Genomic DNA, 72089 nt, shown 5'->3' with positions numbered 1-72089 from the left:
TACTTTTAGTGCTCCTACAAATCCATCTGAGTAGGCTTTGTGGACCATTAGTGGTCCCTAAAATATAGTTTAACCCCTTCGATGCTGATGACGGCCCCCAGCCGTCAATCACTAAGGTGGGCGTGTGCTGATGACGGCTGGGGGCCGTCATGAACCCGCCCACTCGCGATTCTGCCGCACAGGTGCAGAATCACGGCCGCGCCCAAGGGGTTAAGAACCACTGACGTAACATATTAATAGGTCAGAGCCAGATATTGTGACTGGCCGCACAGATTTAAAATTTGAAACTGTAACTTAGTTTTTAAGGTATACATTTCTAGTCTGCCTTCCAGACACAGAAATATGAAAACAATGTATGTAAGGAGTTGAATCTCGAATAAAAAGTAATAAAAATACATTGTTGTAGAAAAAACTGATTTGGGGCATCCAAATAACCCCATAAAACAAGGAGTGAATTGATAGGTAAATGTAATGTCTATAGCAATGAGTGGCCAAGAGATTGTTGAAGACTGGGCCATCCATTTTTATCGAGTCTTTTTTGTGTTTGCCAGATCTGGTTATTTATTCCCCTGAGTGTATGAGTGTAAATATATTAGACTTGTATATTGGATACCACCTTCAGGTATTACATGTAATAAAGTAGGAGTAAAGAATCTCAAAGCTTGTGTATAAGCTCTTGCAGATCTACCAGTATTGTTAAACCTTCCTTGACTGAAACAATTATTGCACAGTCCGTAACCACAACTACTGGAAATATCCAATGATTTATTTCAATAATAATAACATTCATCATTATCATCATCATCTATTTTGATCTCCCAGGCATAGACACCTTCTAGTAGTAGAACCCCCATTCAGTGGAACATCTAAAATAGTACATGAGTACACAGAGGGGCATATGTACAAAGAAAGGACGCAGCGCAACACTGCAAGCAATTCAGCTGCACCGCGCAGCGTTAGTTAAAAACTGCAGGTATGCACCGTATTTACAAACATGTGGTGCACCCCTATATTCCGCTTGTGCTGGTGCTAACAAATCTGCCTAGCACCAGAGCAGGCGTCTTGCACCACACTGCAAGGATGCCTGCGTTGCAGGGATGATCGTTTATGCACAGGAAGGGACACCTATTTCACGCCCCTATGATACACAAAATGGCATCAAAGTGTACAATATTTACAAGGCGCTGCTAAGCCACGTAAAGTAATGTAAATATGAAGAAGGCCATTGCGCCACCGGGGTGTCGTAAAAAGTGATGCTCCGATGGTGTAATCCCTTTGTAAATATGCCCCAGAGTTTCTCCAGTTCGGTGGTAAAACATGTGGAGCATATGCTAGATATTTTAGAAATATGTCTCATACAGGTTTCCTCACCTGTAAAAAGAAAACAATCCCAGAGGCTGCACTTGAGATATTACACCCTTTGAACAAATACCACTCTTTTCTGTTTGTGGAACAAGGGAACTGTGATGCTAAAGAAGGGATACAAAGACTCCTTTTTAATATCAAATATTAGCCACTGTTCTAGAAGCCAGGCATTTGGAAAGCCACACTTTGGAAAGTGGACGTTCTCTCACTTTCCTCAGCTCCAGCACATGTTCTCATTACCAACGTTTGTGGAAACATCAGGCACACAGAGCAGCCAGTGAGCCTGCCACTTCATGAATGTATGTGGCTCACTCTCAAACACAGAAGCACATAGCAGAAATGTGTACATGTGGGCTTTGGAGCTTGTGACATGTATTTGTTGCTGATTTGACCACATTCACATGCAAGTAGGCTCCATACTCCATGTAGCACAATCTGACCTCAGGGGTGTTACCAGGCAGAGTCAAATGACGTGTTTGAGCTCCCTATTGAATTCAAGCAGTTGCAGAGCAAGTCAGCATCTTTGGCACAATAATACCTATGGTACCCTCTCAGATTATTGAATGAAGGTAGCCGTGATAGTACTCTGAAATATTTCAAAGGAAAGTGTTGCTGATTAATTGTATATACATGTACATTTTATGAGGATCACTTGGCAGTTTTCACACGAGAAACTGTGACTAGAGGAGCAATTTGTATTAACAGTGCTACTTCTGAAAACCTTCTGTAACACATTCTAAATTAAGTGTTTTCAAATCTATTTGAAGTGTGATGTGCGTCGGAAAAAATATAAAATTATCACTATAACCCCACAAGTGAGTTTTTATCTGTTTATTCGTTACTATAAACGATATTTATAAATGTGCGTCTCTGTGCCTGCCTGGTGTCTGGATGTGCAGATTTGAGCTTTTGATGCATGTGCATTTATATTTGAAGAAAAACGTGTGCTTGCATGCAGTTCTGGCAGAAATGCGGTGCATGTATTTATTATGTTAGGTGGCCCTCATTACAAGTGATCCCATACCCAGTGTTATGCTATGTTTGAATATTTGTAGAGTGTGTATCACCTGGGAGGGTATCAAGAAGCTAGATAAGCAAGGGACTGTGCTGGTCGAGTCTGAGGTCGAGGTAAACAGCCACATCTTGAATTTCTTGTGGAATTCAAGGACTGAGTAGGCAGGTCTGATATGTATGGGGGTCATTCCAGGTTTAGGACGCTAGGTACATGAAAGAGTGGGTTCCAGTTCTGCAGATGTGGCGAATGTGTGCAAGCAGAAGGCTGGTTGAGCAGAGGTTTATTATAATATGTGTAGACAAAGGTGAGAGCATTCTGAGTCCTCACTGGCTAATCAGGAGATTTGTCAAGGGGTAGGTCACCATTTTTGCCCCTTTACAGTGCTGACTTCCAAGAATCAACCACGTCAGGTGATCTCGACAGAGACGGGCCAGAAAACCTTTGACAGACACCCTGAAGGCGGCCCTATGCATGGCACCCATGCACAAGGTCCCTGACTTCTCCCAAGAATTCATTGTGCAGACAGACCCCCCTCAGAGAATGGCATAGGGGCTGTGCTCTCATAGCTAAACATAGAGGGCCTGGATCAACCGGTAGCCTTCACCAGTACAGTAGAAGTTTATTTCCCCGGGAACAGGGGTGGAGTGCAATAAAGAGGGAAACCTTTGCTGTTGTCTGGGCACTGAAGAAGTTAAGCCCATACCTGTTTTGTGCTCACGTCCAGGTTCAGACAAACCACAGACCCCTCAGAGGGTTAATGCAGATGAGGGGTGAGAATCCCAAACTGCTGAGGTGGTCCATATCTATAAAGGATATAAACTTTATGATGGAACCCTGTCCTTGAACAGACCATGCCAATGCTGATGGTCTCTCCAGGTTCTTCCACCTGAGTGAAGGCAACTCCCAAGGGGTTGGTTAGGTCTCCCCCCTTTCAGCTGGCGGGGACACATCTTAGTTCTGGTATCCTTTGCATGTTTTCCCCTAACTTTTTGCCTTCTGACCTCCGGCTTTTTGCTGACTCTGTTTTTGCTAGCCTTAGAATTCTGCACACTTTACCACTGCTAACCAGTGCTAAATTGCTTGTGCTTTTTCCCAAAAACATGGTTACTTTGGCTTACCTCAGTTGGCACATTTCATTATCTTATAAGTCAATAGTAAAGTGCACTGCAGGTGTCCAAGGTCTGTAAATCAAATGCTGATAGTGGGCCTGTAGCACTGATTGCACCACCCACTTATGGTAGCCCTTTAAACATGTCTCACATCTGCTATTGTAGAGCATGTGTGTGCAGTTTTAAACTGCCATGTCGACTTGGAATGATAAACCTCATGTCATGCTCAAACCTTCCTTTTTCTTTACATGTAAGTCACTCCTAGGGTAGGCCGTGAACAGCCCAGAGGCAAGCGTGCAATGTATTTAAAAAGCAGGACAAATACTTTTAAATTTTGATTGTCATGGTAGTGAAAAACCCCTAAATGCCTCTTTCACTAATGCAAGACCTATATAAGCCATAGTATAACATTGGGATTATTTTATTACATTTTATAAGTGTAATTTCAAAATGGGAAGATATAACTGGTTCAAGTTTGGTGTCTCTGTAATCCTAATTTAAAAGCCTTATGTAAGGGGAATTCGGATTTTAACTTATACTTCTGAAAATGTCACTTTTAGAAAGAAGTGACCCTTCCTGCACAACAATAATCTTACCTGCCATGGAGGCACCAGGGGTACCTACATTGGTGCTAGGCTGCAAATTGTGCACTAGCGCAGGAATAAAGGACAGGAATGCACTGTTTTTCCTAAATACAGTGAATTCCTGCCCTATCACATTGGTGTAGGGAAGCGCAGCAGAAAGATTTGTGGTGCTGCCCTATGCCAATTCCTCATAAATGAGGCCCCTGTTATCTTTCAATGCACATGGTCCTCTGTTGTGCATTACTTGCATTCACCCAAACACCCAGTATAAATTGGTACATGACAGAAGTTTGGGTTGTCCCTACCAGGGCAGGTGACACCTGAGTGCTCTCACCCGACACGTCGAGACAGCTGCATGCACTGTAGTTTCATGCTACAGACTATGCACATGACTCTTTGCATGTTCCAATGTGTTGATACCTCACTTTCCCAACACCTCAGCCCCCTCTCAGGTGAGAAGATTATCCTCTGACAAGTCTATTTCATTCCATCGCTTTGGAGTCCCTATTTGGGTGCAAGAGTCCAATAAATACACACTAACCTCATGGTGCAAGGTGGAACGCATTGTCACAGTGAGATTGGGCAGGGTTCAAGTATGCATGCATGCTGTTTTGTACCAGTCCGTGGGGTTTATTTAAAAGCCCCTTTGCCACCTGTGCGTCACCTTTTATGGAACTCTGGTGGCTCAGAGTGCAGTCCCATATCCATGTGGCCATACAATGCCACCATGCATGGATATTCATGGCCTCGAAGATATGGTGTAAGGCAACACAGCGCAATTATCTTTGTTGCCTTACACTACATCAGGGGGCGTTCCATCAGCGGTGCAGTGGGTTGTTCCACTAAACAAGTATTTTCGATCCTGGTAATGAGTCAAAACTGTACGCCTCCCCAGAGGAGGTGTAATGAGGAGAAATACCTTTATTTATCCTAGTTTGTTCCTGTGTTAATTAGTGGGTATTTGACACAGTCCACGGCTCATCCCTGAAGGGGCATCTCGGCTCTGAGGTAACAAAGAAGTTAGGAGCAACCATTTAAAACAGCCAAGTTTTAAGCTGTTTTTTAAGCCTGCGAAATCAGTACAAGCCTTAAGGACAAAGGGGAGTGTATTGCAGTGGTGAGGGGCCAGATATGTGAAAGCCCATCTGCCATACTTAGATGTGCGGAGGCGTCGAAGGCAAAGAAGGAGCTGATTTCTTGATCTAAGGCTCTATCTGGAGGATAAGGTGCCAATTTGTCCTGTAGATATTTGGGACCCTTACCTGCCATAGCTTTATGCATCAGGCAAAGGAGTTTGAAAATTGCTCTCTTCTTTATGGGAAGCCAATGCAAGGCTCTGAGCATGGGGGACTGAAGAGGTGCCTGGTGGATATTTATTAACCAGTCGGGCTGCCATATTTTGTTCTTCCTTCATCTTGGCCTGAAGAGATACATTTGATGCTACCAAGAGCATGTTTCCATAGTCCAACTGGCAGATAATCAGGGCCTGGACGAGAGTCTTGTGAGAGTGCAGTGGCAGCCACTGGAAAATCCTCTTAAGAAGGCGCATTGCCCCAAAACACATGCCTCATGTCACATGATCCTTCATCAATAGCTTATTATCGGAGAGGATACCCAAATTCCTCACTGTGCTTCTGGGAGAGGGGGTAGGGCCAAGCTCCACAGGCCACCTGTCCTCAGTCCAGTAAAGATGAGTGTTGCCTAGGAGTAGTATCTCAGTCATGTCCCTAATTCAATTGTAGACAGTTTGAGGACATCCAGTTGGCAATTTTTCTCATGCAGAAGGTAAATCACTCTTTAACATCATCGATATCTTGCTCAAGAGAAAGAACAAGCTGTGTATCATATAAATAGGAAAGTACCTCAAAGCCACAAGACTCAACAAATCGAGCAAGGGGAGTGACATAAATGTTTAAGAGAGTCAAACTCAAGGTAGAGTTCTGAGGAACTCCCTTGTTCAGGGACACAGTCTTAGACTGAAAAGGGCACAGAGTGATAGTTTGAGTCCTGTCTTTCAAAAATATATGAGAACCAATGTAAGACGGTTCTGTGTACTCCTATCTCCTGAAGGCATTGAATCAGAATAGGATGTGACACGGAATCAAATGGCACTGACAAGTCAAACAGAACCAGCATAGCTGGCGTCCAAAGAAAGACTGAGGGAGTCTGTAACTGCTACAAGGGTGGTTTCTGTGTTTTATAGAGGATGAAAGCCTGACTGAGAGACAACCAACAAGGAATGAGCCTCCAGGTAACATGACAACTGTTGGTTTCAAGCAATTTGCCTTTTAAAGGGAAAAGAGAAATGGGACGATAATTGACAGGGTCCGTAGGATCAAGGTGCAATTTTTTTCAAATGGGTGTGACATAGGCAGCTTTCCAGTCCGGGGGACAGTGGCTGAAGAAAAGGTACGTTACATTAGGATTGCAACTGATGAAATGAATGAAGAAGCTAACTTGGCTGTAATGTGAGGGGGACACAGCTCAGCAGGGGAGCCAGATTTAGTTTTAGCTAGAAGGTCTGAAAGTTGAGTATGTATAATGGGTTCACATTTCTTTATTGAAGCCTGACTTTTACTGTAACTAGAGTTAGCCGGACAAGTAAATAATTAGGCTAGGGTGTTGCTATGAAAGTTGCAGTAGATGTTATCTATTTTAGTCTCGCAGTGGGAGGTTTGAGTATCACAGAGAGTCTGGGAGTCCCCCATGGCTGAGCTTCAAGCATGAGGGTTGGCATGCTCCTGTACAACCTAAAATAGTTATTTGGCAGAATGTTATGCTTGTAAAAGTTTGTTGATGGTATTTAATCTTTGTGCCATTTTAATCTTAGTGCGGTATGCACCAAGCGTTAGCTTATAGTGATGCTTGTCAAGGGCATCTTTGGTGAGCCTCCATTTACTATTCAGTCTCTTACAGATGGTTTTAGGAGGTTTCAGGTCTGCCGTATACCAGGGGGGCATTAGTTTGAGTTTGTTTGCTGGTATAAGAGCGATAGAGGTCAACAATATAAAGTGCACCAGTAAGGGAATCTGAAAACGCAGCTCAAGCTAAGTTTAAGTCTATTATATTATCCATTTTAGAGGCCCTGAAAGAAAACTGAAAGTTTCCTGTAGTCACCTGCTTCCAACATATTGCCCTCTCACATCTCACCAAAGTGACTTTTGTGGGGAAGGAGCTAACAGGAATTTTGAATTTTAGTAAGAAATGATCTGTCCAAGTTAGAGGTTCAGGCCTATCCATTTGCATGAACTGAGAGTTGGTGAATAGAAGATCCAAAGTGTGACCCGCCAAATGAGTAGGACCTGTTTCTATCAAGTGGAGATCTAGCATTTGTAGATTCGACATTAAGTTGGAAACATCAGGATCAGATTCTATTTCCACATGGTAATAATAATCTCCAATAAGGAAGAAATTCTGCCTAGATACCACATAAGGTGTTATTAGTTCTGCTAATTTGAGACTAAAGTCTTTTTTAGAGCCCGGGGCTGATAGACTATAGCTCCTTTCCATATATATATATATTCACTGAAAAAACCATAGGTTTCACACCAGTTATAGTTAGGAATTAGCATTTAAAAAACCTATGAAATTCACTGAAAAAACCATAGGTTTCACACCGGTTATAGTTAGGAATTAGCATTTAAAAAACCTATTAAATTCACTGAAAAAACCATAGGTTTCACACCAGTTATAGTTAGCTGGAAATTTTACTGATATAAAACCATTGAAATTCCCACGTTATAGTTAGTCGGACTCACTATAGCTTGCGCGTGCAATGCACTGCTGATGACATCACATATTACATCACTCATGACATGGTCAGTGACATCACTCATGACATCACTGATGACACCATCCAGTGAATGTGTGTCTTTCTGAAAAATAAATATGTTTTATATATGTATATGTAAAGGTCGATGGGAGAATAAATGTTTAAATAAAAGTCTAAATGGATGATTTAAAAAAAAAAAAATATTGAATAACTGGCTTATTAAGTGTATCTTAGTGAATACATATATTAGTGAGTAATGTTTAAATATTTAAATATATGTATCAGTGTTTCACTTTGTGTATAAGTGGCTGCATGGGTTGGTGAGTAGCTACATATGTGTGTATATGGGTTATTAGATGTTTATTTTAGTATCAGTATAAGTGTCTGTATGATTTGGTGGGAGTGTTACTTAGCACATAGATGCATAAATGACTGACTCACTGTTTGTATGTGTTTTGAAGACAGCATATGTGCCGGGCTGTATGGGTGAATGAGTGTGTATATGTATGTGTTAGTAAGTGAATGACTGTCTTACTAGTGTCTTTATCAGTAACTACATATGTTTTAATCTAGTATATGTGAGTATTGATGTATATAAGTGAGTATATATGAGAGTGAGAGATTGAAAGAATTCTTGTTTTAATAAGTATGTGTTTCTATAAGTGATTTTTTAAGAGAGTAAGTATGTGTAAGTTTCTTTAGAAGTAAGATGGTAGTGTGTGTATAGCTGTATATGCAAAAAAATGGATGTTCAATAGTTTATTTGCATGTGTGAGTATGTGTGTGAGCAACTTTTGGAAGACTGTCGGTGTGTTAACGGATGTATAGGTGTCTCACTACATATGATGAGTGAGTATATGTATGACTGACTATATAGAACTGTTGATGAATGAGTGGATGTGTATATAAATGGTGGAATTACTGAATTGGTTGTTGCAACTGGTATAGATATCTCCACTTTTTTGAAAATGTTAGTTTCTATTTTTGAATATGTGTTTCAAGGGTTACTTTACAGTGAAAGGAGGTCAGTCACTCTGTCACAAGGACGGTGTCATCAGTGATGTCATGAGTGATGTCACTGACCATGTCATGAGTGATGTAATATGTGATGTCATCAGCAGTGCATTGCACGCGCAAGTTATAGTGAGTCCGACTAACTATAACGTGGGAATTTCAATGGTTTTATATCAGTAAAATTTCCAGCTAACTATAACTGGTGTGAAACCTATGGTTTTTTCAGTGAATTTAATAGGTTTTTTAAATGCTAATTCCTAACTATAACCGGTGTGAAACCTATGGTTTTTTCAGTGAATTTCATAGGTTTTTTAAATGCTAATTCCTAACTATAACTGGTGTGAAACCTATGGTTTTTTCAGTGAATTTCATAGGTTTTTTTAATGCTAATTCCTAACTTTTTATACAGACTCATACCTATGTGTTTTTTAGTGAATTGCTAAAGTATGTTTTTGTAAAAATGAACACTATAATGTATATTGAGATAATATTTTTAATTTAAAATATTTTTTTTTTATATTTCACTCTGGTGCGCCACCAGTGCGTCACTTATTACCCATGTTTAAAGTCATGCATCAGCTGCACATGGCAATCATAAATAAGGGCCAAATGCAAATACCAATCAATTGCACCCAAAAATCAATTTTTGAATAACATGTAAGAAACACTGCGCAGAACCTAAATACAACCACTCAATATCATCAAACAAAGTCAGGGCCTCATTTATAAAGGCCTTGCGCCACCAGTGCATCACTTATTACCCATGTTTAAAGTGATGCATCAGCTGCACATGGCATTCATAAATAAGGGCCAAATGCAAATACCAATCAATTGCACCCAAAAATCGATTTTTGAATAACATGTAAGAAACACTGCGCAGAACCTATGTGCAACCACTCAATATCATCAAACAAAGTCAAGGCCTGATTTATAAAGGCCTTGCGCCACCAGTGCATCACTTATTACCCATGTTTAAAGTGATGCATCAGCTGCACATGGCATTCATAAATAAGGGCCAAATGCAAATACCAATCAATTGCACCCAAAAATCGATTTTTGAATAACATGTAAGAAACACTGCGCAGAACCTAAGTACAACCACTCAATATCATCAAACAAAGTCAGGGCCTTATTTATGAAAGCCTTGCGCCACCAGTGCGTCACTTATTACCCATGTTTAAAGTCATGCATCAGCTGCACATGGCAATCATAAATAAGGGCCAAATACATATACCAATCAATTGCACCCAAAAATCGATTTTTCAATAACATGTAAGAAACACTGCGCAGATCCTATGTACAACCACTCAATATCATCAAACAAAGTCAGGGTCTCATTTATAAAGGCCTTGCGCCACCAGTGCATCACTTATTACCCATGTTTAAAGTGATGCATCAGCTGCACATGGCATTCATAACTAAGGGCCAAATGCAAATACCAATCAATTACACCCAAAAATCGATTTTTGAATAACATGTAAGAAACACTGCGCAGAACCTATGTACAACCACTCAATATCATCAAACAAAGTCAGGGCCTTATTTATGAAAGCCTTGCGCCACCAGTGCGTTACTTATTACCCATGTTTAAAGTCATGCATCAGCTGCACATGGCAATCATAAATAAGGGCCAAATACATATACCAATCAATTGCATCCAAAAATCGATTTTTGAATAACATGTAAGAAACACTGCGCAGAACCTAAGTACAACCACTCAATATCATCAAACAAAGTCAGGGTCTGATTTATAAAGGCCTTGCGCCACCAGTGCATCACTTATTACCCATGTTTAAAGTCATGCATCAGCTGCACATGGCAATCATAAATAAGGGCCAAATACATATACCAATCAATTGCACCCAAAAATCGATTTTTGAATAACATGTAAGAAACACTGCGCAGAACCTAAGTACAACCACTCAATATCATCAAACAAAGTCAGGGCCTTATTTATGAAAGCCTTGCGCCACCAGTGCGTCACTTATTACCCATGTTTAAAGTCATGCATCAGCTGCACATGGCAATCATAAATAAGGGCCAAATACATATACCAATCAATTGCACCCAAAAATCGATTTTTCAATAACATGTAAGAAACACTGCGCAGAACCTAAGTACAACCACTCAATATCATCAAACAAAGTCAGGGTCTGATTTATAAAGGCCTTGCGCCACCAGTGCATCACTTATTACCCATGTTTAAAGTGATGCATCAGCTGCACATGGCAATCATAAAAAAAGGCCAAATAAAAATACCATTCATTTGCACCCAAAATCGATTTTTAAATAACATGTAAGAAACACTGCGCAGAACCTAAGTACAACCACTCAATATCATCAAACAAAGTCAGGGCCTTATTTATGAAAGCCTTGCGCCACCAGTGCGTCACTTATTACCCATGTTTAAAGTCATGCATCAGCTGCACATGGCAATCATAAATAAGGGCCAAATACATATACCAATCAATTGCACCCAAAAATCGATTTTTCAATAACATGTAAGAAACACTGCGCAGAACCTAAGTACAACCACTCAATATCATCAAACAAAGTCAGGGTCTGATTTATAAAGGCCTTGCGCCACCAGTGCATCACTTATTACCCATGTTTAAAGTGATGCATCAGCTGCACATGGCAATCATAAAAAAGGCCAAATAAAAATACCATTCATTTGCACCCAAAATCGATTTTTAAATAACATGTAAGAAACACTGCGCAGAACCTAAGTACAACCACTCAATATCATCAAACAAAGTCAGGGCCTTATTTATGAAAGCCTTGCGCCACCAGTGCGTCACTTATTACCCATGTTTAAAGTCATGCATCAGCTGCACATGGCAATCATAAATAAGGGCCAAATACATATACCAATCAATTGCACCCAAAAATCGATTTTTCAATAACATGTAAGAAACACTGCGCAGAACCTATGTACAACCAATCAATATCATCAAACAAAGTCAGGGCCTTATTTATGAAAGCCTTGCGCCACCAGTGCGTCACTTATTACCCATGTTTAAAGTCATGCATCAGCTGCACATGGCAATCATAAAAAAGGGCCAAATACATATACCAATCAATTGCACCCAAAAATCGATTTTTCAATAACATGTAAGAAACACTGCGCAGAACCTAAGTACAACCACTCAATATCATCAAACAAAGTCAGGGTCTGATTTATAAAGGCCTTGCGCCACCAGTGCATCACTTATTACCCATGTTTAAAGTGATGCATCAGCTGCACATGGCAATCATAAAAAAAGGCCAAATAAAAATACCATTCATTTGCACCCAAAATCGATTTTTAAATAACATGTAAGAAACACTGCGCAGAACCTAAGTACAACCACTCAATATCATCAAACAAAGTCAGGGGCTTATTTATGAAAGCCTTGCGCCACCAGTGCGTCACGTATTACCCATGTTTAAAGTCATGCATCAGCTGCACATGGCAATCATAAATAAGGGCCAAATACATATACCAATCAATTGCACCCAAAAATCGATTTTTCAATAACATGTAAGAAACACTGCGCAGAACCTATGTACAACCAATCAATATCATCAAACAAAGTCAGGGCCTTATTTATGAAAGCCTTGCGCCACCAGTGCGTCACTTATTACCCATGTTTAAAGTCATGCATCAGCTACACATGGCAATCATAAATAAGGGCCAAATACATATACCAATCAATTGCATCCAAAAATCGATTTTTGAATAACATGTAAGAAACACTGCGCAGAACCTAAGTACAACCACTCAATATCATCAAACAAAGTCAGGGTCTGATTTATAAAGGCCTTGCGCCACCAGTGCATCACTTATTACCCATGTTTAAAGTCATGCATCAGCTGCACATGGCAATCATAAATAAGGGCCAAATACATATACCAATCAATTGCACCCAAAAATCGATTTTTGAATAACATGTAAGAAACACTGCGCAGAACCTAAGTACAACCACTCAATATCATCAAACAAAGTCAGGGCCTTATTTATGAAAGCCTTGCGCCACTAGTGCGTCACTTATTACCCATGTTTAAAGTCATGCATCAGCTGCACATGGCAATCATAAAAAAGGGCCAAATACATATACCAATCAATTGCACCCAAAAATCGATTTTTCAATAACATGTAAGAAACACTGCGCAGAACCTATGTACAACCACTCAATATCATCAAACAAAGTCAGGGTCTCATTTATAAAGGCCTTGCGCCACCAGTGCATCACTTATTACCCATGTTTAAAGTGATGCATCAACTGCACATGGCAATCATAAAAAAAGGCCAAATAAAAATACCATTCATTTGCACCCAAAATCGATTTTTAAATAACATGTAAGAAACACTGCGCAGGACTTATATACTAACATACAATTTCACTTCTAAAACATAACTATCTGCTTCCAAATATTCTCCATAGAGCAAATAAATCTCTATCTAAATTAAATGAATCATTACTTACCTTTACAAATGCTTTTGGAGATTGAAAACAGTGTCAGACACACACACCAATTTTTCTTTAGCAGAGGAAAAGGTGTGCTCTCAATACACTGAAACCAAGACTGGCATAGAAAATCTCTATCTTTGTACACATATGCCTTAATTCAACCAATGAAAACTCTTCCCTCACTATTTTCAAACCAACACCCATCCCCCTCTCAAACCTTTCTATCTGTTACCATAGCAACTCCCTCCTAACTGAACTGTAAGGTTCAAAAGTTTATCTTACAATGTTGCAAATTAACTCAGCAAGGATGTTTGACCTCTCAATACAGCAGCCTATACAGGGTATTTTTGCTTTTGGTGACTTTTTTTAAACCATTCAAATTGCTTCTTTCACACAACATAACCATGCACCCTAACTTTCAGTTTTCAACTATCTGAATCCACCAATCATTGCTTGTGATTCAAGAGCAGAGAAACTCCACAATTATTTTTTTGTGAACTCCTACTGTTCCAACTGCCATTTCATTCCCACACTTCATCTGACTGGACCAGAACCTTCTCACATCATGTACTCTGTTTGGATTATTGGACATAGCTACATCCACTGGGCTCAAAGGTATGCAGCTAGCAGAAATTTTCATAACCTTGATTTATCAAATGTGGAAATCAAGTGGATTGGCCACAGAGGATTAAAATGTCACCAATTGATACCATTGGTGAAAACCTTTTTGCATCTGCCAGAACCTGACCTTATAATTGTGCACTGTGGTGGAAACGATCTAGGCACATTAACTGGGGTAGGTCTGGAAATGCTTTTAAAGGACACCTTTCATCAATTGATGATACTTTTTCCCCACACTGCCTTGGTATATTCCAATATATGCCAAAGACAGAAATGGAACTGGTCCAACCAATTTGGTCCACAATTTGAGAAAGCACGGAAACATGTAAATAAATCTGTTTCTGCTTACATGAGAGACTATGGAATGGGTTCAATATACAATAATAACTTGCGTTACAACATGCAAGACATCTACAGAGGAGATGGAGTGCACTTCTCAGATGAGGGGAATAGAATATTCCTCCTGAATTTAAGAATGTGTATTGGAACCTACTTGTAGGTACCTAAATCAACCACAGAACCCAAAAGCTCTTCTCAGAGCTACCCTACCTCTGATCATTCAAAGCGTTTATTTTTTTCTAACTTTTTTCACTATTTTTCACCAAAGTACGCTTTCGGGAACGCTTAACGGTGCGCGCACCGGGCGCTCCCCCCGTGGAAAATTAATTTTTTTTTTTTTTTTTTTTTACGTTTATGAGCCTCCTAAGCCCCCCTCAGAAAACCGAGAGGGTCAAGAAGTCTCTACAGTGCCCCCTTCTACCCATACCGAACATTGTTTACCCTCCATCTTGTGTCTCGATTGTACCGAAACACAAAATGGAGGACTCCCGTAACGCTGCCAGTGCGCGTAAAGGAGCGCGCACCGGTAAGCGCTCGATAAAAAAAGGTGGGAAAGCAATTTACAAAAAAACCACTGGAGACACTTTCATCAAATATAGAATAGGCCCTACTACATAGCAGTCCCTACCATTTACCCAAATTTCGTGAAATTCCATTGAGACATTTAGGCTACAGGCCTGTCTAAATATCCTGAGGTAAATTACATGACAAAAACACACTTGTAATGTTAGAATTTACAACCAATTAAAAAGTATCTTTCATTTTCTACGATTATTTCCTGACGTTTGATTGGTTAAGTACAAGAATATATATAAAAGAAGAGAGGGAAACACAGCCATTTTGACTACTGCTTCCAGAAGTACATTTGAAAACAAATTTCACTGACAACTTCAACTGATTTCTCTAAGGTAAGTTCTAATTATGGAAGTATATTGTACACTTTAAGTTAATTTCTGAAAAAATATTCTGTTAGTGATATGCTATCCCTCTTTAATAGTTAGAGATAGAGATAGACTTCTCTGTAATAGTTATGGATTGAGTTAGGCTTCTCTGGTATACAGTACCCTAACTCTACTAATATAGTTAATTTGTATGCAATTTTCAGAAAGAAAATGGAAGGAGAAAATCAGGCAAATGATACTTCTATCAAAGTAAAGGTGGAAAAACCAGAAGATCAAAAAAAAGAAGTTGATTTCATGGATGACTCTTTGGATGAACAGTTTATAGAATGTTTGGAAGAAATGGAATCATGTACATATAATTATGAGGAAATTCCGGACAATATTATGTTAGAAATTTTATTAAATTATGAAAAAGAATCAGAGGAATAAATTTATCTTTAATAATTTCAAATTGTTTCAGACAATATTCTTTTTTATATGTAATTCATAAAATATTACCAAAAATGTTTAAAATATAAAGTGAGACTTATAGTATACTGTTCAACTATTTTTCTGTTACATAGTAAGTTTACTCATAGTTACTACCTTTCTCCCACTATATTATCTCATATGAATATTTTACACCTCATTTTCATAAGTGAGCAGGATAGACTACTCATGATCCCCTAGAAATTCTCAGGGAGTGCTTAAAAGATCTGTTTCTCCTTTCCAGACAGACTATGTTATGAATTCCATATACCACAAAAACATACAATAACAACATGCAAGATATCTACAGAGGAGATGGTGTACATTAAATGAAAGTCTCTGCATTGGTACCTACATGTAGGTACTTACATAAAATAAAAAAAAACAATTAATAAACATACAATTTTTTAAGGTGATTATTTTTCCATAGTACCCTCCTTGGAGCGCTTCCCGGTGCGCGCACCGGGCGCTTCCCCCGCGAAAAACGCAAAAAAAAAATTTTTTTTTGAGGCCCCGCGGGGCCCTTTAATGGCCCCCATATCAAACCTAGGGGGTCAGGGGGGGTCTACCCTGCCCCCTTATGGTCAATTCCACCCTTTGTTTTTGCCACCTCTTATGACTAGATTTTACCGATAGACAAGATGGCGGCCGCTCCGGACTGTTTAGAATGTTTACAGACAACTGAGAGCCAATCAGCTTTCTGCGCGCAAGTCGCGTGTCGCGCCTGGAGCGCTCACTGGTGCGCGTACCGGAGCGCGGCTACAGATATATATATTTTTTTGGACGTTAATTTCTCAAAATCCACTGAAGCACATATCTTGAGACATAGCAAAGGCACATCGGGCTACCAGTCCCTACAATTTTGCCAAGTTTGGTGGAAATCCATTCAGCCGTTCGGGCTAAAAGTGAAATCGACCGCCCTATGGAAATTAACATGGGGAAAATGCGTTTTGGGACCCCCCTTTTATCTCGGCCCCCGCTTAACGTATCCCCCCCAAACTTTCAGGGAAGGACCGGAACCCCGCGAGGCCATTTTCAGGAAATTTTCAGGCAGATTCGTCAACCGGCGCCAAAGTTATTCCAAATAGAATTTTGAGATTTAACATTGAAAAAAATCCTAACTATAACTACCTACTGGCGACCGCCAGTAGGTAATATATATATATATATATATATATATATATATATATATATATATATTCTGTAGCACACATAGTTCAATCCTTCTTTAAGCCAGGGGCAATTGAGACTGAAGTGACCTCGACACCGGCTATGTACGAAGACATCTCAAATTTCTTCGACAATAAAATCCTAAAGGTGTATGACACCTTCTCTGCCCCTGTTGCGACAGAGAAGATAGACTCATCTTCGGTCAGAGTGATGGCACGGGCCACAGGAGATTTTAGCAATCTCAGGCCAATTTCGCTCTACCCCGCACCCGGTAAAATGCTGGAAAAGTTGGTTCAATGCCAACTGAACCACTCTATTGAATGTAATGCCATCCTGCATGAAACACAGTCAGGCTTTCGGCCGGGGTTTAGTGCCGAGACGGCCCTCTTAGAGGTCGCGGAGTTGGTTAGATGGGCACTAGATTCAGGGGCATCAGCAATACTGGTACTCTTGGATATATCTGCAGCATTTGACATGGTTGACCATGCCAGGCTGCTCCAGAGACTGGAAAACATTAGCCTGGGTGGGAAGGTGCTGGCCTTGCTGCAGTCCTACTTGAGCGCCCGCTGAATAAACATATTCCGTTTAGACATCATGTCTTTCCGCACCTGCGTGATCTGCACTGGCTGCCAGTGGCAAGAAGAATTGAATTTAAGGCCCTGACCCTGGCCTACCAGGCATTGCAGGGAAAGTGCCCAAATTATCTTAAACTAAGATTCCCCCAATATAAGCAGGCGCAGTCCTGCACTCTAATACTCAGAATTTGCTCCATGTTCCACGCTTCTTGAAGGCTTGGCTTGGGGGTAGAGCGTTTTTGGCCAGAACAGCCAAATTGTGAAATGACTTACCACTGTCTCTTTGAAATGCAAACTTAGAGTCCTGCTTTAGGAAACATCTAAAGACGTGGCTTTTTAATCAATAATTTTATTTTAAACCTAATGCTTTATTTTTTAGCCATTCAGTATGTTGCTCCTTGCTCACTAAGCACCGGGACACCTCCTGGTGAGGTAGCTGATTGCGCTATATATAAATTTCAGTATTATTATTATTACTATTATTATTATTAATATTATTATTATTAAATAGCCTCAATGGATTGTTTGGTGCAGGAAGGTCCCTTGCTGAAAAAAAACCAAAACTGTCAACAATGCAGGTGCTCTTGAAGCATGGTGCAAGGGTGCCTGCGTTGACACTAGACACCAAATGGTGTGACGGCACAGGCAGAACGGACAGGAATGCACTGTATCTTGTAAATATGGTGCTTTCCTGCCCTTTCAAATTGGCATAGGGCAGTGCAGCAAAATGTCTAGCAGTGCTGCCCTACGCCAATTCATTGTAAGTGAACCCCTTGTTTTTTGCTTTGCAAGCATCAGTATACAAAGGTGAACCTGGTCTGGTACTACACGTCAGACATGGAATGGACAAACTTGACGGGCTGGGCTGAGCTTGGCCACACATTACTAAGCAGTGAGACTTACATTTATGTGATGTTTAACTGTACATGAGTAGTTTCCGACCCTTTCTCTTGCACAAAGTGCAGTGTAATGCAGGGGCATAGCCTGGTATGCTGCACAGCATGCCCTTTTTGCCCATATCACCCCTTGTTGCCACTTACCCTGTAGGTGTTGCTGGGCTTGTAGCCAACACTGTCCTGTCTGGGAATTCCTGCCACAAACTCCCCTCGGATGACAGCTGCTGCCCACTCCTCCAAGGGGTCCAGCTACTCATGGTCAGCGGGACCTCCTCCTTCAGTCTACATGGCTGCGTTCAGGTTGTTCGCCAGTTTCTCCTTTGTCCTGTGCTTATAATTGTCCAGCACTTCTTGCAGTCAGTGCCTGTCCTCTTACCTAGTCCAGCACTGTTGATCTTGGTCACTGTGGACTGCCAAATGACCTGTTTCTTCCCTAATGGCAATTTAGAGGTGACAAAGAGCTGATGCTCATGCTTTTTCGCCTCTGTGAACAAGATGACATCTCCTCCTCATTGAAATTACACTTCCACTTCCCCTGGGAGTCTGTCTGGTCATCCTGGCTGGGGTGGTTGGGGGTGTAGCCTGGGCTGCTGTTCTCTGCTCCCTGCCCCATGTTTGCCCTCTGTGAGTTTTTTATTTCAAAAGCATCATTTTTAAATTGTTTTTTAATGCTTGCCACACTCAAAAGTGATTACCTGCCCTTTACATGCTGCTAACTAACCGTACATCACTGGACATGCATCAGGTTTCATTATGGCAGCCGCCACACAGAAGCCTCAATTTTTGTTGTTGCACCAGCTGCCCTGCGCCATGGTGCGCTGTCCCGTAAATACGATGCATCCATGGCGTTTAAAAATGACAAGCGCAGCGAAATGTTTTCTGATGCATTGCATCATTCTTGTAAATGAGTCCTTAATTTCTAGAAGAAAGTGGATAATTGTAATATTGGGGCCTCATTTACAGAGGCCTGTGCTGCTGGAGTGTCACTTTTTATGATCATATCGATGAGGCAATGCAAAGCCACCCAGCGTGATTTTGCATGGTCTCTTACCTATGGAGTAAGGCAAGGCAGTGCAAAGTGCTTCATTGCCTTACTCTATGTCAATGAGGCATTCCATGGGCATTGAGGTGAGTTTTGACACATTCCCAGATTTATAAGAATCTGTATACCTGGGAATGCATCAAAACTGCGACCCTCTCCAGGAGAGGCATAACGAGGAGAAATAACTTTATTTCCTCAAATTTTTTCATCTGTGTGCTGCATTCTGCAGCACACATAGAAAGAGTTAAACTCCTCCATTGATTGTATTTGTACAGGAAGGTGTCCCTTTCTGCACAAAACAATTCTGCCAATAACACGGACACCCTTGCACCACAGTGCAAGGGTTCCTGCGCTGGCGCTAGGCACCAATTTGAGCACCAACCGAGTCAGTAAGGATAAGAATGAGATGTATTTCATTAATATGGAGCAGTCCAAACTGGTGTGGCATGGTGAGCAAAAAAACATTGATTTAACCCAGAACTGTGACTGGGGGTAAAAGCTTGACAGTGTTAAGCATTCCGCCCCTCCCCTATTGTTTTGTTATAGTCACCCTAAGCGGGAAGAGTATGCACAGATGTGAGTCCTGTGGGTAGTTCTTTTAATTTGGCCTTTTGCCCTGTGTTGTGTCAAGGTAATACTGTTAAAGAGCATCATATGTGCAAATGTATTAAATGTAGTATGCTTGTTTTTTTGCAAAGCATCCGTGCATTTTAGTATAATGTGGCAGCGTGACATACAATACAGCTAAATGTACTATTTTAAAATTAAGTAAAGAAGTCAATATTATTTGAAGATGGATTTCAAAAATGAAAATAATGTGAGTTATGGTATGTTTTACTCTTAAAAAGCGAAATATTAACATATATACAACCAATGGGAAACAACCTTTACAACGGAACTTTTACACCGCACTACCATTACAACGAAACTTTTACAACGCAACATCCATTACAACACATGCATTTACAACGCAACCATTATAACGCATGACACTACAACGCACACCACTACAACGCATACCTTTACAACGCAGTCATTACAACGCATACCATTACAACGCATAGCATTACAACACATAGTACCCTTACACTATCCAACACTTACCCTACTGTTGCACCCCCTGGAGTTAGAATAGTAATTTCTAACCCTCCACTATCCAGCACTTACCCTACTGTTGCACCCCCTGGAGTTAGAATAGTATTTTTAATCCCTACACTATCCAACACTTACCCTACTGTTGCACCCCCTGGAGTTAGAATAGTAATTTTTACCCCTACACTATCCAATACTTACCTTACATGCAATGTAATGTTATGCGTTGTAATGGTATGCGTTGTAAATGTAGTATGCGTTGTAGTGGAATGCGTTGTAAAGGTAGTTTCAAAGTATTCATTGTAATGGCATGCGTTGTAATGGTATGCATTGTAATGGATGTTGCGGTGTAAAAATTGCGTTGTAAAGGTAGGCGTTGTAAAAGTATGCGTTGTAACGTCATACATCCCACTCGGAAAACAAACTTTACAACGCAACTTTTACACCGCAGTACCATTACAACGAAACTTTTACAACGCAACATTCATTACAACGCATGAATTTACAATGCAACCATTACAACGCATGACACTACAACGCACACCACTACAACACATGCCTTTACAACGCAGTCATTACAACGCATACCATTACAACGCATAGCATTAAAAAACATAGTACCCTTACACTATCCAACACTTACCCTACTGTTGCACCCCCTGGAGTTAGAATAGTAATTTCTACCCCTACACTATCCAACACTTACCCTACTGTTGCACCCCCTGGAGTTAGAATAGTAATTTTAACCCCTACACTATCCAACACTTACCCTACTGTTGCACCCCCTGGAGTTAGAATAGTAATTTTTACCCCTACACTATCCAATACTTACCTTACATGCAATGTAATGTTATGCGTTGTAATGGTATGCGTTGTAAATGTAGTATGCGTTGTAGTGGAATGCGTTGTAAAGGTAGTTTCAAAGTATTCATTGTAATGGCATGCGTTGTAATGGTATGCGTTGTAATGGATGTTGCGGTGTAAAAATTGCGTTGTAAAGGTAGGCGTTGTAAAAGTATGCGTTGTAACGTCATACATCCACACCACTCAAATTAATTTCAGATTTTAGTATACTAATTCACTACTAATCCTTTATGGGATCCAAAGTAGAGTGCAGATCACCAAAAAAGCACTTCAATACCTCTTCAGGGGTGCTATATACTACTTAGGGCACATATAAATTCACTTATAGTTCAATCAATATGTATTATTGTTTTAAAAAAGGGAATTGAAACAAACCAACAAGTGCTTTAATGATGTAGAGATTGCTAGATTTTATGAAACAAAGCTCGTGTCCATTGTAGGTTACATGGGCTTCATCCAACTTACATTTTCTTTGCTTAACTCATAAATAAATTAGGTTTTGCTTTTGTGTTAGTTATGTCTTGTCCACACTATTATAGACATCAATGATATGTTAAAGTCGGGTTATTGCATGTTCATATTGTTGAGAGTGTGATCATGAAGCATCATTGTGTTAAATGCCCCATCAACTATTTTTACATATTGCCTCATGTCATCCAGCTTGACCAACTTCATCATTTAGCAATTTCCTCAAATGCCTTGACATAATTTAATTGCTATATAAAAAGTGATAGCAATTCCTTGTGCTACCCCTTTCAATACAAGTCTGACATCATGTGTATATTCACAATAGGCTCCTCTTTGAGGCCTGCACTCTTCAATTTTATTTCTTTAAAAAGACCCAGACAACCATTTTTAGCTCTGTTTGGAAACGTGATGACATATGCAGCTCTTCATTACAGTTCTAGAATATATACCCAAAACCCAGTGTACCATTAATCAGTGTTTGCCCGAGGTCACCTAATGGATGAGGACAAAGTGCATAAAAATAATGTTTCGCATTGCTGAAGTATTCTTATTTGCAAAAACCAACACACTGAATTTGGATGCCTGTTGGATGAAAGAGTTGTGACTTACTTCTCGGTCACTTTATTCAACAATACATCTGAAAATCCTCCCCAGGAAATAAGTTATGATGGGCAACTAAATGAGCGCTTGCTTCCTTATTGTGTAAATGTTGTTATAAACGTGTGTGTTGCTCTCATTCCCACGAGCAATGTGCCCCCCCAGGCACTTGTTACTTGAAGGCAGAAGTGTGGATGTGTCCTCTATTTCTCAACCGTTAATGATATAATTTGCAATACAAAACACAAAGCAATGCAGTAGGTCTAGTAAGAATTCTTACATCCCACATCTCTGTGTGCGCCCACACCTGCATTCAATACTAGCTCCAGATGTACTTCTGAGCCCTCTTTAAGGTTCTGTGCCATAATTACTGGTGACCGCTCAAGTAAGGGGGGAAATTAGGCACAGTAAAGAATAATTTCGTAAGTTTGTTACTGATTGCCCATGTTCCATCTAGCCCATCCACATCATGCATTTTACATTCCAGAAGAGGGGGACTCTACTTTTGGTTACATGGACAACAAACTATAGACATTACACAGTCCTAACACAATGCATTTCCTTTAACGTTTTAATAAAACAGTTCAAATCCTGACCCTTGCACATTTGTGCATTTTCTGTGTGGACATACATATCGATATGGTACTGTTTCCGAATGCCAATATACCCTGTGCAGCTTAATATGTAAAATGTATGCAACATAACATTATAACAGTTCATTAGTACATTAACATATTAAAACGATTATATAAGTGGTCAAAAAGAAGTATAGATAATTGTTCAAACGTTTTAGTAATGACAACTTTTGTGAGGTAAATGTACATTTTTCACATATGACTTTTGATATACCAATATTTAAAGATGCACCTATTCTTATGCCTGTAGACAAATACAAATAATTACACATACTCACTGTGTAGAATTGATAATAAATCAATACATTTGAAAGCATGGTCTATGTATTATTAATTCTCTTATTTTGCATGACCTCTGATTTGCATGTGGAAGTATTACTTTTATCATTCATTTTGTAAGCATTTTGCATAGGTTTGTGGGAATAAAGTCACACACAATATATCACAAAATGCTATTAAGAATTAAAAAAAATTATGCAAAGGGTGCGGTCTGTATTTGATCTAGGAAGTAGATGAAGAAGAGTATGGATATCTTTAGAGAATTGTTAAGTGTGGTTTTAACTAATTTGGAGGATGTTACTGTACCTGTCTTGTGTTATTGTTTGTGATATTGTTAGTATTGCAAAGTTTATTTTGTATTTGCCAACATTGGGCCTCATTACTATGTCGGTTGGAAAGCATTCCGACGACTCATTCTCTGAATCATTTCTGACCAAATCGGATTTGGGGCCTCCAACCGACCGATTACGATGTTTCCGACCACCGTTCGGTCAGACTCCCAATGACTTCTATGGGAGCCTGTGTTCGGACTGACAACACAGGTTTCCATTGAAAAAAAGGGGTGCCACGGTAAACCTTGCACCCTGTGGGAGCCACCCTTTGGTGCCTGCCACACCATGCATGGTTGGAAGGAGGGGGGTCCCATTGTTACCCCAACCGGCCCCAACCGGAGGTCTCTGGGTGAAGGGGGGCCTGCTAGGGGTCCCCAAAGTCGGATTCTGACAGCCGATCCGTGTCGGACAAACTGATTCAGAAAGTCAGTCCAAATCCGACATCTTAATGCATTGGTCGTAAAAGTGGTCCATAGACCTTTACAATTTGGCTCGGAATGACTTGGTTGCTCCAAATGACAATCAGAACAGAGTTAGAATGACTGAACGGTTTCCCACTATCGTACTCGGTCAGTCGGTTGTGTTTCAGTCGGAAACGTGGGTTCCAAATCGAATTCATATGAACTGAATGCCGTTCGGAGCCTTTCCGACCTACATCATAATGAGGCCCATGGTGCATGTTTCCTAGACATATATTTGTGTTCTGTGATTGTTTGTTACTTAGCTTCTCATTTCTTTACAGTTAGTCAGTTTTGTGTGTTTGTTAGGTTTAGTTTTGGGGAAATTATATCAAGTACTGGGAGGCAACACACACACCAGACAAATTATGAAGAGACTGAAGTGGGTGGATTATTATGGGTAGTTATGCATTAATCCCACCTTTGTTAGGGGATGGGGAAGAGTGTTATGTTATGCTATCTTATATTTGATTAGGTTAGGTTATGTGCAATCTCAAACTGCAGTATCACCTGCAAAGGTATCCTGGCGCTGAGCAGTTATGTGCCTAGCACTGCCTATGGTAGGTTGGTTAATTAAAAAGCCAGGTCTTCAGCTTCTTGTGGAATTCAAGAAGATAGAAGTAGGCTCTGATATTAAGTGGGAGGTTGTTACACACCTTAGGAGTGATGTAAGAGAACGCTCATCCTCCTGATTTAGGGCCTAATTTAGGTCTTGGCAGTACTCCTTCCGCCAGTCCATTGCAATGGTTTCAAGTACTCCATTGAATTGACATAGTCCCGCCCACTGTATTTAGATGTGTGCTGGCTCTGCTTGCTCCGTCGCTGTCAAGCTGTTGGTATTCTGCTGAGCCTATTTAGATTTTCCTGTTGTGCTGGAGTAGTCCTAGTGGCGGCTTGCTGATGGAGGGAGTCCTTGGTGGAGTGGAGACTGGTCAGTAGAACTTATTTTTGTGTCAATACACATATGTGTTGTGTTTGCCACAAAAACATATGTAGGTAATGTGTTATGCCCTTTTAAGGTATATATTTCATGCCGCACAAACAACATGTACAAACTATTGAATGCACAACCACAGGTACCACAAGCACAACACCTCAAGCACCACAACAACAATATTGTCAGTACTGTTTGATAAGTTGTGAAATGAATATTACTGCATAACACATAGGAAAATGTGTACGTAAGAGCAATGCAATGCAAAAATACACAAGACTTCAGCAATTGTCAACACACAATTCATAGTAAGACAATTGTAAAAGTTGCTTAACTTAGATCCCGGTGTCAATGGATTCATTTGGCATCGCAGTGAAGTCAGAGTAGCAAAGAAGTTGCCTGGACTATGAGTTCCAAAGGAAATGGAGGTGGACAACAGTAAGAAAGGTAAGTTTTTACCTCATTTCCTCTGATACCGCCAACTCAAAGTAGGAGGTATTCCTGCCACAGTTGCCTCAACGGCAAGCCAAATCATGATTATCTCAGCGGTCATCCTGGCCAGACTCCCGCCAACAGTCGCTTCTGCCTATGGCATTGTCAACGTGAGTGAGAATTCCTGGCGTAGTCATCTGGACTCTGCCTATGTTTTGTCCATGGACCCGCCAACATCTTAATTGAGTGGGCCCACCACCAAGTAGGCATGTGCTGAATCTGTTGAAAAAGTTATGGTAGGACCATTACCACCACAATCTAAATGAAGCTGCTACTTTTGTATTTACGGTAGAGTGGTGCAAGTAGAAGGCAATGTGTCTCATGTGTTGGTGGAAGAAGATGCAACAGTTCAGTTAGGTGGGGCCTGAGTTGTGTAGTACCTTGAATGTGTGTGTGAGGAGTTTGGAATGTGTGTGCTTGTATATGAGAAGCCTGTGGAGCTCCTTGAGGTGTTGTGTGATGTACGTTCTGTGTGGAATGTTGAGAGTGAGCCTGCTTGCCAAGCTATGGATGGTTTGTAGTCTTTTGGTAAGTTGCTTGGTGACACCAGTATACAGGGTGTTCCTGTTGTCCAACTTACTGGTTACTAGGGTATAAGTTACAGTTCTTGCAGTGTGGCTTGGAAGCCATTTGAAGATCTTCTTCCGCATCTTAAGAGTGTGCAAGCAGGATGCAATGATAGCATTAAATTGTGCAGTCAAGTCCATTTTTTTGATGATGATTTTGATGTTCCTGATATGTGTGCTTAGTAAGGGTCCAAGTTCGGCCTGACACCATTTGGAGTACCATGGTGAGGTTTTCTTGCGGGAGATCCCTCTTTTGTCTTGTTGAGCTTGAGCTTGAGACAGTTGGCTCCCTTCAAGAAGAGTGAGTCAAGGTTACCTTTTTCATGAGAGACAGCAGAGAAGAGAGAGGGTAACCATTGCTGATGTCTCCAATGTATCCTGTACAATTCAGCAAGTCCAGCACAGATAGGCTGATGTAGCATCTATGGAACAAGACTTCCTACACCATCTCAGGATTGGAGGTGAAATTGGTAAGTTCAAATACTTTTTCGCGTGTTGCCTATAACTGTCCTTAGGTAATATGAATGCTTTTGCTGATTAAAAATATGTTTTAAGTTAACACATAAGGCAAACTCGAAATATGTATTAAATAATCTTATTTGGATTTTATTATATATGTGTGTGCATATGTTTAAAACACATTTGTTATATATTTTTAGGTGGTTCAGCACTATTTGAGAACAGAAAACAGCAATTTCAATGATCCATCTCATCTTGGTATGTCCCAGTTTTAGAAACACAAGCTTTTATCTCTAAAAAATGTAATTATTTGCTTTTGTTTGAAGTGTATCATTTTGAAATATTGCACAATGTGCTATTCATTTGATACATGTTCAATGTGTTTGCAAAATAATAGTTATTAAAATGCTAGCTATATGGTTAGATGGAATTCATCTGAGGCTTACATTTTTTTGAGCTTTGCCTGGGATACCCCTTACACATGTGATGTAGATTCATAGAAATAATTTTGAGTGCCCTTTACCTTTGAAGGCAAATCTGGTTTTGACTTTTTACATTGCCCAATGAGATACAAATTAACACACTGTTATCAGTAGTGGCCGACACAAACAAAAGTTGTGGGGCGTATGGAGGGGTGTGCGGGAGAACGCCAGAGGTGGAGTGCAGAGGGTTTAAAAATAAAAAAATGAGACTTACCTGAAGCTGCTGGCCGCTTGGCAGCTCGGTGTTCCTCTGCATCCGGGTCTCAGCAGACACTGAGACAGGATCAGAGACTCCCTGTGCAATATCCAGGCTGCTCTCATGCTATTACCAAGCATGAGAGAAGGGCGGGGATTGGCCTGAGCGGGCTAGTTTAACAACCGCTCAGGCATAGAAAGTCTGTGCTGTTTCTCCAACCTGGCTGTGCAATAGTGCGTGGTTGGAGAAACCTAACTGTGCACCTCTGTTTGGCTGGCCTAAGGTGTCAGGCTAACAGGCATGCACACTCAGACGAACACATACTACTTCATTCCTCCTATCTTCCATGGCCCAGCCCTGCCCCTCCCTTCACACGCTGGATCAGCAAGCAGCTGAAAAATAATATGATAATAAAATATATTTTTATTTTTCAGCTACTGGCTCGGAGCAAGTAGGGCCACACTCCTCCGCCATTGTGGAGAAGACACCGCTAACGGTTATAATTTGTGCTGATTTACATCAAGAGGGTATTCCATGATTGGAAAGTGGATATTCATGTGCAACCACACATAGGGTTTCAGTTTAAGCCTATCAACTAACACATACAGAGAGTGGTTTTGTTAAAACAAAGTTTTGACTACTTGAGTCAGGATAAAAGAAGGATAAATATATTTTCTAACTTGTACAGCATATACCAAATTTGAAACATCTTGAACATATTTTTGGTACAGAAATGTTCCTGTTACCGAAAAAAACAATGTTTGACATAAACACACCAAATTTCGAGTGCATGTGTAAATGTGTGTGTGCGGGTGTGTGCTTTGTGACAGCTATGTTTTTTACTGGAAGCAGACTCTTTTTGTACACAAATATGGTCTAAAATCACACGGACCAATCACCATTTTCCAAACACAAACCATGATTTTTAGCTCAGTGGCAAATGTGTTTTTGGAATTAACTAAATTAATATAGCAATTTAGCACTGGATTAAAAAACGTGAACGTCTTTTTTGGAAACCACAACAAATTCATATTTGAATGGCCACGATTTGGGCATCCCTTTCAAATTTTGAATTGGCAAGGTATGTATAAATCACACACAAATTGACTCAAAACATTGCAGTTTGACCCACACCTCAAAAGACGTGTTAACTCGTTTTCAAGTGGTAAGTGGTGACATTGGAGAACACTTTCTCTGTGTGAATCTACAAAATAGGTTTTAGGAGGAGTGAGCAGTGGTTTAGGTACTCTGTCTACTGTGGAAATATTTACACATACCTGTGACACAGCACGGTAAACGAACCTTGCCAAAAAAATATTCACTATTTTCAAACCACCTCATGAATATTGATGCGGTATGTCAGATTGATACACACTGTGAATCAGCATTTTGAAAAATAAACCATTACTACATGGGTTGTTTATAAGAAACGTGCTGGATTTGCAAACTTTGTAGTACAAAATTGCAAATACATTGCATAGGTTATCTGGCACAGGGAAACAGCAGTTCATATTTAAAGAATCAAATTCAGTTCCCACTGGCCCATTCAAAATGCATACCTTCTTCCTAAAGAATCTATGTGTAACCAAATGAGAAAATCATTGCACTATTTTCTGAGTTAAAAGAGTATGGCAACGCAATGTTGCAAGAGCCTGAAGGACAGATCTATCAATCTTACATGCAGCAAGCCACTTTGCTGCGCAGCATGAAAGTAAATAAATGAAAGGAATGTGCCATAATTGTCATTATATGGCACATTCCTGTCCTTTCCTAGAAGTGGTGCACTTTGGCTGCCTAGCGCCAACCCATGCACTCTTGTGCTGTGATGGAAGGGTGCCTGCATTGTAGGTAGGGTTGCCGTTGTACAGGAAGGGACACCTTCCTGCACAAAAACATTCCTGAGAGGCATTCTCCTCTTTCTATGCGTGCTTTAGAACGCAGCCCACATAGAGGAAAACAAGGGGAAATAAAGATTTTTCTGCTTGTTACGTCTCACCTGGGAAGGTGTAGTATTTTGATGCATTCCCAGGTCTACCACTAATGGTAAATCTGGCAATGTGCCAAAATTCATGGGTGGATGCGTGACAACACCTGCCCTCCACAACTGGAACACCTCCCTGAGGCAGAATATTGAACGACAGCAATTTGTGCTGCCTTGCATTACTCTTGATTGATGAAGCCACGCAGGGAAATGCAAGGTGGCCCTGCATGGCTTGATACATTTCACTTAGGTTTGCGCTGCCCTTGTGTCTCCTTTGTGTAGCACAAAGGTGATGCAAAACCTTGATAAATGTGGACCTTAATGTATGAAGTGCCTCCTTCTTTTCAAATCAACTGTACTCAGAAATATATGACTTGCATGCAAAGGATAACCTAGTAAATGATTAAAATCCTGCATATTCATTATATGAGGGAATAGGAGCAATGGTCTGATAATAGTTATGAGAAAAAACTGAGTTACCCACACATATTGTAACATATGAAAACAATTCCGGGTCTTTTTAGTAGGATCCTCCTGCAGGGAAAGGTCAAGATATAAGGAGATTTCCTGGATACACAGAAAGGTTGCAGAGAACAGGCCAGTATCCTATTGATGCCTCAAAAAAAGGAAATGTTTTATTTTAAAGTTACATACAGCCACAACCCAAAGGTTTAACTTCTATATTTCTCACATAAATTACTGAACACAAATGAATTGCTCTTGTACCAACATAGAGGTTAAAAGTAGTTAATGTAACATGATCAGCATTATCAACATATATGAGTATCTGAGGGTGATATTCATAACCCCAAAATCGTACTATAAGTAAAATAAAGTGTATCAAAAATGAAATAAAATAAATGTAAAACAATTAGTCATTGCTGAAGGCTGGGTAACCCCATTATAAAGTGTTATAGCGGGTTTGATCTGTTTACACATATGTACTGACTGCGATATATGTGACTTTGAATATTTTCTTGTAGTATAATCAGAATCCCCAATGTATGTGTAAAACCAACCTCAACTGATCCAGCAACAATGATGCAAAAGGGCCTTAGGTCAGATATCTGATATTATTTTTGTTTACGTCTATTTAACTATAATATTTATATTGAGTATGATAACCCTGCCTAACCATTAGTGCTTTTTAGATGCAACTATTGAGATTTATTGACACTAAATCAAATGTCCCAACATGAGTAGACATTGATGCGCATGCACCTATTCATTTCACATCTTCTCTGCATTTACATAGAGCGCAATTTGAAGGTGGCGCACATAACTGGAAGTGTACATGTTGTTTAATTAAGTAACATATCTACAAACTTTGATACGTTTTACAATTATTGAACTATTAAATAATATTTAATGCTGCGTTTTCAAAAGTACATAAATTAAAAGGCATGAAATCTTGTATAAAATGTGCAATGTTGCCAGCATTTGGAAATGTCAGGTAAATGTTCAACAGTTGTGGTGATCATCAAAACATGTATTCTTGTGACATAATAGGACTTAAAAACATTATTTTCTTTATATATATGTTACACCATTTAGCACTAACTCTTATTATTACTAGAATTTTAAACTAAATTAAACACTGTGTCAACTTCAATTCATCAAGCTATGTTTTAACATTGGCCACACCATTGACATTTTTAACTACTGGGTCAGTGGCACAGTCGATGAATGCATCTGCTCCAGGGATCTTTATTTGGCCTCATGATCACAGGTTCGAATCCGGGTAGATCCACTCAGTCTTTCACCATTACGAAATCAATAAAAATGAATACCTTTGAGTTCGGGTAATGAAGAATATCTGTTATTCCAGAGCCAAGATATCAGAGTTCTGGGTCAACATGCTCTTTACAAGGGGGAAAACATGGCAGTCGCTTGAGACGCGGTCGCGGAGGCTCCAGAGGCTGAGGAGTTAATGCAGCACGGGACTATGCAGAAGTAAAACAGTGAGAGGAGCTTTAACCCATTGGGTGCGGCCGCGATTCTGCACCTGTGCAGCAGAATCGTGAGTGGGCGGGTTCATGACGGCCCCCAGCTGTCATCAGCACACGCCCACCGTAGTGCATGATGGCTGGAGGCCGTCATCAGCATCGAAGGGGTTAAGAAAAGGACGCAGCGGTAATGCGATTATAATACGTATGTGATATTACAGAGGCAGGCGCTCAACACAAAAATAAACAAGCATTTACAATGCAATAGGTTTCGCAGCATTAAAGTTTGAGTTATTGGCATTGTGGCCGACGAGTGCATGCGAGGTGGGCGAGTAGTATCGCGGGTCTCGCACTATAGGATGCAAGGTTAGAGGGTAAAGAGGCTGGAAAAGACAGTGGCGTGGAATGAAAGTGGGAGGGCTCAGTCGGTGCGAAGAGAGGCTGTGGCTTGAGGGAGATGCGTTGTTGAAGTATGCGCACTGTGCAGAAGGAGGCTGGCATAATGTGTGAGAGATGGCCTGCCAGTGCCAGTTATATTCGGGGGGGTGGTGAATGGCTTGCGATGCATTTGCGGAGGGTGGAGCTCGTAGTGTGGGTGGAATAGCAGAGGAGGCGGGCTATGCTGTGGCTTGGGGGCAGGCATTTTTAGAAATATGTGAAGCGCTTTGGTTAGAGGAGGGGCGGTTTGGTTTGTTGATGTGTGAGCGCTAAGGAGATGGGTGACTCGGTGTAGTGCTTTACTTTAACAAAGTAACGTTTGGGGTGAGATGCGGAGGTATACCGGCATTAACCCCTCAGCAACACTTGCTAAAAAGTCCACTTTTGAGACCCAAGCATAGCGCATGCAGGCAGGAATGCTATTTTTTACGGGAAGGAGGAAACAAGGTGGCGACTATTATATAATACGTCATTACTTTTTCAATAGCGCCGCAAATTCTTCATCCACTACCTTTCCGACCGCAGTCATTAATGACGTCCCCCCAGCAAACCTTGAAAAAGTTGTTTACCTTGAAGGACTGGGTTCTGCTAAGACCCAGCGGTGCCAGGGATAACACCTGAAACCTTCGTGGGTTACCTGTTCCGGCATACAAATGACAGAGACACGGGACACTTCCTTCGGCGTCAAAGATTCGAGGTTTATTTACTGCAGGGAACACAGAAGTCACGAGAAGTACATAGCATGTAGGTTCACGTAGCCTGCTTCAATTTGTATCTGTGGATCGCTCTTCTTATACAGTTTTTGGGCACAGGATAACATGGTGCACAAAGAACTACAACCTGGTTCCCATCGTAAAGATCATAAGGGGTCGCTTTCATGTATTCAGGGCCCGGAACATAATTACAGTAGCATTTGGCAGTTCCCAACTGTAAAAGTGCATCTTCCCACCATTAGTACATTCCGTTCGGCTGTAAACAAATCAAGGAAGAGACAAAGACAGGTGCAGAGGAAGACGAGGATGGCGAACAGATCGAAGAGGGTGTAAAAAGGGGTGGTATCAAGAAACACGAGTTGCAGGCATCAAAGGGACGTGCTTAATGAATGCACAACTAAGACAATAGACCGGCACGGCAAGATGAGCCTCGAGCGGGGCCATCTGCCTTACAGTGTCATCCCCCTAATCATAAAGACACCTTCAAAGAAACACGTGTCTTCCGCAAGAGTTTGGGAATCCCAGGGTCGCGAAGCGGACAGCGTCCGTTCGCTGGCTACTTGAGGGCAAGAAACAAAATGGATGCCGTATCTAAGATGGAACCCGTGGGTTCAGATGAAGAAACCCACGAAACAAACGAACGGTTTAGGCTAACACAGCGAAATCGTGTACACCCACTAAACCCGTCATTTGCGGTTCATAGATACCAGACTCGACCATATTCGTGCGAGTCGAAAACACCGCTTACAATTGTCACGGAACCTCAGACGCTCCTTTTGCCCTCATGTAGGCAAGCACTAGTCGTAATCAGAATCGATCTCGATACTCATCAGACCATCTAGGTGTTGCTGCAACATTATTCTATCCATCAGCGTTCCTTTGGTAACAGGCGGCCGCCTTATACACGTCGTAGCACAGAGGCCACATAAGGCAGGACCACACTGCACACAAAGACAACACGTGAACAGAGATGCTACAACAACCCCAATGATCATCAGAATCTTCCAACCCCAAGTCGATATCAAGCCCCAAAACCACCCTAGTAGCGTCCAATCCCCTACGTCCACGTGTATGGACTCAGAGATTTTATGCAACTTCGAGATGGCTTGATAGACAGTCGGAGCGTTGTCAGGAATAAAAATGCAGCAACTCGAATGGATCACCTTACATACTCCACCTCTATCTGCTAAGACGACGTCTAAAACCATACGATTTTGTAACGTCATAAGCCTATCCGCCTGAAGCTCTGCTGTAATGTTACCAAGGGCGCTCGCGGTGATATTAGCGGTCGATTCCACCACTCGAGTCAACTGTCTCAGGTTCCTGCTATTGATCATAGGTCCCCAAAACGGCAAGAAACCCTTAAAGAAGTCTCCTGCTTCTTGACCAGCAGTGTCCTCTTCGCTAATCACGCCTCTCACAACTCTGGTCTTGTGATAATCCGACCCAACAGTAAAGGTCGGTGGCAACAGATTCGCAATATAGCATGTGCCTGAGAAGTCACGAGGCAACCATGTATGTGCACGATCAAAACAAACAAAGTAAGTACCCTTGGCAGTCAGAAGAACAGGGGAAGAGGTCATCGGCAAAACATACGTCTCGGTACAGGCACTCCTCCCAAGCTGAGCTCGCGGGCTTCGGCCTAGGCCTTTTAGACAGAAATTACCGAGGTGGGGTACGATCCAGATTGGAGACGAGCTTTTAAGCTGCCGATCACCCACTGACATACTATACTCAGCCTCACTCAGATCTCGGTATGCTCGCACCTCTTCCTCTGGGATAAGCGATGCGTCAAAGATATCCCTATCTAAATCGGCAATTGCTCTTGCCAAAGGCTTGTGGTACTAGCCTGGACCGTGATCTGCAGTGCGTGGCTCTCGATGGGGGTAGGAATCTAGTGCGCTACGAAACATTGTTTGGAATGCTCGAGCTGAACCCTGGGAACTGTAAGGGAGAACCAAGTACGGAATTCCCCTATCGGTGGTATGTGGCATTAAACCACACACCCAACAATTGGTAGTGTTCATCACCAACTGATGCTGATGAAGGAGCTGAACGAAGGAATTGTTCATGAATTCCGCACGTCTAACCTGTTCGTGTTGGGGTAGGATGTGGAAGGAATGAGGAGAGACAGTGGAGGTAAGCTTTGGTTCAGAAGAAGGGGTAGGTGAGGCAGAAGGCAACAATGACTGTATCATGTAATACACCCCACCCACCAATAACGAAGAAACAGTTAGGAATAGAAGGAACACCTGAAACATGAAACATTTTGTACATGCAATTCTACGCAATTCGAATCTTTGATCCTGAGTCTTTTCCAATTCCGACAGCTTTGAGAAAGCCATCCTCTAAAACCGTCCGCAATGTTCTTGACGCACTTCGTTCTGTGTAGCAGTAGTCAATCCCCAGGAGTTCCTAGGAATCGACGGTCTCTGACCTAGTGTCAAGACCTACTAAACAGAAGGAAGTACCCGCACGGCCCTACGGTCCACCCGGATGTAAGGTACTTTAATTAAACAGTATATACAAAATCTCCTAGCTGTGGAAACAAATACATACATAGAAAAAAAACCAAAATTTACAAACTCAAGATTATGCAAGTGTGTTCAGACTGGATAGTGGCAATGGGGCAACGTGGATGTCAGGGGAGAAAGCAAAGATATTTTTTATTAGTCTCTAGTGTTGGAGCGAAGAAAATATCGGCTTCTCCCAGGACGAGTCTGTTCGTCAAACAGTTGATCCGATGATGACACAGAGTTCTGTTGACCAGCCAATTGTTCAGATCTTGAGTTCTGTGATGACAAATGTTCAACAATATCGTTCTGCTGCACTCAGGTATCTCCGACAGGCTGAGCGTCGCTGAATGGAACAAAGTTCGGTACAGTTTCAACTTCAGACGAGGCGATGCCCTTCCTCACCCACGAGTCCGCTGGCAAAGGTATAGGTACCTTCTTGGTGTGGGTGGCATGCACCCAATTCTTACGCCCCTCCAAACGAACAGCAGTCCTCGTGGCAAGGAGCACCTGGTAGGGTCCGGTGAAACGAGGCTCAAGGTTGCGCTTTCGACCAAAATTCCTCGTCACCACCCAGTCTCCGGGCTGGAGCTGGTGACCTGGACCCTCCATCTGCGTCGGCAGTGCTTCAAAGACCTGTTGGTGAATCAACCTCAGTTTAGCAGTCAGATCATGAAGATAATCGATCAACATTGGATACTCAAGATCAGAAAACACACTGGGCCTAGGGACCCCCCAAACATTGGCAGGACGACCGAACACAATCTCATATGGGCTGAGCCCTACTCGAGAGTGTACAGTCGCCCTAGTTGACAGAAAAGCTAAGGGCAAAGCGTCAGGCCACGAGAGACCAGTCGTAGCCTGAATCTTCGCTAGTTTCAATTTAAGGGTGCCATTATACCCTTCAACCAAACCTGCTGACTGGGGATGATTGGCGCTGTGGAATTTCTGTGTAATTCCAAGGCCCTTACACACATTCTTCATCACACTCTCCACAAACTCACTTCCGTTATCGGACCATACAATCCGTGGCATTCCATACCGAGGAAAGTATTCCTTCAGTAGGATTTTTGCAGTGGACAGGGCAGTGTTGTCTTTGAGAGGGTAGGCTTCGATCCATCGGGAGAATGCGCAAACCACAACCAAAACATATTTCAGGTTATTGCATCGCTCCATATGGATGAAGTCTAACTGAATTACCTCAAAGGGACATGACGGAGGAGCAAAATGGCCAGGGGGAGTAGGAGTTCCCTTACCAGGATTGTACATCATACATATCATACAATTCTTAACCAACCACACTTAGTAATACCATCATTTTTCCATACAGGGGACAACAACTTGCAAATACCTTTCGCACTAATATGTGACAAACCATGTGCCATCGTCACAACAGCTAGCACATACGCATCCGGCAACATCCACCTCTTATTCTCCGACAAATCGATCCAACAGCCATTCGCATCCAGCTTTCCCGTACTCTCTTTCCACTTCGTCTTTTCAGACTCAGTGGCCTCTTTCTGAATCGCTTTCACACTCTCGATAGTGTCCTCACACATACCAGTTTCTGCAGGCCACCTAACCGAACTCATCACATACATTCTAGTGCTAAGGTTTCTGGCAGTCTCCTTAGCAATCTCATCAGCGAACGCATTGCCACGACCAACATCATCTGTCACCTTACAGTGTGCACTACATTTAATAATCCCCACCTGCTCAGGCAATGTAAGTGCATCCAAAAGATCATTCACAAGCTGTCCATGCTGAATCTTTGTGCCATGCGACGTCATAAAACCTCTCTCTCTCCACAAACGTCCAAAACTATGCGCAACACCAAATGCATACTGGCTGTCCGTAAACACATTCACCCGTTTCCCTTTCGACAACACACACGCTCTAGTCAAGGCAATCAGCTCTGCCGCCTGCGCAGAATTCTGATTTAATCTCACAGTCTCCACAACCGTACTCAACGTCACCACAGCATACGCAGTCATCACATCACCATTCGGCAACTTAAAACATGACCCATCCACATACAGGGTACCATCGGGGTCTTCCAATGGAGTGTTTTTCAGGTCCACACGACCTTTTGTTTCCTCCTCAGTTCGTAAGTAGCAATCATGAGGTGCTACCTCATGTGATTCCATAGTGATTGGCAACAAAGTCGCCGGGTTCAGGACATTACAACGCTTTATTTGAATGTGACTTGCCAGAAGCGTCAACTCGTACCCAGACAACCTTGCACTCGTCAGGTGTTGGGTTTTCGTACGATTCAAAAGAGTGTCAACTGCATGCGGAACCATGACCGTAAGCATATTATCCATGACCAATCCTGCAGATTGTCGGATGGACACCGCAGCTGCCGCTGTTGCTCTCAAGCAACTCGGCAATGCTCTAGCTACTGGGTCCAAGGTCGAGGAAAAATATGCACATGGACGCTGCTTACCACCGAATTGTTGCGTCAAGACACTCAACGCACAACCTTCCCTCTCGTGAACGTATAGTGTAAACGGCTTACTGTAGTCAGGAGTACCTAACACAGGGGCCGAACACAACGCATCACGCAGTTCAGAAAAACTTTTCTGACATTCTTCCGTCCATGGTAAAGGAGTTGGAACATCCTTGCACGTAAGAGCCACCAATGGCTTCGTTAGCAATGAAAAATTTGGGATCCATTGCCTGCAGTATGACGTGATACCTAGGAAGGCACGTACATCTCTCTGAGTTGTTGGCACAGTCATTCGAGCAATCGCTGCAATTCTCTCTGGGGTCAACCTTCTGCCCTCCTTTGACAATAAGTGACCTAGATAGGTTACTTCTTGGCAACAATATTGCAATTTAGAAGGTGACACCTTGTGATGTAAGTCACAAAGATGCTGTACCAACGACACCGTAGCAATTTTGCAAATGTCCTGAGTGTCCGCAGCCACCAATAAGTCATCGACATATTGGATCATGGCCGCACCAGCCGGCAACACAAACGCATCAAGTTGGCTCCTCAAGGCTTGGCTGTATATCGATGGACTCTCACAGTAGCCCTGAGGAGCGCGTTTAAACCTAAAGCTGCGGCCACCTAGAGAGAAACCGAAAAGGTCCCTGCTCTCTTCAGCAATCGGAATGCTAAAGAAAGCATTCTTTAGATCGATCACTGAGAACCAAGATGCAGAGGCTGGAATCAGAGTCAGTAGAGCCGTTATGTTGGGCACCACAGGGAACTGAGGAATCACAATTGTATTCACCTCTCGTAAATCGATGACAAAACGATAAACAGGAGGCTTGGACGGATCAGTGCGTTTCAGAATGGGCAGCACAGGGCTATTACACACGTTTCCCTGAGTCTCCTCGATAACATCTTTATCGATTAAATCATAGATGATTGCTAACAGCGCTCGCTCACCATCAAGGGAGATACAATACTGGGGAATACGTGGCAAACGCACATTAGATTTCAGCTGAACAACATAAGGGGAGATGTCCAGCAGGCCCACGTCATTGGGACCTGTTGCCCACAAAGATGCAGGAAGAGAACTCAATTCCGGTGGAAGCTTGTCAACGGACAAGTACATAGGAGAGACAACTCTGTCACCCAATGTAAGCTTCACTCCCGCAGGAGAACAATACAAAGTCGCATACAGACGTTTCAGCAAATCCAGGCCCAAAAGATTTTCACCACAACCAGTAGTCAAAATCAAAGGAGCTCGCAGCTCACGAGGCCCAATTGTAAGGGGCGATGGGCGAGAAACCGGATTGCTAACAGGGGCGCCAGAGAATCCAACGGAAACATTTGTTAAGCCAGACAAAGGTGCGCCAGGGAGTTTTGAATACATGATGGAACTTTTCGCTGCACCAGTGTCCAACAGAAAAGGCTCAACTACGCCCGAGGTGGCAACTGCGATGTAAGGCCCTCTCTGATCAACCGGAACTGATACTACTCCCTCTCCTTGTCTATGGCTGTCCTAGTAGGTACCGTCGTCAGTGCCCTGATCGACGTAATAATCATCCACATTGTACTGTGCGGATCTGCCAGATGATGATCCACGCTGATCGAAACAATTATTAGAATCAGAAGAATTATTAGAACGATCATTTTGATTCTGAGTAGCACCACGACCTCTACCTCGTGTAGCCTGCTGAGGACCACTACGGCCTCCTCTAGATGAATTACCACTATTTCGATCACGCAAAACTGGACAATCGAATTTCAAATGACCCTCACCCCTACAATAGGCACACTGATTGTACCCCAACGTAGATCTCTGCGAAGAGGAGTCATTTCGTTATTGCGGCCTATTCAACTGAGACTGCGATCGATTCCGCTGTTGCGAGTCATTCTGATTCGAACGTGGAGGATACGCTTGTTGCAACAACACTTTCGTTTTGAGTTCTTTCGTCTTTTTATCAGCGCAATCATTTTCCTCTTTCTCTCTATTCTCATAATATTGAGCCGTAGCCAATATCTGAGCAGAAGTGGAAACGGCCCACGCACTCTCTGAATTCCTTAATTTGTTGCTTAGATCCGGCAACAAATTTGACACAAACTTGTCCACAAACAATCTCTGACCTCCCTCAGTACCCATATCTTGACCACTATGATCAATAAATGCCTCCTCAAATCTTGTAAAGAAATCAGAGACACTCTCATCCTTCTTTTGCTTGCAAGCAGACAATTTGTCCCAGTTCACTTTCATAGCTGGCATAAGCGTTTTCATAAGAGTAATTATTCTCTGAGGAAGATTGGCAATCAACTGTTCGGGCTTAGCCCCACCGACTTGCAAGGCATCCGCAGCAAGAAGTGCAGCCCAGTCACCACCTAATTCTGCCGCATGGTCTTCCTGACGAATCTTTGCCCATACCGGTTGTGGTACGACATTGCCAAACAACATATCAATGTCAGCAAGATTCATCACCGTCGCATCCACTAGCTGAGACAATTCTTTATAGTACCCTGCAGGATTTTTGCGGGGATCGGGCAAAGTCTGCTTAACCTGCAAAACTTCCGATCGTTTCCACGGAAGGTGTATCCACACTCTCTGGAAATATGGCGGAATAATGGGATTAGCAGTAGGATCGCCAGCCATCCACACCGGCGGAACTTCGCGCATGGGATACTGACCAGGCGCTGCTGGCGGTTCCTCAATGTCTTCTAAAAACAATGCCCGAGGCATTATAGAAGGACGAAAAGATAGCAACTGCTCTACAGCACGTCGAACATTGCTACCCACCATTATTCCGCTTGCAAACTGAAGCTGAAGATTAGTTAGAGCGGCCAATACATCATCAGTCGCATCGGCTGATATTTGATCACGTAAAAGCTTGCACATTTCCTCAAACACAAACCTCTGTGTCGGTTCGTTGAATTGAGAGAACGTATCAAGCACCACACGCGGAGGATTCCTAAGGGGGTATCTAATCCAACTCATCGCCATATTATATAGCGAGCCACGTTCCCTACCACCAGGAAGCTGACTTCGTCTTTGGGGAGCATCAGAACCAGCGGACTCAAGAATCGGTCCAAGAGAATTGAAGAAGTTAGCAGCAACAGAAGGGATGCGACGTCGAGCAGATGGGGTAGAAGAGTAACTCAACGGGGTAACAAGAGAAGTGTCAGTGACAGAAGGGACAGCAGGAGTAACCAAAACAGTAGAAGTAGCGGGAACAGGAGTATGAGGAAGCACAAGCAGGGGAGCAGTAGGGACAGGAGCAGGTAAGGGAGCAGGAACAGGATGGGGAACAGGAACAGGAGCAGGTTGAGGAACAGGGACAGAGGGAACCACAGGAACTGCGGTACCCTGCGCATACGGAGGTGGTGACTTCAAGAGGTACGACAACAAAGGGTCCTCTGCTACCTCCTCTGTCGTATCCGTACCCGTCGGTAAAGCGGGGTAACACTTATCCACAGTCATACGCTGTAGTCTATCGAAAACTTCCTTTTCCTTTTCCTCCTTATCTCGCTGGAACTGCTCTGCATTTCTTACCGTAGTAACAATACCTTCTCTCTTATTACGTTTAAGCTGCTTGATTTCTTTCTGCTTGGCTTCTTTACGCCACAACCGAAAGGAATCAAACATGGCCGGCCTTGCTTTCTTTTGAAACAATTTAGCTTCAAGATTATCTAAAATCGGGGTCTCAAAACTACCATGAGGTGGCCAACTAAGGACACCGTCGTTTTTAGTGTAACGAACCCAACAATCATTGAACGTAATAGGACCCACACCATGTCGACTATATAATTCATAAATTGGAGTTCCAACTGGAGGTATCGGACATGAGTCCTCCAGTCGGGAATCCGCACCACAACCTCTGAAGCAATTGAACAAAGTACTACGGTCAGGCATCGTGCACACTAACCGAGTTTCACAAACGTCAAGGGTTATAGGATTACAATGTCCCTGCAAAAAGAGCAAAAACCCTCGGTTTTTGGCGACTGCAGACGTCAAATATCACAACAAAGAACCCAATACCAAGGACCACAAATGCAATGGAACCATGCAACAACTAAGCACCCACAACAAAGGACTCTGGGAGCGACCCACAAATACTTAACTCAAAGATCAATGGCGCCACCAGGAAGGCCCGTCAATCGTCTCGCTGTACCAAGGTCTACGCCAAGCGCCAAAACAGGTCTACAGTCAGGGCAGTCCGTCGCAGCCGTCAGGAGGCGGGGATCTTCGCGGGAAAAGTCGTCGGGCCAATTGTTTCGACAACTGGATCGATGAAGCGGGGTGCACCTTCCCTCGGAGATTTCACACGAAGTTCCTCACGATCGTCGGGCTTTGGACCGGTACCACTGATGCAGCCCCACGTTGGGCACCAACTGAAGGACTGGGTTCTGCTAAGACCCAGCGGTGCCAGGGATAACACCTGAAACCTTCGTGGGTTACCTGTTCCGGCGTACAAATGACAGAGACACGGGACACTTCCTTCGGCGTCAAAGATTCGAGGTTTATTTACTGCAGGGAACACAGAAGTCACGAGAAGTACATAGCATGTAGGTTCACGTAGCCTGCTTCAATTTGTATCTGTGGATCGCTCTTCTTATACAGTTTTTGGGCATAGGATAACATGGTGCACAAAGAATTACAACCTGGTTCCCATCGTAAAGATCATAAGGGGTCGCTTTCATGTATTCAGGGCCCGGAACATAATTACAGTAGCATTTGGCAGTTCCCAACTGTAAAAGTGCATCTTCCCACCATTAGTACATTCCGTTCGGCTGTAAACAAATCAAGGAAGAGACAAAGACAGGTGCAGAGGAAGACGAGGATGGCGAACAGATCGAAGAGGGTGTAAAAAGGGGTGGTATCAAGAAACACGAGTTGCAGGCATCAAAGGGACGTGCTTAATGAATGCACAACTAAGACAATAGACCGGCACGGCAAGATGAGCCTCGAGCGGGGCCATCTGCCTTACAGTGTCATCCCCCTAATCATAAAGACACCTTCAAAGAAACACGTGTCTTCCGCAAGAGTTTGGGAATCCCAGGGTCGCGAAGCGGACAGCGTCCGTTCGCTGGCTACTTGAGGGCAAGAAACAAAATGGATGCTGTATCTAAGATGGAACCCGTGGGTTCAGATGAAGAAACCCACGAAACAAACGAACGGTTTAGGCTAACACAGCGAAATCGTGTACACCCACTAAACCCGTCATTTGCGGTTCATAGATACCAGACTCGACCATATTCGTGCGAGTCGAAAACACCGCTTACAATTGTCACGGAACCTCAACCTCCCCTGTCCCATCCCGCTGCAGCTGCCCCGGCCAACATACGCCATCTCTCAGCCTGCACGCCGCACTCTCCCCATTCACCAACACCCTGTGCGAACAATCCAAAGAGACGGAGACCCCAGACCCCTCACCCCCCTCACCCCCCCTCACGGTGGGGTTATTTGTGCCTTACCGTGCCGCCCTCACTAAAGGCTCGAAGAGCGACGATGTCCCAGAGTTCTATTAAAATGCCAGGGAGACGATGCAACGGAAATGCAAAAAGGCAGCGAAACCGAAACCACGGTTGTAGCGCAGGAGACGCCGTCACCGTGCGCGTTGGCTGACCCTGCGCAAGCTGCGATGAGAAGGCACGCCGAGCCGAGGTAGGGGATGTGTGTGTGTAAGCGGGGGGGTCTGTATGTATGTATGTATGTGTGTGTGTGTGTGCGTGTGTGTGTGTGTGCGTGTATGCGGGGGGGGGAGTTCTCTATGTGTGCCTGTGTATGCACGGCCGCAGGGGGAGGGGTATGCACGGCAGCAGGGGGAGGGGTTTCTCTATGTGAGTGTGTGCGTGTGTGCGCATGCGTGTGTGTATGCGCGGCAGGGGGGCTTGGGGGGTTCTCTTACTTGTATTTAAAGGCTGTCTGGAGTAAAGAGATTGTGGGGGCCTCATTATGTCTGTTTTCAGTCGAAGCAAGCCACCCGCACTCCTGGGCTCAGGCCTAAAATTAAGTAGGTCCCTACTGGTCTAAAAAACACGCTCGACCAATGTTCCTTGATGTAAAATAAAAAAATAAAAGAAAGGAGAAATATCACCCGGTCTCTACATCACGCAGTTCCATCCTCTCGGTGTCCGACCCAGCGTTACAGGTGTCTGGGGCATGTTATGCGGCCGGGGGCGGAGTGCAGTTTGAGACTGGTCCAAGGTGCTCCCGCTATGGCTTGGCGCGGCCCTCCCCGTCCATCCGGCTGCTGCTATGACTGCGCGCCTGGGGGGTTCTCTATGTGTGTGTATGCGCGGCGGCGGGGGCAGGAGGGTTGTCTTTGTGTGTGTATGTGCGGCGGCGGGGGGGGTTTCACCATGTGTGCGTATGCGCGGCGGGGGCGGTGGGGCGTTCTCTATGTGTGTGTATGCGCGGCGGCGGCGGGGCGGGGGTCTGTATGTGTGTGTGTGTTTCTGCTTCCAAGGAGCCATGGGAGACAGGAAGCGCGCGCGTGACCTGATACTGATCGGTTTACATGCGCGTGCACATCGCTTGTCCGCTGTCTCCCTTGACTCCTTGAAAGCAGAAACGATTGCAATAGTGTTTCGCAGCGACGATCGCTTCGCAATCGGTTCGCAGTGCGAAACCTAAAAAAACAAAAACATTCAGCAGAAGGAGGCACTCTGCACACACCCCTGAAAAAATTGAAAAAAGAAAACGATAAAGGACCTAAACCCATGACTTACAGTTTGCAAGCAGCTCAGTGATGTCAGTAAATAGATCACTGTGCTATATTAGAACAATTTAAACGTATAAACCAGAAATAACAAAATGATCGCAGTGTCAAAATCAGTAGCCCTCTTACCTATCTACATAAAATACAAATCTATGATCTTCATGTTACAGGATGTGGTTTACAGCACTCGCAGTAATCTTTTATGGTACTTTGGGAGTCAAAACAGTGACTGGACGAAACACAACTCTCCAAGAACTATCTTAAGTTATCTTACTACTATTAGAATCCCATCAAAATTGTTAGGCGCACTGAAGTATATGTCTTAACTATGTAGAATATTGTATAATGCAGCCTTTCTGTGACTAATTAAGTATAATCCAGCTCTGCTCGATGCAGGTCAGAAGCTGGTAACGTGATCGCCCCAAACCTAACCTGCAAATCCAGTTACCGCATCATGATTTAGTTGCCTAGGAGCACATTTAGGCCTGGCCCCTCAACCAAAAGGGCGTCTTATCATTAAACTGTATATGATTACTGTTCGCACATCATGTTGCCTATTAGGGTTTGCAAATCGTGGGTTCTTCAACACCACTTTCCAGGCAGAGGTGGCACTCCGACAATTTCTGCAGTGCTGTGTGGCAGTTGGGTCACTGTACATACCGTGGTCACAGCGGAGCCCGCTACCTCCTTGCATGTCTTCTAAGCACCCTGCTTTAACAGCTACCCCAGGTCCGCAGTTTCTGACTCTGCGGAGACCAGTCTAAGCAGTCTGCAGGAGAAAATTGGGGGCGGGCCTTACTTGCACCGAATTGGACGCAAATGCAAAGGATGGCTACATGTATGGAACTGCCATATTACAAAGGTATACGATCTAACGCTCTATAAAAGAGAGTATGGCCCCAAATAAAACAATAAAAAAATCTAGGGTAAGAACATTGTAAATAGGTACATTTGTCATACAGGGAAACGTTCTGGCAAAATTATTTGCTAATTATTTTTGTCACGTTATTATATAACTTAGTATAACAAATTAAGGCAAGGTAATCCTATAATATGGATACAAATTGAACTGGTTTACTGTAATATTAGATTATATTACCCTGACTTACTGCTTTTGTGAATTATGGTTCCATTATCAAAATGTCCGCCACACATGATTTCAGGTCAGAGCTCTTCTCCATATCGTATCACTCTTCTCTCTCAACGTCAAAATTGATAGAGAAGACGGACATAGTCGAGTTAAAGTCAGTTCCAAGATGGCCGAAAATGTTGTGTGACGGCCGGTGCAGACACTGTTGTACAGCCTGTTTGTGTCACTTAGCGTCAAGGTTTCTGTTGCGCAGGTCTAGGTACAATGCATGCCGGGATTTGTAGTTCAGGCAGTGTTTGGCTAAGGCTCACCTCACAGAGCAGCGCTGGCCTGCTCTTTTTCCTGTCCCGGGGCATGCAGTAACCGGATCCGGAGGTGTCCTACTGGCGTATGAGCGTAGCTGCTGTGCTTTTTGGGGTAGTCCGTGAAGGGTAAGGTTTACAAAGAGGTGGTGCCTATGGCAGATGTGCTTGTGATTTTCGAGGTCACAGAGTATCAAGATATGCTACAAAAGATGTTTCGTAAAAATGGATCTGATGAGATAAGAAGTGGTTCTTGGTGCACCAATGTGTTAGAGGTGTGCAGGGATCTTTCCCCTACGAGGTGTATGTGTCTGACTCTGACTTAGTTCCTCCTTAGCCTAAGGGAGTGCCACGATTAGTGTACTATGTTAAGTCGAGGGACATGGTTGTGTTTAAGTTGGTGACACTGCTGTAATATTATTCTCTGCACCACGTGAGCAAGTGTAATACCAGGCAGTGTGGTGAGGGAAGAAAACAAGTCAGGTCCCGGGCCGGCAGCCAATCACAGCGCGGCCCGGGGAATGACGTCACAGGGGTGTCCCGGCCGGCAGATTCAGGGGCGTGTTTTTTGCCCTCTCCCCTTCCCATTGGCTGGAAGGTAAAATTCCAGCCAATGGGAAGAGGAGAGGGCGGGACTTAAAAAAAGACACGGAAACGCCCTGAATCGCGTTTTCACGGGGAAAGCGTGATTGACAGCCACTCTCTTCCAATGGCTAACCTCCATTTATGGAGCTAGCCAATGGAAGAAGGGGCGGATTCAAGTCCCCCATAATGTAAACAATAGCTTTCGCCTGGGCGGAGCACTGCTTCGCAGTGCTACGGCCAGGTCGAAACCTAAAAACGGTAAAAGCGCTGTAAAAAGGCAGCCTTAGTGGGAGTTTTTTCTTGTGGTGTGTAGGTCAGCAGAGCGTGGCCAGCTGGCGGCGGTGAAGAGAGGCAGTCGCTGGCATCGGTTGAGGCCCGAAAGTGCTCTGGAGCTTTGGACGTGTGTATCAAGAGAGGTGGGGAGAGAGAGAAGGGCGGCGGCGTTGATCTCCCTCCACGGCAGTCTGGGCAGAGGCAGAACAAGGTCAATAGAGTGCTCTGGGGTGCAAGTTGGTAGTACAGGGGCCTCAGAGCTTGCAGTGAAGTCTGGAGGAGAAGGAATTAAAAGTTATGGTAGGAGACGAGTAAATCGGAATGTTGCAGAATATGTAATCACACATAGCAACACAACAGCAGAAAAATCAGGTTAGTGTTATATTGGAGTGGGAGTGATTAAAAAGAAACAGTTAGTAAAAGTGGAGGACGTTGAGTGTGAAGGCGATTGTTACTGTGAAAGTGAGGAAGGGGGTCGAGTTCAGACACAGCCTCAGATAAAAAACCTGGAATATCTGCATTTACTCCCATATTAAGTCAGGTACCCAGTCCCTTACCTAGTCCTTTATCTACGTGCTCAGACAATCGTCCAAGAAGTAAAGTGGTAGCGAGAAATCTTGAAAAAGTGCCATCAAGCAATTTAGAAAAAGTGGGGAAGGCCAGGACCAAGAAGGGGTTTTAGACAGGGGTACGGGCCAGAATAGGTATCAGCTGAGGAACCGAAAAAACCCTAGGAGGAAACCATCTAGTATAAACCAAGAAGACAATACGGGGTCCAGTACTACAGAGGCGGAAAGGGTTCTTGGGGATTCTGTCTCGAAACAACATGGAAAGGAAAGTGAGTGGGAAATGCCCAGGAGAAGGAAGCAGAGAAGCAAAATAGGAGAGCTACCAATAACAAGCTTAAAAATTCCCCGTCTCTGAGAACTTTTTTCAAAGTGGTACCTAAAACCCTGGTTTTAAAAATCCATTACAACCTTATACGGCATATAATCAGGATGGGAATAAAGAGATAGTAAGCCTGAATAGATATCAGATTCTGGCAAATCTCCCAGATCCTCAGGAGGAGGAGGCAGTGCTGGAGCCCAGTTCATTACGGCATGATGAAAGAATATATCCCCTTTTTATAGATATGAAACTTATCGCTCCACCTTCTGCTGAAAAAACAATGGTCCTCAAACCAATCATTAATCAGAGTAAAGTAAATTACATTATTTCTTTAGTTTAGGAGCTAAACTAATACCACGCTCTTTTGGTAAACCATAGTTATCACAGGAAAAAACAAGGATGTGCAGCAGCCAATAGTCTTTGAAATTCAATGAGTTTTATTTCACTTGGGGGCAAGAATGTAGTACTTTTTACTTTTTGCAATAATATTGAAAGATGTTGCTCCAAGGAGAGCGTGCAAAGGAGAATAGTGCTCAAAGGTAAGTGGGGGGGGGGGGAGAAGTAATCCCAGAGTGAAGTAAAAAAGAGAATAGAAAAGTTTGGTGTGTGATTGATTCAGCTTATCAATCTGATTAGCCTGGCCCAAAATATTTTACAAGATCTATTTACATTGTTTACAATCACAGATTGTTATCTTGTGAGGCACGTCAGGGATGGGTACTGGTAGGGTCCAGGTAAGGGGGGGTTGTAATGATCGTCGACGATTCGACTCGACTTGTGGCACTAAGGTTAGTTGCACCTGGACCTATGAGTCTTCCTCAGGACAGGGGTGTAGGGTGATCGGGGGCAACCAACTTGTGGTATTGGATTCCTCATCTGTATATCATCATGGTGGGAATAGTAATATCAACCATGAGGCAGGAACAGCTGTGCGACTGCCATAGGTCATATCCTCAAACTGCCGTTCAAGAGTCAGTCGGGTTAGCACCAAATGCTGGAGCTCTGTCCTCAAAGTGCTTGGAGGACGGAGCGGCAGTTTGAGGAAATTACTACCTTCTGAAGTCACTAGAGACAGGGAGTAGTTAGGGTCTCCCCCCAGAGATAATGGATATTTAACAGTAAGCTGCGGAGTAGTATCGCACGTTTCATTTTCCTTCCCTTTTACTGTCAGCCTGTTATGATGTAATAGCATTAAGATTATGTTTTTCTTTTTTTCTTCTCTCTTTCTTGTTTACAAATAATTCTTAAAGTCTATTTTCTAATCCTCAGTAAGGCGGCCTCCTAAGGCTTTTGGCCAGTATGAAGTCCGAGGAGGGTTTTCCAAGGACGGGGGGAGGGAAGGGTCACAAATAGGTTTTAGTACACGGTGAGGGAGCAGTGGGAAAAAAGACAAAAAATGTATTCCTCATTGAAAACAATACTCTTTAGCCTCAAATAAAGAAATCAATGTTTTTAAATAACATAAGATGATAGCCAGCCAGATAAAGCAGGTAGAACTAATTTCATGGAATGGAATGTTAACGGGATTAGAATGAAGTACAGAAGGGAGAAGCTGCTGCAATATTTGAGAGATGCCCGGACCCAGATCATAATTTTACAACAGACCCATTTAACTGGGGATGAGATGAAAGAGATTTTCAAATCAAGAAATTGGTTACAAAAAGCAGTATTTACTGATCAGCAGCTTACCATTCTTGAGGTCGTCAAGGCTCCTGGGGGTGACACCGACAGCGTTGACTTTCTCCCCTACATCGCTCCACAGCCTCCTCTTCGTGCTCTCAGGTACAGTGAGGGACAGCCTCCCAAACAGCTGCCTGTGTACCCTCACCACCTCCTCCACCAACACTTTCAGCTCCATGGTGCTGAATTTTGGTTTCCTCTTCTGCCCAGCCTTCTGGCTCTCAGTGCTGCTAGCCATGTTTCACAGTGCTCTGGATCCTTCTTCCACTGCTGCTCACTGTGAATGCTCAGCTCAGGCTGCCTCTCCAGAAAGCTCTTAATGAGCTGCACCTGCCTGGGTAGCCACTCCCTGCTAGGGTGGGGGAGGGTGGTTCCACCTCATTGGCTGTTGTCTTTGGTTTCAGTTTGACTTGCTTGCCGAATCGGCATTCACCGATTCGGTATTTACCGATTCGGATTTTACCGAATCGGATCTTACCGATTCGGTAAATACGGATTCGGTATTTACAATGCGTTCCTATGGGCCTTTTGGCCATGGGGGTGTATTGCGATTACCGATTCGGTATTTGCCGAATCGGTTGTAGCCGATTCGGTAAATTCCGATTCGGTGAATGCCGATTCGGTACGTATCGAATCACAATACCGATTCCTATCGAATCGGTATTTTTCCGATTTTTTTTATCTACATCTCATTTTCCGATTTCAAAATACCGATTCGGTGCGATTCGGTATTTTAAAATCGGAAAATGCGTATTACCTACATCGGGCCCTAAATGTATATTTAGCAAAGTAAAAAAATAAAATGTATTTATGCATGTGAAAACCATTAACAACTGCATCATTTCTTTTCACAAGTCCCTCCTGAGAAGTTATTTCATTTTCAGAATTGTTTGGATCAGACATATCTTCGTTGACATTGGGTAATTCTTCTTCACAGTGAACTGCAAATCTGACAGCAAGGTTGTAAAGAGTAGCACATATGAAAATCATTTTGCACACCTCCTCCGGTGTGTATAGTCATTTACCTCCAGATTGATCCAACCATTGATTTGAAAATCCTAAAAGTCCTTTCAATTACATTTCATGTTTTTAAGTGTCCAATTACATTTAATGTGTCCTTCATTTTGTGGGTTTTATATATTGGTGCCATTTGCCATGGCTGTAGAGCATACATTTAAACACCTAAAATGGAATAAGTGTGATATTTTACATAGGATTTTATTAAATAGATACAATCACATTGACACTACAATAAGGTCTGGGTACTCTGTTTTAACATTTCAAAAATCATCTGTACATCAAAGGTATAGTCCACCCTATAACATGTATGGCTTACCCAAAACTTTCTAACAACACATCAAACATTGGCTGCATCTACATCATCCATTTTCTATGTTATGTTTTCTATCCATCAACAACATGTAAAACATGGGGGTGGTTGACATAAACAAATAGACATAATGACACTCAATACCAAGTTAATACATTTGGGAGGGTCATTATATTTATGTTTATTTTGATCAAAGTATACAAAAACGTTTTGGGAGAATGGAACCATTTGTCAGGCAGCCATCAAAACCAACATTAGCTGTCATAAAAAGTTTATTTAGCTTGAGCTGAAACACCTGATGGCTTGTCCACACAAGGTACAGGGAGCACTATTGGTGTATCACAAGGTACAGAGAAGACTATTGGTGTCTCAGAAATTTCAAAATGTGATGGAAGTAGTTTAACAAGATGTGAGGCATAATGTTCTCTAAAACACTGATGTATGCCACTAGTTTGTTTCATGACAAATACAAGGAATGCAAATATAAATATGTTCATATTTAAAATGAAATAAAAGAAAATCAACTTATAGATTATTTGAATATCTAATTAATTATCTCACATAAACTGTGCAAAAAAGAATAAGTCCAAGATGGCACAGATTTATCTACCCTTAAAGGTGGCTTGTGGGACATCTAGGGGTGCAACCCTTTCCATATGGCTGCAGATTTCTGCAGTGGTGAGCCAATGCTTTGCAATGCTCTGCACTCTTAAGAAATTCCTTCCCCTTCTGCCTCTGGAGGCAAGATGAATGGTGATCTATGCGCTGATCATCTTGTGCTTCGATTACGCAAACACCCTCTATCTAGGAGGTGCGAAAGCCCGGTGAATCACCTGCAGGTGGTTCAAAATGCGGCTGCTAGGCTTCTTCCGTGTCTACCTAAGCGTTTCTCGACCTCGTCGGCCCTGAAAGCTCTCAATTGGCTGCCCATCACGAAATAGATTCTATTCAAGGCCTTAGTCCTAGTTCACAGGGCAGTGTATTTCTGTAGTCCTGGCTATCTGGCAAAGAGATTTGTCCAGTACCTCCCGTCCAGAGCATAGCGTTCTGCTTCACTTCTGTCTATCCTACACTTCTAGTGGGTCCGAAGGGGTGGTAAAGCTTTCTCTTTCTCTACCACTAAGACATGGAAAGGGGCTGCCACGCAAACTGTGCCTGATCCATTCTCAGGCCGCATTTTGCAAAAAACCTAAAATCTGGCTCTTTTTTGTGGGGCAGTAAGGTTTTGGGGTGGGCACGTACCATGGGATAGGCCTGTTAATGCCAGGACACTCTTCAGAGTAGCCGCACACTATTTAATACTGGGTCAAGGCAAGAGATATTTTTAGTGCTGAAAAAGCATGCACCTCCTCGTTCCCCAGGGTATTTGATTAGGGATAGAGTTTTTTAAATAAATTGGTGAGAGAGCTAGCCAGGTAAGACAATTTCTGACTAAACCTCCAATAATACCCCATGAACATAGGAGAAATTTTGTCTTTAAAAGTTTGTGGTCTTGGTACTTTCTATAGCATCCTAACTTTCTCAGTCTGCTTTGAATCAATCCTTTTCCTAGTGTGTATCTTAGATACTTTACTTGCTTTGCTGTCAACACACATTCAGCAGGATTCAAAGTCAACCCAGCTTTGTTGAAGGCAGCAAATATTTTGGAAAGGTGTGGCACATATAATTTCCAGGAAGTGCTATAAATCACTGTGGCATTTAGGCATGCTAATGAGGGGGTCACACTTTTTGTTGAAAGGTGGCTGTGGTCCAAATGTGAGTACCTGAAACTTAAACTTCATTATGTAAACTTCCCCTTAGTTAAGACTTTCCCCGGATTCTCCTTCTCCCAATGGCAGTGGTCCTTTCCGCCTGTCCGGGCCTTGTTTGTATGGTCAAAAGCAGACTTTGTATTTGCCCATTTATCTTTGGCCCCACCCCTTAGACTGTCAACGGTTGCAGTTCAATCCTCACCTACAGAGCTACCATGTTTCTCACTGATCCTGGTCCATCTCTCCTCAGGATAGCTATAGGATAAAGCACAACATCTGTCAGCCACAGGACTCAAGCTGCTCAACACTGTCCTCTTCTCTCACGGCCCCTTGACTGATGCACATGGACAGCAGACCAGGACCACACCTCACTCGAGCTTACTCCAGTCAACCCTCCTCCAGTTCTGTTTGTCGACTAGGGCCTAACCACAGGTGGTGCATGGATGAGCGTTACTGCAAAGCGCTCACTAATAAACCCTTGCTTCTTTCCTGCAAAGATACTGTGCACTCATCAGGTAGGACATTCAGGCTTTCTTTAGCACAATAAAGAGACACGTTTCTGCACTTACTGCCTTTATCAATGTTGTTCAGTTCTTAAAATCGCCATGTTGAAAACAGCTTTCAGCTCATCCCCTTCCATTAACTTGGAAAAAATACTAAGCATGGGCTGAAAATTCGTTCCGCTCGCGGAATTTGCTGATTTTCAGCGATTTCGCGATCCGCGAATCTCGCAAAATCGTGGTAAAATCCGCAAATCAGCGGGACGAATTCTTAGCCAAGCACTTACAGGGTTACAGCAGCAGGTGCAAAAGTTGAAGCTAATTTTGTGTAACCTTTTACAAAAGGGTTACAAAGAAATTAACTTCAACTTGGGCAACTGCTGCTGAAAGCCTGTAAGTGCTTCCTGGCGCCTCGTTGCCTACTTGCAACTATTCTCTGACCCTGCTCTGACCCTTGAAGCAGGGTCAGAGAATAGTTACAAGTAGGCAATAGGGCGCCTGTCACAAAAATTTAACCTAAACAGGAAGCACTGACAGATATAAAAACAAGAATTTGCAATGCAATAGGTCTCGCATTAGGAAAGTTTGAGCTATTGGTCTTGTAAATGACAATTTTTTTTATTTGTGTGTTGGTTTTGAAAATAGCTAAATTAATAGCTTTGTCATTTACAATGCCAATAGTTATAACTTTCGCAAATGTGACACCTATAGCATTTGTAATGCAACATGTTTTGTATTTACGTGACTTAGATGTATTGATATTACAAATTACAATGGCTGTTAATTTTTTTTAATACTTAATACTTAAATAAAAGTGATTTTAATTTATAATGGCAATAGCTTAAACGTTTGTAAATAACTTTTGTGAAGATTATGTTCAGTGTATTTTATTGTGACGTAAATACAAGAACAGAAGTGAAATATTAACAGCTTTTTGTGACATTTGTAATAAAACTTGAAACATTGAGAGAACATATGTGAACCAGTTGTTGTTGAATGGTTGCGCAGATTGATGCTGGGGTGGCGCTGAGTGGTGCTGTGGTGGTGCTAAGTGGTGCTGTGGTGATGCTGAGTGGTGCTGTGGTGGTGCTGAGTGATACTGGGATGGTGCTGAGTGATGCTGGGGTGGTGCTGAGTGGTGCTGAGTGATGCTGTGGTGGTGCTGAGTGATGCTGTGGTGGTGCTAAGTGGTGCTGTGGTGCTGCTGAGTGATAATGTGGTGGTGCTGAGTGATAATGTGGTGGTGCTGAGTGATGCTGTGGTGGCGCTGAGTGGTGCTGTGTTGGTGCTGAGTGGTGCTGGATTGGTGCTGAGTGATGCTGTGGTGGTGCTGAGTGGTGCTGTGGTGGTGTTGAGTGATAATGTGGTGGCGTGGAGTGATGCTGTGGTGGCGCTGAGTAATGCTGTGGTGGCGCTGAGTGGTGCTGTGGTGCTGCTGAGTGGTGCTTTGGCCGTGCTGAGTGATGCTGTGGTGGCGCTGAGTGGTGCTGTGGTGGTGCTGAGTGATGCTGTGGTGGTGCTGAGTGAAGCTGTGGTGGTGCTGAGTGGTGCTGTGGTGGTGCTGAGTGATAATGTGGTGGGCTGAATGATGCTGTGGTGGTGCTGTGGTGGTGCTGAGTGATAATGTGGTGGTGCTGAGTGATAATGTGGTGGTGCTGAGTGATGCTGGGGTAGTGCTGAGTGATGATGTGGTGTTGCAGAGGGCAGAAAGGCACAAAAAGCAGCCTAACAAAGGGCAGAAGGGCAGAAAAACAAGGGAAAAACGAGTCTAACAGAGGGCAGAAGGGCACAAAAAAACAGTCTAACAGAGGACAGAAGGGCAGAAAAACAAGGGAAAAACGAGTTTACCAGAGGGGAGAAGGGCACAAAAAACGAGTCTAACAGAGGGCAGAAGGGCAGAAAAACAAGGGAATAACAGAGGGCAGAAGGGCACAAAAAACGAGTCTAACAGAAGGCAGAAGGGCAGAAAAACAAGGGAAAAATGAGTCTAACAGAGGGCAGAAGGGCACAAAAAACGAGTCTAACAGGGGGCAGAAGGGCAGAAAAACAAGGGAAAAACGAGTCTAACAGAGGGCAGAAGGGCAGAAAAACAAGGGAAAAACGAGTCTAGCAGAGGGCAGAAGGGCACTAAAAACGAGTCTAACAGGGGGCAGAATAAATCCCGCCCTGTGTGTTTGTCCACGAAGATGCCACCGTTTTGTGCAATACCTCTACTCAACTGGAGTACTTTCTACTGTCTAATCAGTAAGTGCTCCCTCGTTGGCTAATTGTATAGGGGCAGATTTACAATAACTGGCGCATCCCCAGGGATGCGTCAGTTATTGTGCGCTGCAGCTCCGCCACCCATGGTCCGCCGCATTTACAATGCGGTGCACCATGCGGCAAAAACGGCACAGATGCGTCACGCATCTGTGCCGCAAAAGCAGGGCATTGCTGGAACTGCGTCGCAAGTGCGACGCAGCTCCAGCAATGCTCTGGGGGGCCCTATCTCCCCAATGCTGCGTTAAGCCTTGCGCCTGCCTCAAGCAGGCGCAGTATTTTGACGCAGCATTGGCCTAAAAGTGACTGAGTGAAATCTTGTAGATTTCACTCAGCCACTTTTAGGAGGCGTTCCTGCGCAGGAACGCCCTCCCCTTAGCCGGAACACCTCCTGATGGCGCAGGGCTTTACAACGTGACGCATCTCTCAGATGCGTCACGTCGTTAATACCCAGCACCATGGCGCATCTTTTGTGCTGCTGCTGCGTCACAAAAGTGATGCAACTGCGGCGCAAAAGAGGCGCAAGCGGCTTGTAAATCTGCTCCATGGTGCTTTCACTACACTGTAGCTGCCTAAAGGGCCAGAAGATGTGTCTCCAGTGACCATGTGTGCCTGTGTCTGTGTTACAGGCACACATGGTCACTGGAGACACATCTTCTTGCCCTTTACGCAGCTGCAGTGTAGTAAAAGCACTATACATTTACCCAATGAGGGAGCACTTACTGGATTAGCCAGTAAGTAAAGTAAGTAAGTAAATCTTTCTTTATTCGATTTTTTAGATAAAAACCATAAAAGAATTTCAACAAGTATATCATAATGTACATATTCAGCAAGTTATTAGCCAGTAGAAAGTACTCCATGGCAAATCACAAAAAAATCTGCGATTTCGCAGGAAAATTCGCAAATTCATAGATTTTTCTGCGATTTCGCGGGGGAATCTGCAAATTCGCGGAACGCGAATTCGCAAATTTCGCCCATGCTTAAAAAATACATGTAGTTCGTAGCAACAAGCCATGTCCATTATAATACACGTAATTCACCATCAAATATTCAGGGTTTCACTGCAAGCATTTAAATGTTTTTTTTTAAATATTACGCGAGGTGCATTCAATACAGATAATTCCCAGTGAAAGAATAAATTGCACTGATGTTTTTCAAACTGCCCTTTCTGTCCTCCTGTGGTTAGGCGCAAGCCGACAAACTGCGCTCTTGTGGAAATATATATATGTATATATATATATAAATATATATATATAATCACTGAAAAAAACTTAGGTTTCAGACATGTTAGGGGTGTTATAGTTAGTTGAACATTTCACTCGTACAAAACCATTGAAATTCCCCCTTTATAATTAGTTGTACTAACTATAACTCACGCGCCCGCAATCCACTGATGATGATGTCACATATTGCATCATTCATGACATGGTCAGTGACATCATTGATGACATCACTGATGACATCTCAAATGACATCACAGATGACATCACTGATGACATCATCCAGTGAATGTGGTTTGTTTTGATATTTAAATAAGTATTATTACCTACTGGCGATAGCCAGTAGGTATATATAGTTAGGACCTAGCTACCATAGGAAATCCGCAACATTCTATTGAGAATAACTTTGGCGCGGGTTGAGGAATTTGCGTGTAATTTTCCAAGATTCTGGCCAGCTCTGCTGCGCTCCTTCCCTGAAAGTTTCGGGGGGATTCGTGAAGTAGGGGCTGAGAAAAAAGGGGGGTCCCAAAACGTGTTTTCCCTATGTTAATTTCCATAGGACGGTCTGACAAGTCTACAGCCCGAACCGCTGAACGGAATTACACCAAACTTTGCAAAATTGTAGGAACTGGTACGCAGATGTGCCTTTGCAATGTTTGGTGAAAATTGTTCCAGTGGTTTTTATGAAAATTTACTTCAAAAACACATATATAACTATATGATCTCACCCTAAGCTTACTCCTAAGCTTACCAGTACGTGTACCGTACGCGTACGGTACGCGTACGGTACGCGTACCCCTACATGCACAAGCTGCATGCTGATTGGCTGCCACTGTCTGTAAACACTCTAAAACAGAAATTGTGGGCAGCCGTCTTGTGCCTCGGTAGAGTGAGGTACAAGAAAGCAAAAAAACAAATGTGTAGAACTCAAAAAGGGGGCAGGGTAGAAGCACCCTGACCCCCTAGGCCTGCTCAGGGGGTCCCACAAGGACCCCCAAGACAAAAAAAAAGTTGCGGGGTATGCGTACCGTACATGTATGGTACGCGTACCCCGCAACTTTTTCAAAAAACATTTTTTTTTTTGCCTTGGGGGTCCTTGTGGGACCCCCTGAGCAGGCCTAGGGGGTCAGGGTGCTTCTACCCTGGCCCCTTTGCGAGTTTCACACCTTTGTTTCACTGCTTTCTTGTGCCTTGGTTCTAACAAGGCACAACATGGCTGCCAACACTTCCTGGTTTGGAGTGTTGACAGACAGTGGCAGCCAATCAGCATGCCTTCGCGAGAAAGCTGCATGGTCATTGGCTGTCCACACTTCTAACCAGGAAGTGTTGGCATCCATCTTGTGCTAGTGTTGACAGACATTGACAGCCAATCAGCATGCCTTCCCGATAAAGCTGCATGCTCATTGGCTGTCAACACTTCTAACCAGGAAGTGTTGGCATCCATCTTGCATCACAGTAGACTGAGAAACAAGAAAGAAGAAAAACAAACGTGTAGAACTCAAAAAGGGGGCAGGGTAGAAACACCCTGACCCCCTGGTTTGGAGTGTTGACAGACAGTGGCAGCCAATCAGCATGCCTTCCCGAGAAAGCTGCATGGTCATTGGCTGTCAACACTTCGAACCAGGAAGTGTTGGCATCCATCTTGTGCTAGTGTTGACAGACATTGACAGCCAATCAGCATACCTTCCCGATAAAGCTGCATGCTCATTGGCTGTCAACACTTCTACCCAGGAAGTGTTGGCATCCATCTTGGGTCTCAGTAGACTGAGGCACAAGAAAGCAGAAAAACAAACGTGTAGAACACAAAAAGGGGGCAGGGTAGAAACATCCTGACCACCTAGGGCTGCTCAGGTGGTCCCACTAGGATATCAATTTATTTAAAAGTTATCCACTAATAGAATTAGCATTTAAAAAACCTTGCAAATTCACTGAAAAAACTATAGGTTTAAGGCCTTATATAGTTAGAAATTATCATTTAAAAAACCTTTGAAATTCACTGAAAAAACTATAGGTTTCAGGCCTTATATAGTTAGGAATTAGCATTAAAAAAACGTTTGAATATATAAAAACGTTATCCGCTAATAGTATTAGCATTTTAAAAAACCTTGCGAATTCAAAGAAAAAACCATAGGTTTCAGGCCTTATATAGTTAGGAATTAGCATATAAAAAACCTTTGAAATTCAATCAAAAAACCATAGGTTTCAGGCCTTATATCGTTAGGAATTAGCATTTAAAAAACCTTTGGAATTCCCTCAATAAACTATAAGTTTTAGGGGTGTTATAGTTAGCTGGACATCTCACTCATACAAAACCATTGAAATTGCTCCTATATAGTAAGTTGGACTAACTATATTTTGCGCACCCGCAATCCACTTCTGATGATGTCACATATTACATCACTCATGACATGGTCAGTGACATCACTGATGACATCTCTAATGACATTACTGATGACATTACTGATGACATCACTGATGACATCATCCACGTGACAATCAAATACACCTTTTCATACACTAGTAAAATCTTTCATCACTCTTTGTAAAATACAGAGTATCATATTTGAATCTATTGACAGAGCAATACAAGTATCTAAAAACCCACTCAGTGATTCCTAGATGTATACACACATCTAATCACTTACCTGTAGATTCAATCATACATGCTGTCAATGAAAAATTCAACACTATGAAAAATACTTATACACCTATATTGTCATTACACACCAGCGCACAACCTATTAAAATATGAAGTTATCCTACTCACTTATGCAAACAATGGATCATACTTACATACTTACTTAGCTACACACTTATACAAACACCACTTCATCTATTCATTTACATAGTAAGTCATACTTACCGCATTATAAAATCATTATTACAAGTATACAGGCATCCATATAGTCACTTACAGAATCATTGAGTCTTATGAATAATTATTTATATACAAAAACTGACATATAAACTGACATATACACTGCCTTTTATTTTTCTACTTTGTTGGACATGCACCAAAGAGAAATATATTTGCTCATCACCACTCCCATAAAGATATTCACTCACCCAAACAACTATTATAACATGTAGTTTTAACTTCATATATCTACTGAATCAACTATTCACACATCTTTGGGCACTCACACACCCCCCACCGAACCACACACACATTCACTCTCCAATACAAATACTCAGTTAACTAATTAATAAGTAATATAGACTTTCACATAGCTAGTAACCAACTGGAGAACCAGTTTACACAACAACTGACAAAGTGATACAGATATTCACACAGTTTAGTCACTATCCACTATATTTAGTGAGACACTATACATTGTTAAAGTAAACAGTCAATACCATTGCTACTAAATCCTTCATCCAAATATTTATTTTTATATATCCACTCATTCTTCAATGCAAATTACTATATATTATGAATATTTAAATAATGAAGCAAACCACATTCACTGGATGATGTCATCAGTGATGTCATCAGTGATGTCATTTGAGATGTCATCAGTGATGTCACTGACCATGTCATGAATGATGTAATATGTGACATCATCAGCAGTGGATTGCAGGTGCGCGAAATATAGTTAGTCCAACTAACTATATAGGAGCGTTTTCAATGGTTTTGTATGAGTGAAATGTCCAGCTAACTATAACACCACTAAAACATATAGTTTATTGAGTGAATTTCAAAGGTTTTTTAAAAGCTAATTCCTAACTATATAAGGCCTGAAACCTATGGTTTTTTTCATTGAATATATATATACATATAGCAATCTGCCTTGAAGTCTGAATTGATGTATAAGTGTCTGAATGGAGAAATTAGTAGAAGAGTGAATGACCATCTAAGTAATTAATTTAAAGTGTCTCACTAAATATATGAGATACTGATTAAAATGTGTGAATAACTGTATCACTCTATTTCTTGATGTGTAAAGTACTACATAAGTTAGTTACTAGCTATGTGAAAGTGTATATTAGTTATTAATTAGTTAAGTGATTATTTGTATGTAATAGTGAATTAATGTGTGTGTGGATGGGTGGGAGGTGTGTGACTGTCCAAAGCTGTGTAAATAATTGATTTAGTAGGTACATGAGATTAAGACTGTATGTTGAAACAGTTGTTTGGGTGAGTGAATCTCTTTATGGGTGTGATGATGAGTAAATATATTTCTCAATAATACATGTCCAACAAACTAGAAATAGAAAAGGCAGTGTATGTGACAGTTGTTGTATATAAATAAGTATACATAAGACTCAGGGATCGTATGAGTGTCATATGCATAACTGTATACTTGTAATAGTGATTTTGTAACACACTACGGGGGTCATTAGGATGGCGGGCGGAAAATCCCCCGACCGCTAAGGAGGCGGAAAACCACCGCCCGCAGGGACCGCGGATAACCCGGCGGTCAAATTTGGTTCAACCGCCAAAAAAGACCGACCGCGGCAGTAGCCGGCTAACAAAAACTGTTCGACGCGTGCGGTTACGTCTAAAAACCGACCGCTGCAGTCGGAAAAGCAGCGGAAAAGCTAAACCCCGCCGCAAGCATAGCGGAGACACCGCACAGGAAATTATGATTTCCCCGATGGTCCCGCGGTACAAACCGCTGTTTCCGACCACCGCGGTCGCACACTTCAGTGAATGGGAGAGACAGCGGAAGAGCTGCAGCATAGCCACCGGCGCGGACGGTACATGAAAAACATGGCGGACGAAGCAAAAACACCGCAACAATGCCTAACTGACCACAAATCAAAGTACCATTGCCACACAAATACACAAAACACATACCAATGTAAAAAAAAATTACAAAACAATAAAAAATAGTCCCAGAGTAAAACACACCCAATACACCTCACAGCAAAGGCACAATTGGACACACCTACTGAGCTGAGTATAAATACAGGTCCTTCACTGACCACAATTCTTTGCAACACTCCAGAAGAGAAGGGCATACACCAGATCCTAGAGGAGAGGCAAAATAACACAGCACACACACATCACCACCACCACTACACCAGCACCAAAAACTCCCCAGCACACAACACATCTCATACCTCAACACCACACCCACCCCTGCACCCACAAACACTGCAAACACCAACCACCCTGGCAGCACAGAAAATGCCAAAATTCACAGAGGGTGAGCTGACAGTCATGGTCAATGAGATAGTGAGAGTGGAACCACAACTGTTTGGTAGCCTGGTCCAACAGACACCATTAGCCACAAGGACACAAATGTGGGAAAGGATAGTACAAAGGGTCAGTGCGGTAGGGACCACCCCAAGATCCAAGAAGGAGATCATGAAGCGGTGGCATGATCTCAAGAGGGTTGTCAAAGAGAAGAGGAGCAAGAACTGGGAGTTGGCGAACGTGACTGGCAGTGGCCCTACCATCCCACAGAAAACATTCACACCATGGGAGAAGAAGGTGCTTGCCATACTGCATCATGAGAGTCTCACAGAAGTAACTGGGGGAACTGAGGCTGGTAAGTACAAACAAATGCCAAACAACACACTGATAAGTACTTCCTTTCACAACCCAAACACCATTGCACTGTTCACCCTCACCTAACAGATAGGGAGCCATCTTCACTGTGAGGCCTGTTTGAGGGAGGTAGGCCTGCACTACCACTCCCAGCATGCCCCTTATTCACACTCCAGCAGCATGAGGCCTCCCCCACCCAGGAGCATGTGTCAGCCATTGCACTGTTAATCAAACAAACTCACAGGTAGGTAGCCATCTTGTATTGGAAGACTGTGTGGGGGTGCAAGGACAGTATCACTACTCCCAGCATGCCCCCTGTCCCACACCCCAGCAGCATGGAGGCCTCCCCCACCCAGGAGCATGAGTCAGCCAATGCACCGTTCACCCTTACCTAACAGGTAGCTAGCCATCTTGTATTGGATGACTGTGTGGGGGTGGGAGGCCTGTATCACTACTCCCAGCATGCCCCCTGTCCCACACCTCAGCAGCATGGAGGCCTCCCCCCCCCCCAGGGGCATGTGTCAGGCATTGCACTGTTCATCAAACAGACTCACAGGTAGGTAGCAATCTTGTATTGGAGGACTGTGTGGGGGTGGGAGGCCTGTATCACTACTCCTACCATGCCCCCTGTCCCACACCCCAGCAGCATGGAGGCCTCCTCCACCCAGGAGCATGTGTCAGCCATTGAACCGTCCACCCTCACCTAAGAGGTAGCTAGCCATCTTGTATTGGAGGACTGTGTGGGGGTGGGAGGACAGTATCACTACTCCCAGCATGCCCCCTGTCCCACACCTCAGCAGCATGGAGGCCTCCCCCACCCAGGGGCATGTGTCAGCCATTGCACTGTTCGTCAAACAGACTCACAGGTAGGTAGCCATCTTGTTTTGGAGGACTGTGTGGGGGTGGGAAGCCTGTACCACTACTCCCAGCATGCCCCCTGTCCCACACCCCAGCAGCATGGAGGCCTCCCCCACCCAGGAGCATGTGTCAGCCATTGCACTGTTCATCAAACAGACTCACAGGTAGGTAGCCATCTTGTATTGGAGGACTGTGTGGGGTGGGAGGCCTGTACCACTACTCCCAGCATGCCCCCTGTCCCACACCCCAGCAGCATGGAGGCCTCCCCCACCCAGGAGCATGAGTCAGCCAATGCACCGTTCACCCTTACCTAACAGGTAGCTAGCCATCTTGTATTGGATGACTGTGTGGGGGTGGGAGGCCTGTATCACTACTCCCAGCATGCCCCCTGTCCCACACCTCAGCAGCATGGAGGCCTCCCCCCCCAGGGGCATGTGTCAGGCATTGCACTGTTCATCAAACAGACTCACAGGTAAGTAGCAATCTTGTATTGGAGGACTGTGTGGGGGTGGGAGGCCTGTATCACTACTCCTACCATGCCCCCTGTCCCACACCCCAGCAGCATGGAGGCCTCCCCCACCCAGGAGCATGAGTCAGCCAATGCACCGTTCACCCTTACCTAACAGGTAGCTAGCCATCTTGTATTGGATGACTGTGTGGGGGTGGGAGGCCTGTATCACTACTCCCAGCATGCCCCCTGTCCCACACCTCAGCAGCATGGAGGCCTCCCCCACCCAGGGGCATGTGTCAGCCATTGCACTGTTCGTCAAACAGACTCACAGGTAGGTAGTCATCTCGTTTTGGAGGACTGTGTGGGGGTGGGAAGCCGGTACCACTACTCCCAGCATGCCCCCTGTCCCACACCCCAGCAGCATGGAGGCCTCCCCCACCCAGGAGCATGTGTCAGCCATTGCACTGTTCATCAAACAGACTCACAGGTAGGTAGCCATCTTGTATTGGAGGACTGTGTGGGGTGGGAGGCCTGTATCACTACTCCCAGCATGCCCCCTGTCCCACATCCCAGAAGAATGTAGGCCTCCCACGCCCAGGGGCATGTGTCAGCCATTGCACTGTCCATCCTCACCTAACAGGTAGGTAGCCATCTTGTATTGGAGGACTGTGTGGGGGTGGGAGGCCTGTATCACTACTCCCAGCATGCCACCTGTTCCACACCCCAGCGACATGGAAGCCTCCCCCATCCAGGAGCATGTGTCAGCCATTGCACCGTCCACCCTCACCTAACAGGCAGGTAGCCATTTTGTATTGGAGGACTGTGTGTGGGTGGGAGGCCTGTATCACTACTCCCAGCATGCCCCCTGTCCCACACCCCAGCAGCATGGAGGCCTCCCCCAGGAGCATGTGTCAGTAATTGCACTGTTCACCCTCAACTAAGAGGTAGGTAGCCATCCTCACAGCTCTAGCTGTTTCTGTCTTGGAGATCTGCAACACAACACAGGGCACCAATTGCATGCAATGCATTGACACAGGACATGCATGAGTTCATGATGTTGGCATGCACCATGTAATAACAGCCAGTATTGCCTGTAACAAGAATACAAAAGTTGTCTCAATTGTGGAGTGAACAGACAGCAGATGACATGCAGCTAACACAATCCCTGCACATCAACCAACACTGACCATTTTCCATCTAATCCACAGGTAATGAAGATCTTGCTGCTGCGGACAACATCAACCAGCAGAACCAGTCTCCATCCCTGGTACATGGACTCTCGGATGTAGACTCCCAAGACAGCTTGGACGATGAGCTCCAGCCCGGCCTATCTGGTGTGCCAAGGCCCAACCGGGCCCAGGACCCCATCCTCCCAACCACCACGTCTGCTGCTCCACCACCTGCACAGCAGACCCCTGCAGTCACGGCCTGTGCCTCTACTGCTGCCACCTAGGACACCACCACCACAATCACCACCAACACCCTCACGGTACAAGGGGATGACCAGGACACACCACCAACTGTGGAGGGCAGGGAGAGTGTGCGAGGAGACACTGTGGCGAGGCAACAGGTCCGTGGCAGCAGGGTCCCCCCAGACATCAGGACGTTGGCACACCCTCCCTGGACCACTTCACCAGAGTCATAGGTGCATATGAACAGGTCCAGGAACAAAGTGGCCGGTCTGACAAACTTTTAAGTGAGCTCATCCTGCTGATGAGGTACATCGACAGACGTATAGGTCAAATGGTGGACCTCATGGCCCAGCAAGTGGCGTTGCAGAGGGACATGCCTGTGTCCCAACCAACACCTCTGCCCCCTCCTGTTGTGCCGCAGGATGACAGTGCGCCATCCTCCCTTGCGCCATCAGAGAGGGGCGAGTCCTCTGACGCTGCTGGCCATTCAGCAGGCCCCCCACCGCCAAAAAGATCAAGGGGGCGTCCAAAGAAGAGCCTGGGAGTCTCCGGAGACACAGCAACTGCCACACACAGTCACGGAGCCAGCCCTGATGGCAACCCTCTTCCCCACTGCATTGACTGTTTGGACTGTCCTTCCCCACATTTCCTTGGCAATGGCACTTGTCTGTTGGACTGGGTCACTACATCCATGTGGTGTCTACTCTTGCATCTCATCTACCATGACTGTCAAATCACTGCCCATTCACCACCTTCATGTAAATATTCCCGCACCCCTCACATGTCCACTTTGAAAATAAAAAACCTGATGCACCAGATCTTGTGCTGTATCGTTTTTAGTGCAATATTTACAGTGCTAACAATGTCCATGATGTGTCCAAAAGATGTACAGTATGTAGGGCAGGATCATTCTGAAGCACCTAGGGAGACACAACAGAACAACAGTCAGTGGTGTCATTGTGGCATCACCGACAGAACACTACACAAAACATACACAAGAGACTACTGGCATACAAGACAATGGGCTGCAGGTGTGTACAAATAGAGTCAAGCATATGTCCCCATATGGAACGTCAATGGCACATTTACCACACACAGGTGACTGAACGTGTGCCTGTGTCTACCATCTGCAGATAGCCCTGCACAACAACAACCACCACAACAGATAATGTACAAGTTCAACATCTGTACACACCTTCAAGTGAAGAAGCGGTGGATGAGCTGTTAACGAATGTCAACTCCTTCCTCCTCTCCACTGTCCTCATCACTGGACTCAGGTCCATGGCCAGGTGCGGGCCTTAGTTTCTCTTCATCATCCAGGAGCAGGGGAATCCTCTTGTAAATGGCCAAATTGTGCAGCATACAGCATGCCACAACGATCTTGCAGACCTTCCCAGGAGAGTATGCCAGTGCTACTCCAGTCCGGTCAAGGCTTGACTTGAGTAGTCCAAAAGTCCGCTCAATGACACGTCGGGTCCTGCCATGTGCCTCATTGTACCTGACGTCAGGCGGGGTCCTGGGATTGCGCACTGGACTCAGCAACCAGGGTCGACTGGGATATGCTGAGTCACCTAGGAAATAGAAGCACACATTGCAATGTCGCACAGGCTGAGTGCATCATGTCACAAACGCACCTCACGCCATATCACAGGTCATACTTACCCACAATGCAAGCACGATCGGGCTTGCAGGTTAGCCATCATACGGGGCACCATGCTGATCCTCATGACGTAGGAATCATGGGCAGAGCCAGGGTATTTTGCACACACCTGCGAAATCGTCATGACATCAAGGCACACCACCTGCACATTTATAGAATGATAATGTTTCCGATTCCTAAAAATATGCTCAGTGGCCTGTGGCACCACCAGACCTACATGGGTGCAATCGATGGCACCTACTACATGTGGTATGTGCCCAAGGGCATAGAAGTCACCCTTCACTCCTGGTACTTCAGCTCCCCTGGGGAAATGTATGTATTGATTTTTAATTAACATCATGGCTCCAAGAACATCCTGCAGCACCATGCTGAACATGGGCTGCGACATCCCTGCAGCTGCAGCCACAGTCTCCTGGAAGGAACCAGTAGCAAAAAAAGTGGAGGGCTGCCTTGTATGTGGGTGTGAAGGCAGTTGGCTAGTGGCGACGAGGCTGCAGTTGGGGCTCCAACTGGTCACAAAGGGTCTTGAGGCTCGCCCTGTAAAAGGCGGAATTTATGTATTATCGCAACATCCTCCATGTCCCCCAGCACTGTCAGGTGGCGTATGAGGTTTGGCCTCCTCCTTTTGGTAAATAAAATATTACCCTGTCGGAATTTCTATACATTAACAAGGATCATGCATATAATGAGAGGCAGAGTCCGTGGTGTCCGATTCAAAAGGGCTTTAATTCAGTAACTCGAGTTAAGGGAGAATCGGGTTCCATCTCCACTAAGGATCAGGAAGGATCGTCATCTGAACATTATTCACAGAGTACATTATTTATACTTTAAACGTACATTACATTGCATAGAGAAGGCGGAGCGCTCCAGGCGGAGCAGGCGAAAGAGAGAGATAAGAGCACATGGGCGTGAAAAGGGCATGTAAGAAGGCGTACACGTGGGTGTTCCCTTGAGGTGTCATAGGTGTGTCATAGGTGGGTGGATACATGGAAGGGGTCTGCATGGTCAGCAGGAACCTTTACCCTACTTGTGTGCGCTACTTGGTCATGACGTGGAATTGACGTGTAACAGGGGGAAGCTGGGGAGAGCTGACTTTTGTGCTAGTAGAGAGACCTTCAGTGTCAGGACGACCTGCACGTCTGGTATTATCTGATATCTTGAGTTTGGGGGATGTTTTATCTGAATTAAAAGTCGCTCGAGCAAAGGTTGCAGATCGCTAAGAGCCAGTGTGTGCATATATTTTGTCGTGCATTGCGTGGGGCCATGGGCCTTCTATGGATGCGAGTTCTGTAAATCACTTGAATGGAGACATAAAGGCTAGGCCCTATCTTCTGCAGGCGGGTTATGTTTACCTTCTTCATTAAGTAGGAATGTGTTTCTGTGGAGCGGAGCAGATAACTGTAAGCAAAATACTGTCTTGGCAGGCCGGGCTGGGCACCTCTCGGCTGAGCAGGAAGTATGCGAGAGGTCAGGGATACATAACTAAGCTGCAACTTTCAGAGTGTCAGGAGGCATGGAGCCTGAATTCGGGTCCTGGCTCGGCTGAGCCACAAAAACGGGTTCATCTCGACTTTTAAACGTGCACCATGCAAATACATTGGCAACATAGGCCTCAGTGCAGAATTAACGTTTCTTTCATGGAGGGCTTGGTTACTGACATTCTAACATTGAACGGAAATGCAGAGGCATTATTATTACAGGCATGAAAGGGGAAGTGCATGGTGACATGGACATACATAGGGTACATGTACATATATAGGGTGCATGTAGGGGACACATTGGCCACATACAATTTCTATTTCCTCATTCCCTCCTTGTCCCCTACTGTGCCCTTCAGGACACATCTATATTCATGATACCATATATCTGATCATACAGCATCATTTGTTCGTCTTTTTTCTGTTGTATACGTGGATGGGGAATACAGGCAGTGGCACACAAGCCGCAAATCGCTGGGCCACATTGCAGACAGAGACAGCAACTGAATATAACAAGTAGTATCATTCCTAGGAACGACAATACTTTCCATCCCCATACTGATATTACATTCCAGAGCCAACCGGACCAAGTCCATGTGCCTGGGTTTTGGTGTATCTCGTGCGCTATCTTGTGGAGTCTTGTTATTGCTGCATACACGGAAGGCGCGTTATTAGGAATAAACACGCAACAACTGGAGCCGATCACTCTACAAGCCCCGCCCCTATCTGCCTGGATGACGTCAAGAACAAGGCGATTCTGAAGAACAACAAGTCTCATGGCAGACTGCTCCTCTGTCAAGTTCGCCAGAGCAGATGCAGTCTCATTTACTACTGCTTCTAGAGTTCTCGTTAACCTACGCATTAGTTTACTGTTTTGGACGGGACCTATGAAAAAAAAGAATCCTTTATTGAAATCTGTATATTGCTCCAAAGCTGTCTCAGTCTGATCAATCACTGGGGAATCGGTCTCCCTCTTGTTTCTAACATGTACTAGCCGGGAATCTCGATGATAATGGGATGGGGCTAGAAAGACGGGTGGCAGCAGGAACGCTATATAACACGTTCCACCCCAGTCTAAGGGAAGACGTACATAGGCTGTCTGACCGCAAATGAAATAGGAATGGCGGGAAGCTTTGAAAGTAGACTTTCCTTTATCATTGAACTCGACTACAGTATTACAATCACTGTGTCCTAAATGCACTGACCCTTTCTTTCTAACGCACAATTCACCTTTTACTGGTAAGACTGATATGAACGGTGGACCTGTATTTTTCTCGGACTGGACATTCAGAATCATAAAGTTAAGGGAAGCATTTCCTTGTTCGTACACTTCATTTTCTAGATCGGTCCCTTTCCTCTGGGGAAGACCGTCTTCGTCTGGAAAACATGCTTTATTCATTACTTTATTCAAATCTCCCCAAATCCAATCGCCCTGGGAAACTGTGAACTTTCTGTCTTGTGATGACATTAAAGCAAACCATGCTCCGCACGAACCATTGTGTGAGAACGGGAAAGGAAAAAGGGGCAGAACTCCCTTCGTTTTCTGATAAGGTGGGAGTCGGCCACATACCCAGCAATTCGTTACATTGCTGGTCTGGTGGGAATGGTGCAACATTCGAATAAAAGTATTGTTGCGCAGTGCTAGTCGATATGACAGTTCATGGGGTGGCAGATCACTGAATGTGTGCTCTACAGTATCATTAGAGGAAGAGTGTATATGTGAGGCAATAGGAGGAAAGAAAACATGTAGTGTCAAGCTGATACATATAGTCGTTATACTTAGAAGAAACATAATAATCAGAGTTACTATACATCTACTGCGTAAAATCTTGCAGTATTTCTCTCTCATCTTTCTCTTTTTGCTATTCTGGTCTACGATCTTATACATGTCAGGAACCTGTCTAACCGATTCACCACCGAGTGGACTTAAACAATTAAACGCTGTCTGACTTGCTAGACCGTAACTTGGACCTTTACTCCTGTTGCGGAGTCTTTTCTAGCAAAGTGGTTTTTGAGTCATTATTGTCGGGGCAGTCCTTAATTTTTATCAGAGTTCCGGTATCTCCATAGAATTTTTTAATATGCTGTGCGTGGATCCAGCCTTTGCGTCCCTCGACCTTGACGGCAGTCCTCGTGGTAAGCAGAACTAACTTCGGTGTTCTCCAGCGGGGCTCAAGAGGGCTTGAACGATCAAAGTTCCGGACAAACACCATATCCCCCGGGACGATGGTGTGTTCTTTGACTTGGGTGTTGTCGGGGAAGGCGGCGGCAACCTGTGAACGACAAGAGAGTAGTGCAGACATCAAGGAAGCCAGGTAATCTGTCAGCATGTTACTGTCAACATCAGTAATTTTCTTTGGCATAGGCGTACCCCACATGTTCGGTGGTCTACCAAAAACTACTTCGTAAGGGGATAGGCCTGTTCTGGAATGAGCAACCATACGCATGTAAAAGAGGGCAACCGGCAAGGCTACCATCCAATCCACGCCTTTTTCTGCACAGACTTTCGCTAATTTCGTCTTAAGTGTCTGGTTATGACGCTCGACAAGTCCAGCTGCCTCTGGGTGTCGTACACAATGAAATTTCCACTGGTATCCTAACAGAAGGGACACTTGTTTCATTAATTCAGAGGAGAATGGCTGACCGTTATCTGAGTACACGACACGGGGCAATCCGTACCGTGGGAAAAACTCTCGTACCAATTGCCTGGCGGTGGTCACAGCAGTATAATCTGGGACTGGGTACGCTTCTGTCCATCTAGATAGTACAACTACTAGGACATATTTGTATCCTCTACATCTGTCCATCTGGATATAATCCATCTGGAGGACTTCAAAAGGATGGTCAGGAGGATGAAATCCACCTTGTTCCACCGGAATACCTTTGCCTGGATTGAACTGGCAACAGATCATATAGGTGCGTACTTTCTGTTTCGCTGCTGCACGCAGATGCTTGTTAAACCAAATATTCTGTAAACTGTCTAGCATTGCCTTTTCTCCCAAGTGTGCTGGACTATGTGCTGTGTTTATGATGACTTGTACCATAGAGTCTGGGAGAAACCATGTATCTTTGCCTTTAGTCATCCATCCCTGGTCAGTCTGGACCCCTCCTTGTTCAGTCCATTTCTTTATTTGGTCTGGAGTGGCATGTGTCTGTATATCGAGTACATCTTGTGAGGGATCCCTGTTGGTCATGTTGTTTGCCAGTGATGGTACTTCTGTCTTTGTCGTGTCTATTGGTGTCTGGGCTGTAAGTTTAGCTGTTCGGTCTGCCAGGTCGTTACCCTGGGAAATGGTGCCTGTAGCTTTCGTGTGTGCTTTGCATTTCAGGATGGCTATGGCTGTAGGCAAATGTATTGCTTCTAACAGAGCCTGAATAAGGGTACCATGCTGAATTTTGGCCCCATGAGAGGTCAGGAAACCTCTCTCCTTCCATAACACTCCGAAGTCATGAACAACCCCGAAGGCATACTGAGAATCTGTATATATGTTCACTTTCAAGTTCTTGGCTCGTATGCAGGCTTGTGTCAGAGCGATGAGCTCTGCTGCTTGTGCTGACAGTGTGTCTATTCTTTGTGTCTCTATAACTTCAGTATCAGTGGTCACGGCATATGCGGCCACTAACTCTCCTTTGCTTGTTCTCATGCATGAACCATCTACATAAAGTGTCAGGTCAGGGTCTGGCAGTGCAATGTCAGTCATGTCTTGTCTTGGTTTCGTCACTGTATTAATTACTTCCACACAGTCATGTGGTGCAGTGTCCACTGTACTTGAGGGCAAAAGTGTAGCAGGGTTAAGAATGTTGCATCGTCTGATCTCTATGTGTGGCTGAAATAACGTCAGTTCATATCCTGTCAGTCTCGCTACAGTCAGATGCTGTGTCTGTGTCCTGTTCAAGAGAACTTCCACTGCATGCGGAACCTGTACTGTCAGGGGGTGTCCTAACACTATGGAATCACTCTGTCTTATTGCTAGGGCTGTTGCTGCAACTGATTTCAGGCACGCAGGCAGAGCCTGGGCCACTGGATCCAATGTACTAGAAAAATAAGCACAAGGCTTGTGTTTTCCTGCTTGATCTTGTGTAAGGACAGATAATGCCGTTCCATCTCGTTCAGTGACAAAAAGAGTAAAAGATTTGCTGTAACAGGGAGTCGCTAAAACTGGTGCTTGACATAAGGCTTTTTTCAATTGTTCAAATGCCAGGGTATGTTCTTGTGTCCAAGGGAGGACAGTCGAAGACGCTGCCTCCTGTGTTGTCAGCTGTATGAGTGGTTTGGCTAGATAGGCATACTGGGGAATCCATTGTCTGCAGTAAGAAGTGAGGCCAATGAAGGCCCGTACTTCCTTTTGTGTCTTGGGCTGTGAAAGGTTAGCAATTAACTGTATACGTTCTTGTGTCAGCTGTCTACCCCTCTTGGACAGCAAGTGTCCAAGGTACACCACTTGCTGTGCACAGAATTGTAACTTTGAAGGGGACACTTTGTGTCCCTTATCTTCCAGAAAGTGTAAAACTGTCAGTGATGCATGTTCGCAGTCTGGTTCTGTTCGCGCTGTGATCAGGATATTGTCTACATATTGGAGCAGTGCAGTGTTGGCAGGCATGTGAATACTGTCCAATTGTCTCTTTAATGCTTGGCTGTAAATGCTAGGACTTTCTGTAAAACCTTGAGGAGCTCTCGTAAATTTAAAGCTGCATCCATTTAAACTGAATCCGAAGAGGTATTGGCTCTCCGGATGAATTGGAACACTGAAGAAGGCGTTCTTTAGGTCAATTACAGTAAAGAACGTCGCCTCTGAATCAATTGCAGTCAGTAATGAAGAAATGTCTGGGACCACTGGGTACTGAGGAATTATGCATTTGTTCAATTCTCGAAGGTCAATCACTAATCTGTAGACTGGTGGTGCATTAGGGTCTGTTCGTTTAAGAATAGGGATGACAGG

Source organism: Lissotriton vulgaris, chromosome 6, assembly GCF_964263255.1.
Source record: "Lissotriton vulgaris chromosome 6, aLisVul1.2, whole genome shotgun sequence".
NCBI lineage: Eukaryota > Metazoa > Chordata > Amphibia > Caudata > Salamandridae > Lissotriton > Lissotriton vulgaris.
This window is presented reverse-complemented; position numbering follows the sequence as displayed.